This window comes from Cavia porcellus, unplaced genomic scaffold (assembly GCF_034190915.1).
Source record: "Cavia porcellus strain 051 isolate PalLab524CR breed Dunkin Hartley unplaced genomic scaffold, mCavPor4.1 scaffold_1, whole genome shotgun sequence".
Taxonomy (NCBI): domain Eukaryota; kingdom Metazoa; phylum Chordata; class Mammalia; order Rodentia; family Caviidae; genus Cavia; species Cavia porcellus.
In genome coordinates this window covers 11153929-11221567 of record NW_026947484.1, presented here as the reverse complement: position 1 = coordinate 11221567, position 67639 = coordinate 11153929, and positions in this window count along the sequence as shown.

The following is a 67639-nucleotide window of genomic DNA, read 5'->3' as shown; positions in this document are numbered from 1 at the left end:
GTTACGGTTAGTGTTACGTTTCAGTATAGATTCAGGGTTAGGATTAGGGTTAGATGATAGGTTACGGTTATGGTTAGGGTTATTGTGAGGGTTAGGGTTAGGGTTAGAGTTAGGTATAGCATTAGGGTTAGGTTTACAGTTAGGGTTAGATTTAGATTTAGAGTTAGGGTAAAGGTTAGGGTTAGGGTTAGGGTTAGGGATAGGGTTAGGATTGAGATTAGGGTTAGGGTTAGTTTTAGGGTTAGGGCTAGGATTAGAGTTTGACGTTAGTTGTTACGTTTAGCGCTACAGTTAGGGTTAGTATTAGAGTGTTTATTGTTAGTGTTAGGGTTGGGGTTTGAGGTGAGCATTAGGGCTAGGATTAGGCTTAGGGTTATGGTTAGTGTTCGGGTTCGGGTTAGGGTTAGGGTTATGGTTAGCTTTTGGATTCGTTTGAGGGTTAGGGTTAGGGTGAGGGTTAGGGTTATGGTTAGCCTTTGGATTCGGGTGAGTGTTAGGGTTAGGGTTAGGATTAGGGTTTGACGTTAGGGGTTAGGTTTAGGGCTAGCATTAAGGTTAGTGTTAGAGGGTTAGGGTTAGGGTTAGGGTTCGCGTTTGAGGTTAGTATTAGGGCTAGGATCAGGCTTAGCGTTATGGTTAGTGTCGGGGTTAGGGTTAGGGTTACGGTTATGGTTAGCCTTTGGATTCAGTTCAGGCTTAGGGTTAGGTTTAGGGTTAGGGTTAGGGTTAGGGTTATGGTTAGCCTTTGGATTCAGGTGAGGGTTAGATTTAGGGTTATAGTTAGGGTTAGTGTTAGGGTTATGGTTAGCCTTTGGATTCATGTGAGGGTTAGGTTTAGCTTTAGGGTTAGGTTTAGGGTTAGGGTTATGGTTAGCCTTTGGATTCGTGTGAGGGTTAGGGTTAGGGATAGGGTACGGTTTAGTGTTTGATGTTACTGTTAGGTTTACCGTTAGGGTTAGTATTAGAATTTGGGTATACTGTTAGAGTTAGTGTTAAGGTTAATTTTAGGGACAAGGGTAGGTTTAGGTATGGTGTTAGTGTTATTGTTAGTTATTAGGGTTTCGGTTAGGTTTAGGATTAGTGTTAGTTTCAGGATTAGCGTTAAGGTGAGGGTTATGGTTAGGGTTAGGTTTACGGGTTAGGTTTAGGTTAGAGTTAAGCTTAGGGTTAGGGTTAGGGTTATGGATAGGGGTCGGTTATGGTTAGAGTTTCGTGTCAGATTTAGGAATATGTTTAGGGTTAGGGTTATGGTTACGGTTAGGGTTAGGGTGATGGTTAGAGTTAGGGTTACATCTAGGGTTCGGGTTAGTGTTAGGGTTAGGTTTGGACAGGGTTATGGTTATGGATAGGGTTAGGGTTGGGATTAGGGGTAGGGTTAATGTTAGGGTTAGGGTTAGAATTAGGGTTTGACCTTAGGGTTGAGGTTTACGGCTAGCGTTAGGGTTAGTGTTAGAGTGTTAAGGTTAGAGTTAGGGTTGGGGTTTGAGGTTAGCATTAGGGCTAGGATTAGGCTTAGGTTATGGTTAGTGTTAAGGTTAGGGTTAAGGTTAAGGTTATGGTTAGCCTTTGGATTCAGGTGAGGGTGAGGGTTAGAGGTTAGTCTTATGGTTAAGGTTAGGGTTGGAGTTAGGGCTGGAGTTATTGTTTAGGGTTAGTGTTACGGTTAGAGTAAGGGTTAGTGTTAGTGTTAGGGTTAGGGTTAGGATAGGGTTAGGGTTTAGAGTTAGGCTTATGTTTAGCATTAGGGTTGTTTTTAGTGATAGGTTTAAAGTTTTGAGAGTGACAGGGTTAGGTTTGGGTTTAGTGTTAGGTTTAGGATTATGATTAGTGTTACGGTTAGGTTTAGAGTTTAGGATTAGGGTTAGAGTTTATGGTTATGGTTAGGGTTAGGGTTCGGTTTATGGTTGTGGTTAGCATTAGGCTTAGGGTTAGGGTTAAGGTTAGGTTTAGGTTTAGTATAGGGGTAGAGTTGAAGCTTAGGTTTAGCATTAGTGTTAGTGTTAGAAGTTAGCTTTAGTGTTATGGTTAGAGTTAGGGTTAGGTTGAGATTTATGGTTAGGGTTATGGTGAGTGTTCGAAAATAGGTTTGCATTAGGGTCAGGGTTAGGGTTAGGGTTAGACAGGATTAGGGTTAGGGTTAGACGTTAGGGTTTAGGTTTAGGGCTAGCTTTAGGGTTAGTGTTAGAGGGTTAGATTACAGTTAGGGTTGGGGTTTGAGCTTAGCATAAGGGCTAAGATTAGGCCTACGGTTATGGTTAGTGTTTGGTTTAGGGTTAGGGTTAGGGTTATGGTTAGCCTTTGTATTCGGGTGAGGGTAAGTGTTAGGGTTAGTGTTAGGGTTATGGTTAGGGTTAGGGTTAGCCTTTGGATTCGGGTGAGGGTTAGGGTTAGGTTTAGGGTAAGGGTTAGTGTTAGAGGTTACTGTTAGTGTTACCTTAGGGTTAGGGTTAGAATTTGGGTTTAGGGTTAGAGTTAGTTTTAGGGTTAATTTTAGGGATGAGTTTAGGGTTAGGTATGGTGTTAGCGTAATTGTTAGTGATCAGGGTTTTGGTTAGTTTTAAGGTTAGTGTTAGTTTCAGGTTTAGCGTTAAGGTGAGTGTTAGGGTTAGGGTTAGGTTTATGGGTTAGCGTTAGGGTTAGGTTAGAGTTACGGTTAGGGTTAGGGTTAGGGTTAGGGTTAGGGTTAGGGTTAGGGTTAGATTTGGTTTATGGTTAGCCTTTCGATTCAGGTGAGGGTTAGGGTTAGGGTTATGGTACGGGTTAGTGTTAGAGGTTATTGTTAGGTTTACTGTTAGGGTTAGGTTTAGGTTAGGGTTAAGGTTAGGGTTAGGGTTAGGGTTATGGTTAGCCTTTGGATTCGGGTGAGTGTTAGGGTTAGGTTTAGGATTAGGGTTTGACGTTAGGCGTTAGGTTTAGGGCTAGCATTAAGGTTAGTGTTAGAGGGTTAGGGTTAGGGTTAGGGTTCGCGTTTTAGGTTAGCATTAGGGCTAGGATTAGGCTTAGGGTTATGGTTAGTGTTCGGGGTTAGGGTTAGGGTTAGGGTTATGGTTAGCCTTTAGATTCGGGAGAGGGTTAGGTTTAGGGTTATAGTTAGGGTTAGAGTTAGGGTTATGGTTAGGGTTAGGGTTAGGGTTAGGGTTAGGGTTATGGTTAGCCTTTGGATTCATGTGAGGGTTAGGGTTAGCTTTAGGGTTAGGGTTAGGGATAGGGTTAGGGTTATGGTTAGCCTTTGGATTTGGGTGAGGGTTAGGGTTAGAGATAGGGTACGGGTTAGTGTTAGATGTTACTCTTAGGTTTACCGTTAGGGTTAGTATTAGAATTTGGGCATACTGTTAGAGTTAGTGTTAAGGTTAATTTTACGGACAAGGGTAGGTTTAGGTATGGTGTTAGTGTTATTGTTAGTTATTAGGGTTTCAGTTAGGTTTAGGATTAGTTTTAGTTTCAGGTTTAGCGTTAAGGTGAGGGTTAGGGTTAGGGTTAGGTTTAGGGGTTAGGGTTAGTTTAGAGTTAAGGTTATGGTTAGGGTTAGGGTTTTGGATAGGGTTCGGTTATGGTTAGAGTTTCGCATTAGCTTTAGGGCTATGTTTAGGGTTAGGGTTATGGTTATGGTTAAGGTTAGGGTTATGGTTAGAGTTAGGGTTACATCTAGGGTTAGGGTTGGACAGGGTTATGGTTATGGATGGGGTTAGGGTTGGGATTAGGGGTTTGGTTAATGTTAGGGTTAGGGTTAGAATTAGGGTTTGATGTTAGGGTTGAGGTTTAGGGCTAGCGTTAGGGTTAGTGTTAGAGTGTTAAGGTTAGGGTTAGGGTTGGCGTTTGAGGTTAGCATTAGGGCTAGGATTAGGCTTAGGGTTATGGTTAGTGTTCAGGTTAGTGTTAGGGTTAGGGTTATGGTTAGCCTTTGGATTCAGGTGAGGGTGAGGGTTAGAAGTTAGGCTTATGGTTAAGGTTGGGGTTGGAGTTAGGGTTGGAGTTATTGTTTAGGGTTAGTGTTAGGGTTAGAGTAAGGGTTAGTGTTAGTGTTAGGGTTAGGGTTAGGATAGGGTTAGGGTTTAGAGTTAGGCTTATGTTTAGCATTAGGGTTGTTTTTAGTGATAGGTTTAGGGTTAGGGATAGTGACAGGGTTAGGTTTTGGGTTTAGTGTTAGGTTTAGGATTATGATTAGTGTTACGGTTAGGTTTAGAGTTTAGAATTAGGGTTAGAGTTTAGGGTTATGGTTAGGGTTAGGGTTCGGTATATGGTTGTGGTTAGCATTACGGTTAGGTTTAGGATTAGGGTTAGGTTTAGGTTTTGTATAGGGGTAGAGTTGAAGCTTAGGTTTAGCGTTATTGTTAGTGTTAGAAGTTAGCTTTAGTGTTATGGTTAGAGTTAGGGTTAGGTTGAGATTTACGGTTAGGGTTATGGTGAGTGTTCGAAAATAGGTTTGCATTAGGGTCAGGGTTAGGTTTAGGTTTAGACAGGATTAGGGTTAGGGTTAGCGTTTGGATTGGTGTTAGGGATAGGGTTAGTGTTAAGGTTAGAGTTAGGGTTAGTGTTAGAATTAGGGTTTGGCGTGAAGGTTTAGGATTAGGGTTAGGGTGGGTGTTAGTGTTAGTGTTAGGGTTAGGGTTTGACGTTAGGGGTTAGGTTTAGGGCTAGCGTTAGGGTTAGTGTTAGAGTGTTAGGGTTAGGGTTAGGGTTGGGGTTTGAGGTTAGCATTAGGGCTAGGATTAGGCTTCGGGTTATGGTTAGTGTTCGGGTAAGGGTTAGGGTTAGGGTTATGGTTAGCCTTTGGATTCGGGTGAGTGTTAGTGTTAGGGTTAGGTTTAGGGTTAGGTTTATGGTTAGCCTTTGGATTCGGGTGAGGGTTACGGTTAGGGTTAGGGTACAGGTTAGTGTTAGAGGTTACTGTTAGGGTTACCGTTAGGGTTAGGGTTAGGTTTAGGGTTCGGGTTAGGGTTAGGTTTAGGTTTATGGTTAGATTTAGGGTTACGGCTAGGGTTAGGGTTAGTGTTAGGGTTAGGTATGGACAGGGTTATGGTTATGGTTAGGGTTAGGATTGGTATTAGGGGTCGGGTTAGAGTTAGGGTTAGGGTTAGATTAGGGTTTGACATTAGGGATTAGGTTTAGGGCTAGCATTAGGGTTAGTGTTAGAGTGTTAAGGTTAGGGTTAGGGTTAGGGTTAGGGTTAGGTTAGGGTTAAGGTTATGGATGGAAGTTAGCGTTAAAATAGGTTTAGGATTAGGTGTAGGGTTCAGGTAATGGTTAGGGGTGGCTTAGAAGTTAGGGTTAGTGTTAGGGTTAGGGTTGAAGCTTAGGTTTAGATTTAGGTTCAGGGTTAGAAGTTAGCTTTAGCGTTATGTTTAGGATACGGTTAGGTTGAGTTTTACGGTTAGGTTTAGGTTAAGGGTTAGAAATTAGGTTTGTGTTACTGTTAGGTTTAGGTTCAGGTTTAGGGTTAGGGTTAGAGGTTAGGGTTAGTGTTAGGTTTAGGGTTAGGGTTAGGGTTAGAGATTAGGGTTAAGTTTACAGTTAGGGTCAGGGTTAAGGTTAAGTTTAGTGTAACATTTAGATTAGGGTTAGATTTAGTGTTAGTGTTAGGGTTAGGGTTAGATTTAGAGGTTAGTGTTATGGTTATGGTTAGGGTTAGGGTTAAGTTTAGGGTTAGGGTTAGTGATAGTGTTAGGTTTAGGGTTAGGGGTTAGTTGTTAGGGAGATGATTAGGGTTAGGTTTAGGGTTATGATTACTTTTCGGTATATTGTTCAGTTTGGAGTTAGTGTTAGTGTGCGTTTTGGGTTGGTTTTAGTGTTAGGGTTAGCTTTAGAGTTACGGTTAGTGTTACGTTTCAGTATAGATTCAGGGTTAGGATTAGGGTTAGATGATAGGTTACGGTTATGGTTAGGGTTATTGTGAGGGTTAGGGTTAGGGTTAGAGTTAGGTATAGCATTAGGGTTATGTTTACAGTTAGGGTTAGATTTAGATTTAGAGTTAGGGTAAAGGTTAGGGTTAGGGTTAGGGTTAGGGATAGGGTTAGGATTGAGATTAGGGTTAGGGTTAGTTTTAGGGTTAGGGCTAGGATTAGAGTTTGACGTTAGTTGTTACGTTTAGCGCTACAGTTAGGGTTAGTATTAGAGTGTTTATTGTTAGTGTTAGGGTTGGGGTTTGAGGTGAGCATTAGGGCTAGGATTAGGCTTAGGGTTATGGTTAGTGTTCGGGTTCGGGTTAGGGTTAGGGTTATGGTTAGCTTTTGGATTCGTTTGAGGGTTAGGGTTAGGGTGAGGGTTAGGGTTATGGTTAGCCTTTGGATTCGGGTGAGTGTTAGGGTTAGGGTTAGGATTAGGGTTTGACGTTAGGGGTTAGGTTTAGGGCTAGCATTAAGGTTAGTGTTAGAGGGTTAGGGTTAGGGTTAGGGTTCGCGTTTGAGGTTAGTATTAGGGCTAGGATCAGGCTTAGGGTTATGGTTAGTGTCGGGGTTAGGGTTAGGGTTACGGTTATGGTTAGCCTTTGGATTCAGTTCAGGCTTAGGGTTAGGGTTAGGGTTAGGGTTAGGGTTATGGTTAGCCTTTGGATTCAGGTGAGGGTTAGATTTAGGGTTATAGTTAGGGTTAGTGTTAGGGTTATGGTTAGCCTTTGGATTCATGTGAGGGTTAGGTTTAGCTTTAGGGTTAGGTTTAGGGTTAGGGTTATGGTTAGCCTTTGGATTCGTGTGAGGGTTAGGGTTAGGGATAGGGTATGGTTTAGTGTTTGATGTTACTGTTAGGTTTACCGTTAGGGTTAGTATTAGAATTTGGGTATACTGTTACAGTTAGTGTTAAGGTTAATTTTAGGGACAAGGGTAGGTTTAGGTATGGTGTTAGTGTTATTGTTAGTTATTAGGGTTTCGGTTAGGTTTAGGATTAGTGTTAGTTTCAGGATTAGCGTTAAGGTGAGGGTTAGGGTTAGGGTTAGGTTTACGGGTTAGGTTTAGGTTAGAGTTAAGGTTAGGGTTAGGGTTAGGGTTATGGATAGGGGTCGGTTATGGTTAGAGTTTCGCGTCAGATTTAGGAATATGTTTAGGGTTAGGGTTATGGTTACGGTTAGGGTTAGGGTGATGGTTAGAGTTAGGGTTACATCTAGGGTTCGGGTTAGTGTTAGGGTTAGGTTTGGACAGGGTTATGGTTATGGATAGGTTTAGGGTTGGGATTAGGGGTAGGGTTAATGTTAGGGTTAGGGTTAGAATTAGGGCTTGACCTTAGGTTTGAGGTTTACGGCTAGCGTTAGGGTTAGTGTTAGAGTGTTAAGGTTAGAGTTAGGGTTGGGGTTTGAGGTTAGCATTAGGGCTAGGATTAGGCTTAGGTTATGGTTAGTGTTAAGGTTAGGGTTAAGGTTAAGGTTATGGTTAGCCTTTGGATTCAGGTGAGGGTGAGGGTTAGAGGTTAGTCTTATGGTTAAGGTTAGGGTTGGAGTTAGGGCTGGAGTTATTGTTTAGGGTTAGTGTTACGGTTAGAGTAAGGGTTAGTGTTAGTGTTAGGGTTAGGGTTAGGATAGGGTTAGGGTTTAGAGTTAGGCTTATGTTTGGCATTAGGGTTGTTTTTAGTGATAGGTTTAAAGATTTGAGAGTGACAGGGTTAGGTTTGGGTTTAGTGTTAGGTTTAGGATTATGATTAGTGTTACGGTTAGGTTTAGAGTTTAGGATTAGGGTTAGAGTTTAGGGTTATGGTTAGGGTTAGGGTTCGGTTTATGGTTGTGGTTAGCATTAGGTTTAGGGTTAGGGTTAAGGTTAGGTTTAGGTTTAGTATAGGGGTAGAGTTGAAGCTTAGGTTTAGCATTAGTGTTAGTGTTAGAAGTTAGCTTTAGTGTTATGGTTAGAGTTAGGTTTAGGTTGAGATTTATGGTTAGGGTTATGGTGAGTGTTCGAAAATAGGTTTGCATTAGGGTCAGGGTTAGGGTTAGGGTTAGACAGGATTAGGGTTAGGGTTAGCGTTTGGATTGGTGTTAGGGATAGGGTTAGTGTTAAGGTTAGAGTTAGGGTTAGTGTTAGAATTAGGGTTTGGCGTGAATATTTAGGATTAGGGTTAGGGTTAGTGTTAGTGTTAGGGTTAGGGTTAGGGTTTGACGTTAGGGGTTATGTTTAGGGCTAGCGTTAGGGTTAGTGTTAGAGTGTTAGGGTTAGGGTTAGGGTTGGGGTTTGAGGTTAGCATTAGGGCTAGGATTAGGCTTAGGGTTATGGTTAGTGTTCGGGTAAGGGTTAGGGTTAGGTTTATGGTTAGCCTTTGGATTCGCCTGACGGTTAGTGTTAGGGTGAGGGTTAGGGTTAGGTTTATGGTTAGCCTTTGGATTCGGGTGAGGGTTAGGGTTAGGGTTAGGGTACAGGTTAGTGTTAGAGGTTAACTGTTAGGTTTACCGTTAGGGTTAGGGTTAGGTTTAGGGTTAGAGTTAGGGTTAGGGTTAGGTTTAGGTTTATGGTTAGAGTTCGGGTTACGGCTAGGGTTAGGGTTAGTGTTAGGGTTAGGGTTGGACAGGGTTATGGTTATGGTTAGGGTTGGGATTGGTATTAGGGGTCGGGTTAGAGTTAGGGTTAGGGTTAGATTAGGGTTTGACATTAGGGATTAGGTTTAGGGCGAGCATTAGAGTTAGTGTTAGGGTTAGGGTTAGGGTTAGGGTTAGGGTTAGGTTTATGGTTAGAGTTACTGTTATGCCTAGGGTTAGGGTTAGTGTTAGGGTTAGGGTTGGACAGGGTTATGGTTATGGTTAGGGTTAGGATTGGTATTAGGGGTCGGGTTAGAGTTATGGTTAGTGTTAGATTAGGGTTTGACATTCGGGATTAGGTTTAGGGCTAGCATTAGGGTTAGTGTTAGAGTGTTAAGGTTAGGGTTAGGGTTAGGGTTAGGGTTAGGTTAGGGTTAAGGTTATGGATAGAAGTTATCGTTAAAATAGGTTTAGGATTAGGTGTAGGGTTCAGGTAATGGTTAGGGGTGGCTTAGAAGTTAGGGTTAGTGTTAGGGTTAGGGTTGAAGCTTAGGTTTAGATTTAGGTTCAGGGTTAGAAGTTAGCTTTAGCGTTATGTTTAGGGTTACGGTTAGGTGGAGGTTTACAGTTAGGTTTAGGTTAAGGGTTAGAAGTTAGGTTTGTGTTACTGTTAGGTTTAGGTTCAGGTTTAGGGTTAGGGTTAGAGGTTAGGGTTAGTGTTAGGTTTAGGGTTAGGGTTAGGGTTAGGGTTAAGGTTAGTGTTAGGGTCAGGGTTAGGGTTAAGTTTAGTGTAACATTTAGATTAGGGTTAGATTTAGTGTTAGTGTTAGGGTTAGGGTTAGATTTAGAGGTTAGTGTTATGGTTATGCTTAGGGTTAGGGTTAAGGTTAGGGTTAGGGTTAGTGTTAGTGTTAGGTTTAGGGTTAGGGGTTAGTTGTTAGGGAGATGATTAGGGTTAGGTTTAGGGTTATGATTACTTTTCGGTATATTGTTAAGTTTGGAGTTAGTGTTAGTGTTCGTTTTGGGTTGGTTTTAGTGTTAGTGTTAGCTTTAGAGTTACGGTTAGTGTTATGTTTCAGTATAGGGTCAGGGTTTTAATTAGGGTTAGATGATAGGTTACGGTTATGGTTAGGGTTATTGTGATCGTTAGGGTTAGGGTTAGAGTTAGGTTTAGCATTAGGGTTAGGTTTAGAGTTAGGGTTAGGTTTAGATTTAGAGTTAGGGTAAAGGTTAGGGTTAGGGTTAGGGATAGGGTTAGGATTGAGATTAGGGTTAGGGTTAGTGTTAGGGTTAGGGTTAGGATTAGAGTTTGACGTTAGGGGTTAGGTTTAGGGCTACAGTTAGGGTTAGTATTAGAGTGTTTATTGTTAGTGTTAGGGTTGGGGTTTGAGGTGAGCATTAGGGCTAGGATTAGGCTTAGGGTTATGGTTAGTGTTCGGGTTCGGGTTAGGGTTAGGGTTATGGTTAGCCTTTGGATTCGGTTGAGGGTTAGTGTTAGGGTTAGGGTTAGGGTTAGGATTACGGTTAGGGTTAGGGTTATGGTTAGCCTTTGGATTCGGGTGAGTGTTAGGGTTAGGGTTAGGATTAGGGTTTGACGTTAGGGGTTAGGTTTAGGGCTAGCATTAATGTTAGTGTTAGAGTGTTAGGGTTAGGGTTAGGGTTCGCGTTTGAGGTTAGTATTAGGGCTTGGATTAGGCTTCGGGTTATGGTTAGTGTCGGGGTTAGGGTTAGGGTTAGGGATATGGTTAGCCTTTGGATTCATGTGAGGGTTAGGTTTAGGGTTAGAGTTAGGGTTAGTGTTAGGGTTATGGTTAGCCTTTGGATTCATGTGAGGGTTAGGGTTAGCTTTAGGGTTAGCGTTAGTGTTAGGGATATGGTTAGCCTTTGGATTCGTGTGAGGGTTAGGTTTAGGGATAGGGTATGGGTTAGTGTTTGATGTTACTGTTAGGTTTACCGTTAGAGTTAGTATTAGAATTTGGGTATACTGTTAGAGTTAGTGTTAAGGTTCATTTTAGGGACAAAGGTAGGTTTAGGTATGGTGTTAGTGTTATTGTTAGTTATTAGGGTTTCGGTTAGGTTTAGGATTAGTGTTAGTTTCAGGTTTAGCGTTACGGTGAGGGTTAGGTTTAGGGTTAGGTTTAGGGGTTAGGTTTAGGTTAGAGTTAAGGTTTGGGTTAGGGTTAGGGTTAGGGTTATGGATAGGGGTCGGTTATGGTTAGAGTATCGCGTTAGATTTATGGCTAGGTTTAGGGTTAGGGTTATGGTTATGGTTAGGGTTAGGGTTATGGTTAGAATTAGGGTTACATCTAGGGTAAGGGTTAGTGTTAGGGTTAGGGTTGAACAGGGTTATGGTTATGGATAGGGTTAGGGTTGGGATTAGGGGTAGGGTTAATGTTAGGGTTAGGGTTAGAATTAGGGTTTGACGTTAGAGTTGAGGTTTAGGGCTAGCGTTAGGGTTAGTGTTAGAGTGTTAAGGTTAGGGTTAGGGTTGGGGTTTGAGGTTAGCATTAGGGCTAGGATTAGGCTTTGGGTTATGGTTAGTGTTCAGGTTACGGTTAGGGTTAGGGTTATCGTTAGCCTTTGGATTCAGGTGAGGGTGAGTGTTAGAGGTTAGGCTTATGGTTAAGGTTAGGGCTGGAGTTAGGGTTGGAGTTATTGTTTAGGGTTAGTGTTAGGGTTAGAGTAAGGGTTAGTGTTAGTGTTAGGATTAGGGTTAGGATAGGGTTAGGGTTTAGAGTTAGGCTTATGTTTAGCATTAGGTTTGTTTTTAGTGATAGGTTTAAGGATTTGAGAGTGACAGGGTTAGGTTTTGGGTTTAGTGTTAGGTTTAGGATTATGATTAGTGTTATGGTTAGGTTGAGAGTTTAGGATTAGTGTTAGAGTTTAGGGTTATGGTTAGGGTTAGGGTTCGGTTTATGGTTGTGGTTAGCATTCGGGTTAGGGTTAGGGTTAAGGTTAGGTTTAGGTTTAGTATAGGGGTAGATTTGAAGCTTAGGTTTAGCGTTAGTGTTAGTGTTAGAAGTTAGCTTTAGTGTTATGGTTAGAGTTAGGGTTAGGTTGAGATTTACGGTTAGGGTTATGGTGAGTGTTCGAAAATAGGTTTGCATTAGGGTCAGGGTTAGGGTTAGGGTTAGACAGGATTAGGGTTAGGGTTAGCGTTTGGATTGGTGTTAGGGATAGGGTTAGTGTTAAGGTTAGAGTCAGGGTTAGTGTTAGAATTAGGTTTTGGCGTGAAGGTTTAGGATTAGGGTTAGGGTTAGTGTTAGCGTTAGGGTTAGGGTTAGGGTTTGACCTTTGGGGTTAGGTTTAGGGCTAGCGTGAGGGTTAGTGTTAGAGTGTTAGGGTTAATGTTAGGGTTGGGGTTTGAGGTTAGCATTAGGGCTAGGATTAGGCTTAGCTTTATGGTTAGTTTTCGGGTAAGGGTTAGGGTTAGGGTTATGGTTAGGCTTTGGAATCGGGTGAGGGTTAGTGTTAGGGTTAGGGTTAGGGTTAGGGTTATGGTTATGGTTAGCCTTTGGATTCGGTAGAGGGTTAGGGTTAGGGTTAGGGTACAGGTTAGTGTTAGAGGTTACTGTTAGGGTTACCGTTAGGGTTAGGGTTAGGTTTAGGGTTAGGGTTAGGGTTAGGGTTAGGATTATGGTTAGAGTTAGGGTTACGGCTAGGGTTAGGGTTAGTGTTAAGGTTAGGGTTGGACAGGGTTATGGTTATGGTTAGGGTTAGGATTGGTATTAGGGTACGGGTTAGAGTTAGGGTTAGGGTTAGATTAGGGTTTGACATGATGTATTAGGTTTAGGGCTAGCATTAGGGTTAGTGTTAGGGTTAGGGTTAGGGTTTGGGTTAGGGTTAGGGATAGGGTTAGGTTTATGGTTAGAGTTACTGTTACGCCTAGGGTTAGGGTTAGTGCTAGGGTTAGGGTTGGACAGGGTTATGGTTATGGTTAGGGTTAGGATTGGTATTAGGGGTCGGGTTAGGGTTAGGGTTAGGTTTAGGGTTAGGGTTAGGGTTAGGGTTAGGGTTATGGTTAGCCTTTGGATTCGGGTGAGTGTTAGGGTTAGGTTTAGGATTAGGGTTTGACGTTAGGGGTTAGGTTTAGGGCTAGCATTAAGGTTAGTGTTAGAGTGTTAGGGTTAGGGTTAGGGTTCGCGTTTGAGGTTAGTATTAGGGCTAGGATTAGGCTTAGGGTTATGGTTAGTGTCGGGGTTAGGGTTAGGGTTAGGGTTATTGTTAGCCTTTGGATTCAGGTGAGGGTTAGTTTTAGGGTTATAGTTATGGTTAGTGTTAGGGTTATGGTTAGCCTTTGGATTCATGTGAGTGTTAGGGTTAGCTTTAGGGTTAGGGTTAGGGTTAGGGTTATGGTTAGCCTTTGGATTCGTGTGAGGGTTAGGGTTAGGGATAGGATACGGGTTAGTGTTTGATGTTACTGTTAGGTTTACCGTTAGGGTTAGTATTAGAATTTGGGTATACTGTTAGAGTTAGTGTTAAGGTTAATTTTAGGGACAAGGGTATGTTTAGGTATGGTGTTAGTGTTATTATTAGTTATTAGGGTTTCGGTTAGGTTTAGGATTAGTGATAGTTTCAGGTTTAGCGTTAAGGTGAGGGTTAGGGTTAGGGTTAGGTTTAGGGGTTAGGTTTAGGTTAGAGTTAAGGTTAGGGTTAGGGTTAGGGTTAGGGTTATGGATAGGGGTCGGTTATGGTTAGAGTTTCGCGTTAGATTTAGGAATATGTTTAGGGTTAGGGTTATGGTTACGGTTAGGGTTAGGGTTATGGTTAGAGTTAGGGTTAAATCTAGGGTTAGGGTTAGTGTTAGGGTTAGGGTTGGACAGGGTTATGGTTATGGATAGGGTTAGGGTTGGGATTAGGGGTAGGGTTAATGTTAGGGTTAGGGTTAGAATTAGGGATTGACGTTAGGGTTGAGGTTTAGGGCTAGCGTTAGGGTTAGTGTTAGAGTGTTAAGGTTAGGGTTAGGGTTGGGGTTTGAGGTTAGCATTAGGGCTAGGATTAGGCTTAGGGTTATGGTTAGTGTTCAGGTTAGGGTTAAGGTTAAGGTTATGGTTAGCCTTTGGATTCGGGTGAGGGTTAGGGTTAGGGATAGGGTAGGGTTTAGTGTTTGATGTTACTTTTAGGTTTACCGTTAGGGTTAGTATTAGAATTTGGGTATACTATTAGAGTTAGTGTTAAGGTTAATTTTAGGGACAAGGGTAGGTTTAGGTATGGTGTTAGTGTTATTGTTAGTTATTAGGGTTTCGGTTAGGTTTAGGATTAGTGTTAGTTTCAGGATTAGCATTAAGGTGAGGGTTAGGGTTAGGGTTAAGTTTAGGGGTTAGGGTTTGGTTAGAGTTAAGGTTAGGGTTAGGGTTAGGGTTAGGGTTATGGATAGGGGTCGGTTATGGTTAGAGTTTCGCGTTAGATTTAGGGCTATGTTTAGGGTTAGGGTTATGGTTATGGTTAGGGTTAGGGTTATGGTTAGAGTTAGGGTTACATCTAGGGTTAGGGTTAGTGTTAGGGTTAGGGTTGGACAGGGTTATGGTTATGGATAGGGTTAGGGTTGGGATTAGGGGTAGGGTTAATATTAGGGTTAGGGTTAGAATTAGGGTTTGACGTTAGGGTTGAGGTTTAGGGCTAGCGTTAGGGTTAGTGTTAGAGTGTTAAGTTTAGGGTTAGGGTTGGGGTTTGAGGTTAGCATTAGGGCTAGGATTAGGCTTAGGGTTATGGTTAGTGTTCAGGTTATGGTTAGGGTTATGGTTATCGTTAGCCTTTGGATTCAGGTGAGGTTGAGTGTTAGAGGTTAGGCTTATGGTTAAGTTAGGGCTGGAGTTAGGGTTGGAGTTATTGTTTAGGGTTAGTGTTAGGGTTAGAGTAAGGGTTAGTTTTAGTGTTAGGGTTAGGGTTAGGATAGGGTTAGGGTTTAGAGTTAGGCTTATTTTTAGCATTAGGGTTGTTTTTAGTGATAGGTTTAAGTTTAGGGAGAGTGACAGGGTTAGGTTTTGGGTTTAGTATTAGGTTTAGGATTATGATTAGTGTTACGGTTAGGTTGAGAGTTTAGGATTAGTGTTAGAGTTTAGGGTTATGGTTAGGGTTAGGGTACGGTTTATGGTTGTGGTTAGCATTAGGGTTAGGGTTAGTGTTAGGGTTAGGTTTAGGTTTAGTATAGGGGTAGAGTTGAAGCTTAGGTTTAGCGTTAGTGTTAGTGTTAGAAGTTAGCTTTAGTGTTATGGTTAGAGTTAGGGTTAGGTTGAGATTTACGGTTAGGGTTATGGTGAGTGTTCGAAAATAGGTTTGCATTAGGGTCAGGGTTAGGGTTAGGGTTAGACAGGATTAGGGTTAGGGTTAGCGTTTGGAATGGTGTTAGGGATAGGGTTAGTGTTAAGGTTAGAGTTAGTGTTATTTTTAGAGTTAGGTTTTGGCGTGAAGGTTTAGGATTAGGGTTAGCGTTAGTGTTAGTGTTAGGGTTAGGGTTAGGGTTTGATGTTAGGGGTTAGGTTTAGGGCTAGCGTTAGGGTTAGTGTTAGAGTGTTAGGGTTAGGGTTAGGGTTGGGGTTTGAGGTTAGCATTAGGGCTAGGATTAGGCTTAGGGTTATGGTTAGTGTTCGGGTAAGGGTTAGGGTTAGGGTTATGGTTAGCCTTTGGATTCGGGTGAGGGTTAGTGTTAGGGTTAGGGTTAGGGTTAGGTTTATGTTTAGCCTTTGGATTCGGTAGAGGGTTAGGGTTAGGGTTAGGGTACAGGTTAGTGTTAGAGGTTACTGTTAGGTTTACCGTTAGGGTTAGGGTTAGGTTTAGGGTTAGGATTAGGGTTAGGGTTAGGATTATGGTTAGAGTTAGGGTTACGGCTAGGGTTAAGGGTAGATTTAGGGTTAGGGTTGGACAGGGTTATGGTTATGGTTAGGGTTAGGATTGGTATTAGGGGTCGGGTTAGAGTTAGGGTTAGGTTTAGATTAGGGTTTGACATTAGGGATTAGGTTTAGGGCTAGCATTAAGGTTAGTGTTAGAGTGTTAAGGTTAGGGTTAGGGTTAGGGTTTGGTTAGGGTTAAGGTTATGGATAGAAGTTAGCGTTAAATTAGGTTTGGGATTAGGTGTAGGGTTCAGGTAATAGTTAGGGGTGGCTTAGAAGTTAGGGTTAGTGTTAGGGTTAGGGTTGAAGCTTAGGTTTAGATTTAGGTTCAGGGTTAGAAGTTAGCTTTAGCGTTATGTTTAGGCTTACGGTTAGGTTGAGTTTTACGGTTAGGTTTAGGTTAAGGGTTAGAAGTTAGGTTTGTGTTACTGTAAGGTTTAGGTTCAGGTTTAGGGTTAGGGTTAGAGGTTAGGGTTATTGTTAGGGTTAGAGATTAGGGTTAAGGTTAGAGTTAGGGTCACGGTTAGGGTTAAGTTTAGTGTAACATTTAGGATTAGAGTTAGATTAAGTGTTAGTGTTATGGTTAGGGTTAGATTTAGAGGTTAGTGTTATGGTTATGGTTAGGGTTAGGGTTAAGGTTATGGTTAGGGTTAGTGTTAGTGTTAGGTTTAGGGTTAGGGTTTAGTTGTTAGGGAGATGATTAGGGTTAGGTTTAGGGTTATGATTACTTTTCGGTATATTGTTAAGTTTGGAGTTAGTGTTACTGTTTGTTTTGGGTTGGTTTTAGTGTTAGGGTTAGCTTTAGAGTTACGGTTAGTGTTACGTTTCAGTATAGGGTCAGGGTTAGGATTAGGGTTAGATGATAGGTTACGGTTATGGTTAGGGTTATTGTGAGGGTTAGGGTTAGGGTTAGAGTTAGTTTTAGCAGTAGGGTTAGGGTTAGAGTTAGGGTTAGGTTTAGATTTAGAGTTAGGGTAAAGGTTATGGTTAGGGTTAGGGATAGGGTTAGGATTGAGATTAGGTTTAGGGTTAGTGTTAGGGTTAGGGTTAGGATTAGAGTTTGATCTTAGTGGTTAGGTTTAGGGCTACAGTTAGGGTTAGTATTAGAGTGTTTATTGTTAGTGTTAGGGTTGGGGTTTGAGGTGAGCATTAGGGCTAGGATTAGGCTTAGGGTTATGGCTAGTGTTCGGGTTCGGGTTAGTTTTAAGGTTATGGTTAGCCTTTGGATTCGGTTGAGGGTTAGGTTTAGGGTTAGGTTTAGGGTTAGGGTTAGGGTTATGGTTAGCCTTTGGATTCGGGTGAGTGTTAGGGTTAGGGTTAGGATTAGGGTTTGACGTTAGAGGTTAGGTTTAGGGCTAGCATTAAGGTTAGTGTTAGAGTGTTAGGGTTAGGGTTAGGGTTCGCGTTTGAGGTTAGTATTAGGGCTAGGATTAGGCTTAGGGTTATGGTTAGTGTTCGGGTTCGGGTTAGGGTTAGGGTTATGGTTAGCATTGAGATTAGGTTTAGGGTTAGTGTTAGGGTTAGGGTTAGGATTAGAGTTTGATCTTAGTGGTTAGGTTTAGGGCTACAGTTAGGGTTAGTATTAGAGTGTTTATTGTTAGTGTTAGGGTTGGGGTTTGAGGTGAGCATTAGGGCTAGGATTAGGCTTAGGGTTATGGCTAGTGTTCGGGTTCGGGTTAGTTTTAAGGTTATGGTTAGCCTTTGGATTCGGTTGAGGGTTAGGTTTAGGGTTAGGTTTAGGGTTAGGGTTAGGGTTATGGTTAGCCTTTGGATTCGGGTGAGTGTTAGGGTTAGGGTTAGGATTAGGGTTTGACGTTAGGGGTTAGGTTTAGGGCTAGCATTAAGGTTAGTGTTAGAGTGTTAGGGTTAGGGTTAGGGTTCGCGTTTGAGGTTAGTATTAGGGCTAGGATTAGGCTTAGGGTTATGGTTAGTGTTCGGGTTCGGGTTAGGGTTAGGGTTATGGTTAGCCTTTGGATTCGGTTGAGGGTTAGTGTTAGGGTTAGGGTTAGGGTTAGGGTTAGGGTTATGGTTAGCCTTTGGATTCGGGTGAGTGTTAGGGTTAGGGTTAGAATTAGGGTTTGACGTTAGGGGTTAGGTTTAGGGCTAGCATTAAGGTTAGTGTTAGAGGGTTAGTGTTAGGGTTAGGGTTCGCGTTTGAGGTTAGTATTAGGGCTAGGATTAGGCTTAGAGTTATGGTTAGTGTCGGGGTTAGGGTTAGGGTTAGGGTTATGGTTAGCCTTTGGATTCAGGTGAGGGTTAGGTTTAGGGTTATAGTTAGGGTTAGTGTTAGGGTTATGGTTAGCCTTTGGATTCATATGAGGGTTAGGGTTAGCTTTAGGGTTATGGTTAGCCTTTGGATTCGTGTGAGGGTTAGGGTTAGGGATAGGGTACGGGTTAGTGTTTGATGTTACTGTTAGGTTTACCGTTAGGGTTAGTATTAGAATTTGGGTATACTGTTAGAGTTAGTGTTAAGGTTAATTTTAGGGACAAGGGTAGGTTTAGGTATGGTATTAGTGTTATTGTTAGTTATTAGGGTTTCGGTTAGGTTTAGGATTAGTGTTAGTTTCAGGTTTAGCGTTAAGGTGAGGGTTAGGGTTAGGGTTAGGTTTAGGGGTTAGGTTTAGGTTAGAGTTAATGTTAGGTTTAGGGTTAGGGTTAGGGTTACGGATAGGGGTCGGTTATGGTTAGAGTTTTGCGTTAGATTTAGGACTATATTTAGGGTTAGGGTTATGGTTATGGTTAGGGTTAGGGTTATGGTTAGAGTTAGGGTTACATCTAGGGTTAGGGTTAGTGTTAGTGTTAGGGTTGGACAGGGTTATGGTTATGGATAGGGTTAGGGTTGGGATTAGGGGTAGGGTTAATGTTAGGGTTAGGGTTAGAATTAGGGTTTGACCTTAGGGTTGAGGTTTAGGGCTAGCGTTAGGGTTAGTGTTAGAGTGTTAAGGTTAGGGTTAGGGTTGGGGTTTGAGGTTAGCATTAGGGCTAGGATTAGGCTTAGGGTTATGGTTAGTGTTCAGGTTAGGGTTAGGGTTAAGGTTATGGTTAGCCTTTGGATTCACGTGAGGGTGAGGGTTAGAGGTTAGGCTTATGTTTAAGGTTAGGGTTGGAGTTAGGGTTGGAGTTATTGTTTAGGGTTAGTGTTAGGGTTAGAGTAAGGGTTAGTGTTAGTGTTAGGGTTAGGGTTAGGATAGGGTTAGGGTTTAGAGTTAGGCTTATGTTTAGCATTAGGGTTGCTTTTAGTGATAGGTTTAGGGTTAGGGATATTGACAGGGTTAGGTTTTGGGTTTAGTGTTAGGTTTAGGATTATGATTAGTGTTACGGTTAGGTTTAGAGTTTAGGATTAGGGTTAGAGTTTAGGTTTATGGTTAGGGTTAGGGTTCGGTTTATGGTTGTGGTTAGCATTAGGGTTAGGGTTAGGGTTAGGGTTAGGTTTAGGTTTAGTATAGGGGTAGAGTTGAAGCTTAGATTTAGCATTAGTGTTAGTGTTAGAAGTTAGCTTTAGTGTTATGGTTAGAGTTAGGGTTAGGTTGAGATTTACGGTTAGGTTTATGGTGAGTGTTCGAAAATAGGTTTGCATTAGGGTCAGGGTTAGGTTTAGGGTTAGACAGGATTAGGGTTAGGGTTAGCGTATGGATTGGTGTTAGGGTAGGGTTAGTGTTAAGGTTAGAGTTAGGGTTAGTGTTAGAATTAGGGTTTGGCGTGAAGGTTTAGGATTAGGGTTAGGGGTAGTGTTAGTGTTAGGGTTAGGGTTAGGGTTTGACGTTAGGGGTTAGGTTTAGGGCTAGCGTTAGGGTTAGTGTTAGAGTGTTAGGGTTAGGGTTAGGGTTGGGGTTTGAGGTTAGCATTAGGGCTAGGATTAGGCTTAGGGTTATGGTTAGTGTTTGGGTAAGGGTTAGGGTTAGGTTTAAGGTTAGCCTTTGGATTCGGGTGAGGGTTAGTGTTAGGGTTAGGGTTAGGGTTAGGTTTATGGTTAGCCTTTGGAATCGGGTGAGGGTTAGGGTTAGGTTTAGGGTTAGGGTTAGTGTTAGGGTTAGGGTTGGACAGGGTTATGGTTATGGTTAGGGTTAGGATTTGTATTAGGGGTAGGGTTAGAGTTAGCGTTAGGGTTAGATTAGGGTTTGACATTAGGGATTAGGTCTAGGGCTAGCATTAGGGTTAGGGTTAGGGTTAGGGTTAGGGTTAGGGTTAGGTTTAGGGTTAGGGTTAGTGTTAGGGTTAGTTTGATGGTTAGAGTTTGGGTTACGGCTAGGGTTAGGGTTAGTGTTAGGGTTAGGGTTGGACAGGGTTATGGTTATGGTTAGGGTTAGGATTGGTATTAGGGGTCGGGAAAGAGTTAGGGTTAGGGTTATATTAGGGTTTGACATTAGGGATTAGGTTTAGGGCTAGCATTAGGGTTAGTGTTAGAGTGTTAAGCTTAGGGTTAGGGTTAGGGTTAGGTTAGTGTTAAGGTTATGGATAGAAGTTAGCGTTAAAATGGGTTTAGGATTAGGTGTAGGGTTCAGGTAATGGTTAGGGGTGGCTTAGAAGTTAGGGTTAGTGTTAGGGTTAGGGTTGAAGCTTAGGTTTAGATTTAGGTTCAAGGTTAGAAGTTAGCTTTAGCGTTATGTTTAGGGTTAAGCTTAGGTTGAGATTTACGGTTAGGTTTAGGTTAAGGGTTAGAAGTTAGGTTTGTGTTAGTGTTAGGTTTAGGTTCAGGTTTAGGGTTAGGGTTAGAGGTTAGGGTTAGTGTTAGGTTTAGGATTAGGGTTAGGGTTAGAGATTAGGGTTAAGGTTAGAGTTAGGGTCAGGGTTATGGTTAAATTTAGTGTAACATTTAGGATTAGGGTTAGATTTAGTGTTTGTGTTAGGGTTAGGGTTAGGATAGGGTTAGGGTTTAGAGTTAGGCTTATGTTTAGCATTAGGGTTGTTTTTAGTGATAGGTTTAGGGTTAGGGATAGTGACAGGGTTAGGTTTTGGGTTTAGTGTTAGGTTTAGGATTGTGATTAGTGTTACAGTTAGGTTTAGAGTTTAGGATTAGTCTTAGAGTTTAGGGTTATGGTTAGGGTTAGGGTTCGGTTTATGGTTGTGGTTAGCATTAGGGTTAGGGTTAGGGTTAGGTTTAGTATAGTGGTAGAGTTGAAGCTTAGGTTTAGCGTTAGTGTTAGTGTTAGACGTTAGCTTTAGTGTTATTGTTAGAGTTAGGGTTAGGTTGAGATTTACGGTTAGGGTTATGGTGAGTGTTCGAAAATAGGTTTGCATTAGGGTCAGGGTTAGGGTTAGGGTTAGACAGGATTAGGGTTAGGGTTAGCGTTTGGATTGGTGTTAGGGATAGGGTTAGGGTTAAGGTTAGAGTTAGGGTTAGTGTTAGAATTAGGGTTTGGCGTGAAGGTTTAGGATTAGGGTTAGGGTTAGTGTTAGTGTTAGGGTTAGGGTTAGGGTTTGACGTTAGAGGTTAGGTTTAGGGCTAGCGTTAGGGTTAGTGTTAGAGTGTTAGGGTTAGGGTTAGGGTTGGGGTTTGAGGTTAGCATTAGGGCTAGGATTAGGCTTAGGGTTATGGTTAGTGTTCGGGTAAGGGTTAGGGTTAGGTTTATGGTTAGCCTTTGGATTCGGTTGAGGGTTAGTGTTAGGGTGAGGGTTAGGGTTAGGTTTATGGTTAGCCTTTGGATTCGGGTGAGGATTAGTGCTAGGGTTAGGGTACAGGTTAGTGTTAGAGGTTACTGTTAGGGTTACCGTTAGGGTTAGGGTTAGGTTTAGGGTTAGGGTTAAGGTTAGGGTTAGGGTTAGGTTTATGGTTAGAGTTAGGGTTACAGCTAGGTTTAGGGTTATTGTTAGGGTTAGGTTTGGACAGGGTTATGGTTAGGGTTAGGGTTAGGATTGGTATTAGGGGTCGGGTTAGAGTTAGGGTTAGGGTTAGATTAGCGTTTGACATTGGGGATTAGGTTTAGGGCTAACATTAGGGTTAGTGTTAGAGTGTTAAGGTTAGGGTTAGGGTTAGGTTAGGGTTAAGGTTATGGATAGAAGTTAGCTTTAAAATAGGTTTAGGATTAGGTGTAGGGTTCAGGTAATGGTTAGGGGTGGCTTAGAACTTAGGGTTAGTGTTAGGGTTAGGGTTGAAGCTTAGGTTTAGATTTAGGTTCAGGGTTAGAAGTTAGCTTTAGCCTTATGTTTAGGGTTACAGTTAGGTTGAGTTTTATGGTTAGGTTTAGGTTAAGGGTTAGAAGTTAGGTTTGTGTTACTGTTAGGTTTAGGAACAGGTTTAGGGTTAGGGTTAGAGGTTAGGGTTAGTTTTAGGTTTAGGGTTAGGGTTAGGGTTAGAGATTAGGGTTAAGGTTAGAGTTAGGGTCAGGGTTAGGGTTAAGTTTAGTGTAACATTTAGGATTAGGGTTAGATTTAGTGTTAGTGTTAGGGTTAGGGTTAGATTTAGAGGTTAGTGTTATGGTTATGGTTAGGGTTAGGGTTATGGTTAGGGTTAGGGTTAGTGTTAGTGTTAGGTTTAGGGTTAGGAGTTAGTTGTTAGGGAGATGATTAGGGTTAGGTTTAGGGTTATGATTACTTTTCGGTATATTGTTAAGTTTGGAGTTAGTGTTAGTGTTCGTTTTGGATTGGTTTTAGTGTTAGGGTTAGCTTTAGAGTTACGGTTAGTGTTACGTTTCAGTATAGGGTCAGGGTTAGGATTAGGGTTAGATGATAGGTTACGGTTATGGTTAGGGTTATTGTGAGGGTTAGGGTTAGGGTTAGAGTTAGATTTAGCATTAGGATTAGGGTTAGAGTTAGGGTTAGGTTTAGATTTAGAGTTAGGGTAAAGGTTAGGGTTAGGGTTAGGGATAGGGTTAGGATTGAGATTAGGGTTTGGGTTAGTGTTAGGGTTAGGTTTAGGATTAGAGTTTGACGTTAGGGGTTAGGTTTAGGGCTACAGTTAAGGTTAGTACTAGAGTGTTTATTGTTAGTGTTAGGGTTGGGGTTTGAGGTGAGCATTAGCGCTAGGATTAGGCTTAGGGTTATGGTTAGTGTTCGGGTTCGGGTTAGGGTTAGGGTTATGGTTAGCCTTTGGATTCAGTTCAGGCTTAGGGTTAGGGTTAGGGTTAGGGTTAGGGTTAGGGTTATGGTTAGCCTTTGGATTCAGGTGAGTGTAAGGTTTAGGGTTATATTTAGGGTTAGTGTTAGGGTTATGGTTAGCCTTTGGATTCATGTGAGGGTTAGGGTTAGCTTTAGGGTTAGGGTTAGGGTTAGAGTTATGGTTAGCCTTTGGATTCGTGTGAGGGTTAGGGTTACGGATAGGGTACGGTTTAGTGTTTGATGTTACTGTTAGGTTTACCGTTAGGGTTAGTATTAGAATTTGGGTATACTATTAGAGTTAGTGTTAAGGTTAATTTTAGGGACAAGTGTAGGTTTAGGTATGGTGTTAGTGTTATTGTTAGTTATTAGGGTTTCGGTTAGGTTTAGGATTAGTGTTAGTTTCAGGATTAGCGTTAAGGTGAGGGTTAGGGTTAGGGTTAGGTTTCGGGGTTAGGGTTAGGTTTGAGTTAAGGTTAGGGTTAGGGTTAGGGTTATGGATAGGGGTCGGTTATGGTTAGAGTTTCGCGTGAGATTTAGGGCTATGTTTAGGGTTAGGGTTATGGTTATCGTTAGGGTTAGGGTTATGGTTAGAGTTAGGGTTACATCTAGGGTTAGGGTTAGTGTTAGGGTTAGGGTTGGACAGGGTTATGGTTATGGATAGGGTTAGGGTTGGGATTAGGGGTAGGGTTAATGTTAGGGTTAGGGTTAGAATTAGGGTTTGACCTTAGGGTTGAGGTTTAGGGCTAGTGTTAGGGTTAGTGTTAGAGTGTTAAGGTTAGGGTTAGGGTTGGGGTTTGAGATTAGCATTAGGGCTAGGATTAGGCTTAGGGTTATGGTTAGTGTTCAGGTTATGGTTAGGGTTAGGGTTATCGTTAGCCTTTGGATTCAGGTGAGGGTGAGGGTTAAAGGTTAGGCTTATGTTTAAGGTTAGTGTTGGAGTTAGGGTTGGAGTTATTGTTTAGGGTTAGTGTTAGGGTTAGAGTAAGGGTTAGTGTTAGTGTTAGGGTTAGGGTTAGGATAGGGTTAGGGTTTAGAGTTAGGCTTATGTTTAGCATTAGGGTTGTTTTTAGTGATAGGTTTAGGGTTAGGGATAGTGACAGGGTTAGGTTTTGGGTTTAGTGTTAGGTTTAGGATTGTGATTAGTGTTACGGTTAGGTTTAGAGTTTAGGATTAGGGTTAGAGTTTAGGGTTATGGTTAGGGTTAGGGTTCGGTTTATGGTTGTGGTTAGCATTAGGATTAGGTTTAGGGTTAGGGTTAGGTTTAGGTTTAGTATAGTGGTACAGTTGAATCTTAGGTTTAGCGTTAGTGTTAGTGTTAGAAGTTAGCTTTAGTGTTATGATTAGAGTTAGGGTTAGGTTGAGATTTACGGTTAGGGTTATGGTGAGTGTTCGAAAATAGGTTTGCATTAGGGTCAGGGTTAGGGTTAGGGTTAGACAGGATTAGGGTTATGGTTAGCGTTTGGATTGGTGTTAGGGATAGGGTTATGGTTAAGGTTAGAGTTAGGGTTAGTGTTAGAATTAGGTTTTGGCGTGAAGGTTTAGGATTAGGGTTAGGGTTAGGGTTAGTGTTAGTGTTAGGGTTAGGGTTAGGGTTTGATGTTAGGGGTTAGGTTTAGGGCTAGTGTTAGGGTTAGTGTTAGAGTGTTAGGGTTAGGGTTAGTGTTGGGGTTTGAGGTTAGCATTAGGGCTAGGATCAGGCTTAGGGTTATGGTTAGTGTTCGGGTTCGGGTTAGGGTTAGGGTTATGGTTAGCCTTTGGATTCAGTTCAGGGTTAGGGTTAGGGTTAGTGTTAGGGTTACGGTTAGGGTTATGGTTAGCCTTTGGATTCAGGTGAGGGTAAGGTTTAGGGTTATAGTTAGGGTTAGTGTTAGGGTTATGGTTAGCCTTTGAATTCATGTGAGGGTTAGGGTTAGCTTTAGGGTTAGGGTTAGGGTTAGGGTTAGGTTTAGGGTTAGGGTTAGTGTTAGGGTTAGTTTGATGGTTAGAGTTTGGGTTACGGCTAGGGTTAGGGTTAGTGTTAGGGTTAGGGTTGGACAGGGTTATGGTTATGGTTAGGGTTAGGATTGGTATTAGGGGTCGGGAAAGAGTTAGGGTTAGGGTTATATTAGGGTTTGACATTAGGGATTAGGTTTAGGGCTAGCATTAGGGTTAGTGTTAGAGTGTTAAGCTTAGGGTTAGGGTTAGGGTTAGGTTAGGGTTAAGGTTATGGATAGAAGTTAGCGTTAAAATGGGTTTAGGATTAGGTGTAGGGTTCAGGTAATGGTTAGGGGTGGCTTAGAAGTTAGGGTTAGTGTTAGGGTTAGGGTTGAAGCTTAGGTTTAGATTTAGGTTCAAGGTTAGAAGTTAGCTTTAGCGTTATGTTTAGGGTTAAGCTTAGGTTGAGATTTACGGTTAGGTTTAGGTTAAGGGTTAGAAGTTAGGTTTGTGTTAGTGTTAGGTTTAGGTTCAGGTTTAGGGTTAGGGTTAGAGGTTAGGGTTAGTGTTAGGTTTAGGATTAGGGTTAGGGTTAGAGATTAGGGTTAAGGTTAGAGTTAGGGTCAGGGTTATGGTTAAATTTAGTGTAACATTTAGGATTAGGGTTAGATTTAGTGTTTGTGTTAGGGTTAGGGTTAGGATAGGGTTAGGGTTTAGAGTTAGGCTTATGTTTAGCATTAGGGTTGTTTTTAGTGATAGGTTTAGGGTTAGGGATAGTGACAGGGTTAGGTTTTGGGTTTAGTGTTAGGTTTAGGATTGTGATTAGTGTTACAGTTAGGTTTAGAGTTTAGGATTAGTCTTAGAGTTTAGGGTTATGGTTAGGGTTAGGGTTCGGTTTATGGTTGTGGTTAGCATTAGGGTTAGGGTTAGGGTTAGGTTTAGTATAGTGGTAGAGTTGAAGCTTAGGTTTAGCGTTAGTGTTAGTGTTAGACGTTAGCTTTAGTGTTATTGTTAGAGTTAGGGTTAGGTTGAGATTTACGGTTAGGGTTATGGTGAGTGTTCGAAAATAGGTTTGCATTAGGGTCAGGGTTAGGGTTAGGGTTAGACAGGATTAGGGTTAGGGTTAGCGTTTGGATTGGTGTTAGGGATAGGGTTAGGGTTAAGGTTAGAGTTAGGGTTAGTGTTAGAATTAGGGTTTGGCGTGAAGGTTTAGGATTAGGGTTAGGGTTAGTGTTAGTGTTAGGGTTAGGGTTAGGGTTTGACGTTAGAGGTTAGGTTTAGGGCTAGCGTTAGGGTTAGTGTTAGAGTGTTAGGGTTAGGGTTAGGGTTGGGGTTTGAGGTTAGCATTAGGGCTAGGATTAGGCTTAGGGTTATGGTTAGTGTTCGGGTAAGGGTTAGGGTTAGGTTTATGGTTAGCCTTTGGATTCGGTTGAGGGTTAGTGTTAGGGTGAGGGTTAGGGTTAGGTTTATGGTTAGCCTTTGGATTCGGGTGAGGATTAGTGCTAGGGTTAGGGTACAGGTTAGTGTTAGAGGTTACTGTTAGGGTTACCGTTAGGGTTAGGGTTAGGTTTAGGGTTAGGGTTAGGGTTAGGGTTAGGGTTAGGTTTATGGTTAGAGTTAGGGTTACAGCTAGGGTTAGGGTTATTGTTAGGGTTAGGTTTGGACAGGGTTATGGTTAGGGTTAGGGTTAGGATTGGTATTAGGGGTCGGGTTAGAGTTAGGGTTAGGGTTAGATTAGCGTTTGACATTGGGGATTAGGTTTAGGGCTAACATTAGGGTTAGTGTTAGAGTGTTAAGGTTAGGGTTAGGGTTAGGTTAGGGTTAAGGTTATGGATAGAAGTTAGCTTTAAAATAGGTTTAGGATTAGGTGTAGGGTTCAGGTAATGGTTAGGGGTGGCTTAGAACTTAGGGTTAGTGTTAGGGTTAGGGTTGAAGCTTAGGTTTAGATTTAGGTTCAGGGTTAGAAGTTAGCTTTAGCCTTATGTTTAGGGTTACAGTTAGGTTGAGTTTTATGGTTAGGTTTAGGTTAAGGGTTAGAAGTTAGGTTTGTGTTACTGTTAGGTTTAGGAACAGGTTTAGGGTTAGGGTTAGAGGTTAGGGTTAGTTTTAGGTTTAGGGTTAGGGTTAGGGTTAGAGATTAGGGTTAAGGTTAGAGTTAGGGTCAGGGTTAGGGTTAAGTTTAGTGTAACATTTAGGATTAGGGTTAGATTTAGTGTTAGTGTTAGGGTTAGGGTTAGATTTAGAGGTTAGTGTTATGGTTATGGTTAGGGTTAGGGTTATGGTTAGGGTTAGGGTTAGTGTTAGTGTTAGGTTTAGGGTTAGGAGTTAGTTGTTAGGGAGATGATTAGGGTTAGGTTTAGGGTTATGATTACTTTTCGGTATATTGTTAAGTTTGGAGTTAGTGTTAGTGTTCGTTTTGGATTGGTTTTAGTGTTAGGGTTAGCTTTAGAGTTACGGTTAGTGTTACGTTTCAGTATAGGGTCAGGGTTAGGATTAGGGTTAGATGATAGGTTACGGTTATGGTTAGGGTTATTGTGAGGGTTAGGGTTAGGGTTAGAGTTAGATTTAGCATTAGGATTAGGGTTAGAGTTAGGGTTAGGTTTAGATTTAGAGTTAGGGTAAAGGTTAGGGTTAGGGTTAGGGATAGGGTTAGGATTGAGATTAGGGTTTGGGTTAGTGTTAGGGTTAGGTTTAGGATTAGAGTTTGACGTTAGGGGTTAGGTTTAGGGCTACAGTTAAGGTTAGTACTAGAGTGTTTATTGTTAGTGTTAGGGTTGGGGTTTGAGGTGAGCATTAGCGCTAGGATTAGGCTTAGGGTTATGGTTAGTGTTCGGGTTCGGGTTAGGGTTAGGGTTATGGTTAGCCTTTGGATTCAGTTCAGGCTTAGGGTTAGGGTTAGGGTTAGGGTTAGGGTTAGGGTTATGGTTAGCCTTTGGATTCAGGTGAGTGTAAGGTTTAGGGTTATATTTAGGGTTAGTGTTAGGGTTATGGTTAGCCTTTGGATTCATGTGAGGGTTAGGGTTAGCTTTAGGGTTAGGGTTAGGGTTAGAGTTATGGTTAGCCTTTGGATTCGTGTGAGGGTTAGGGTTACGGATAGGGTACGGTTTAGTGTTTGATGTTACTGTTAGGTTTACCGTTAGGGTTAGTATTAGAATTTGGGTATACTATTAGAGTTAGTGTTAAGGTTAATTTTAGGGACAAGTGTAGGTTTAGGTATGGTGTTAGTGTTATTGTTAGTTATTAGGGTTTCGGTTAGGTTTAGGATTAGTGTTAGTTTCAGGATTAGCGTTAAGGTGAGGGTTAGGGTTAGGGTTAGGTTTCGGGGTTAGGGTTAGGTTTGAGTTAAGGTTAGGGTTAGGGTTAGGGTTATGGATAGGGGTCGGTTATGGTTAGAGTTTCGCGTGAGATTTAGGGCTATGTTTAGGGTTAGGGTTATGGTTATCGTTAGGGTTAGGGTTATGGTTAGAGTTAGGGTTACATCTAGGGTTAGGGTTAGTGTTAGGGTTAGGGTTGGACAGGGTTATGGTTATGGATAGGGTTAGGGTTGGGATTAGGGGTAGGGTTAATGTTAGGGTTAGGGTTAGAATTAGGGTTTGACCTTAGGGTTGAGGTTTAGGGCTAGCGTTAGGGTTAGTGTTAGAGTGTTAAGGTTAGGGTTAGGGTTGGGGTTTGAGGTTAGCATTAGGGCTAGGATTAGGCTTAGGGTTATGGTTAGTGTTCAGGTTATGGTTAGGGTTAGGGTTATCGTTAGCCTTTGGATTCAGGTGAGGGTGAGGGTTAAAGGTTAGGCTTATGTTTAAGGTTAGTGTTGGAGTTAGGGTTGGAGTTATTGTTTAGGGTTAGTGTTAGGGTTAGAGTAAGGGTTAGTGTTAGTGTTAGGGTTAGGGTTAGGATAGGGTTAGGGTTTAGAGTTAGGCTTATGTTTAGCATTAGGGTTGTTTTTAGTGATAGGTTTAGGGTTAGGGATAGTGACAGGGTTAGGTTTTGGGTTTAGTGTTAGGTTTAGGATTGTGATTAGTGTTACGGTTAGGTTTAGAGTTTAGGATTAGGGTTAGAGTTTAGGGTTATGGTTAGGGTTAGGGTTCGGTTTATGGTTGTGGTTAGCATTAGGATTAGGTTTAGGGTTAGGGTTAGGTTTAGGTTTAGTATAGTGGTACAGTTGAATCTTAGGTTTAGCGTTAGTGTTAGTGTTAGAAGTTAGCTTTAGTGTTATGATTAGAGTTAGGGTTAGGTTGAGATTTACGGTTAGGGTTATGGTGAGTGTTCGAAAATAGGTTTGCATTAGGGTCAGGGTTAGGGTTAGGGTTAGACAGGATTAGGGTTATGGTTAGCGTTTGGATTGGTGTTAGGGATAGGGTTATGGTTAAGGTTAGAGTTAGGGTTAGTGTTAGAATTAGGTTTTGGCGTGAAGGTTTAGGATTAGGGTTAGGGTTAGGGTTAGTGTTAGTGTTAGGGTTAGGGTTAGGGTTTGATGTTAGGGGTTAGGTTTAGGGCTAGTGTTAGGGTTAGTGTTAGAGTGTTAGGGTTAGGGTTAGTGTTGGGGTTTGAGGTTAGCATTAGGGCTAGGATCAGGCTTAGGGTTATGGTTAGTGTTCGGGTTCGGGTTAGGGTTAGGGTTATGGTTAGCCTTTGGATTCAGTTCAGGGTTAGGGTTAGGGTTAGTGTTAGGGTTACGGTTAGGGTTATGGTTAGCCTTTGGATTCAGGTGAGGGTAAGGTTTAGGGTTATAGTTAGGGTTAGTGTTAGGGTTATGGTTAGCCTTTGAATTCATGTGAGGGTTAGGGTTAGCTTTAGGGTTAGGGTTAGGGTTAGAGTTATGGTTAGCCTTTGGATTCGTGTGAGGATTAGGGTTAGGGATAAGTTACGGTTTAGTGTTTATGTTACTGTTAGGTTTACCGTTAGGGTTAGTATTAGAATTTGGGTATACTATTAGAGTTAGTGTTAAGGTTAATTTTAGGGACAAGTGTAGGTTTAGGTATGGTGTTATTGTTATTGTTAGTTATTAGGGTTTCGGTTAGGTTTAGGATTAGTGTTAGTTTCAGGATTAGCGTTAAGGTGAGGGTTAGGGTTAGGGTTAGGCTTAGGGGTTAGGGTTAGGTTTGAGTTAAGGTTAGGGTTAGGGTTAGGGTTATGGATAGGGGTCGGTTATGGTTAGAGTTTCGCGTTAGATTTAGGGCTATGTTTAGAGTTAGGGTTATGGTTATCGTTAGGGTTAGGGTTATGGTTAGAGTTAGGGTTACATCTAGGGTTAGGGTTAGTGTTAGGGTTAGGGTTGGACAGGGTTATGGTTATGGTTAGGGTTAGGATTGGTATTAGGGGTCGGGAAAGAGTTAGGGTTAGTGTTAGATTAGGGTTTGACATTAGGGATTAGGTTTAGGGCTAGCATTAGGTTTAGTGTTAGAGTGTTAAGCTTAGGGTTAGGGTTAGGGTTAGGTTAGGGTTAAGGTTATGGATAGAAGTTAGCGTTAAAATAGGTTTAGGATTAGGTGTAGGGTTCAGGTAATGGTTAGAGGTGGCTTAGAAGTTAGGGTTAGTGTTAGGGTTAGGGTTGAAGCTTAGGTTTAGATTTAGGTTCAAGGGTAGAAGTTAGCTTTAGCGTTATGTTTAGGGTTAAGCTTAGGTTGAGTTTTACGGTTAGGTTTAGGTTAAGGGTTAGAAGTTAGGTTTGTGTTAGTGTTATGTTTAGGTTCAGGTTTAGGGTTAGGGTTAGAGGTTAGGGTTAGTGTTAGGTTTAGGGTTAGGGTTAGGGTTAGAGATTAGGGTTAAGGTTAGAGTTAGGGTCAGGTTTATGGTTAAGTTTAGTGTAATATTTAGGATTAGGGTTAGATTTAGTGTTAGTGTTAGGGTTAGGGTTAGATTTAGAGGTTAGTGTTATGGTTATGGTTAGGGTTAGGGTTAAGTTTATGGTTAGGGTTAGTGTTAGTATTAGGTTTAGGGTTAGGGGTTAGTTGTTAGGGAGATGATTAGGGTTAGGTTTAGTGTTATGATTACTTTTAGGTATATTGTTAAGTTTGGAGTTAGTGTTAGTGTTCGTTTTGGGTTGGTTTTAGTGTTAGGGTTAGCTTTAGAGTTACGGTTACTGTTACGTTTCAGTATAGATACAGGGTTAGGATTAGGGTTAGATGATAGGTTACAGTTATGGTTAGGGTTATTGTGAGGGTTAGGGTTAGGGTTAGAGTTAGGTATAGCATTAGGGTTAGGTTTAGAGTTAGGGTTAGGTTTAGATTTAGAGTTAGGGTAAAGGTTAGGGTTAGGGTTAGGGATAGGGTTAGCATTGAGATTAGGGTTAGGGTTAGTGTTAGGGTTAGGGTTAGGATTAGAGTTTGACGTTAGGGGTTAGGTTTAGGGCTACAGTTAGGGTTAGTATTAGAGTGTTTATTGTTAGTGTTAGGGTTGTGGTTTGAGATGAGCATTAGGGCTAGGATTAGGCTTAGGGTTATGGTTAGTGTTCGGGTTAGGGTTAGGGTTAGGGTTATGGTTAGCCTTTGGATTCGGTTGAGGGTTAGGGTTAGGGTTAGGGTTAGGGTTAGGGTTAGGGTTATCCTTTGGATTCGGGTGAGTGTTAGGGTTAGGGTTAGGATTAGGGTTGGACGTTAGGGGTTAGGTTTAGGGCTAGCATTAAGGTTAGTGTTAGAAGGTTAGGGTTAGGGTTCGCGTTTGAGGTTAGTATTAGGGCTAGGATCAGGCTTAGGGTTATGGTTAGTGTCGGGGTTAGGGTTAGGGTTAGGGTTATGGTTAGCCTTTGGATTCATGTGAGGGTTAGGTTTAGGGTTATAGTTAGGGTTAGTGTTAGGGTTATGGTTAGCCTTTGGATTCATGTGAGGGTTAAGGTTAGCTTTAGGGTTAGGGTTAGGGTTAGGGTTATGGTTAGCCTTTGGATTCCTGTGAGGGTTAGGGTTAGGGATACGGTATGGGTTAGTGTTTGATGTTACTGTTAGGTTTACCGTTAGGGTTAGTATTAGAATTTGGGTATACTGTTAGAGTTAGTGTTAAGGTTAATTTTAGGGACAAGGGTAGGTTTAGGTATGGTGTTAGTGTTATTGTTAGTTATTAGGGTTTCGGTTAGGTTTAGGATTAGTGTTAGTTTCAGGTTTAGCGTTAAGGTGAGGGTTAGGGTTAGGGTTAGGTTTAGGGGTTAGGTTTAGGTTAGAGTTAAGGTTAGGGTTAGGGTTAGGGATAGGGTTATGGATAGGGGTCGGTTATGGTTAGAGTTTCGCATTAGATTTAGGACTATGTTTAGGGTTAGGTTTATCGTTATGGTTAGGGTTAGGGTTAGGTTAGAGTTAGGGTTACATCTAGGGTTAGGGTTAGTGTTAGGGTTAGGGTTGGACAGCGTTATGGTTATGGATAGGGTTAGGGTTGGGATTAGGGGTAGGGTTAATGTTAGGGTTAGGGTTAGAATTAGGGTTTGACGTTAGGTTTGAGGTTTAGGGCTAGCGTTAGGGTTAGTGTTAGAGTGTTAAGGTTAGGGTTAGGGTTGGGGTTTGAGGTTAGCATTAGGGCTAGGATTAGGCTTAGGGTTATGGTTAGTGTTCAGGTTAGGGTTAGGGTTAAGGTTATGGTTAGCCTTTGGATTCAGGTGAGGGTGAGGGTTAGAGGTTAGGCTTATGGTTAAGGTTAGGGTTGGAGTTAGGGTTGGAGTTATTGTTTAGGGTTAGTGTTAGGGTTAGAGTAAGGGTTAGTGTTAGTGTTAGGGTTAGGGTTAGGATAGGGTTAGGGTTTAGAGTTAGGCTTATGTTTAGCATTAGGGTTGTTTTTAGTGATAGGTTTAGGGTTAGGGATAGTGACAAGGTTAGGTTTTGGGTTTAGTGTTAGGTTTAGGATTGTGATTAGTGTTACGGTTAGGTTTAGAGTTTAGGATTAGGGTTAGAGTTTAGGGTTATGGTTAGGGTTAGGGTTCGGTTTATGGTTGTGGTTAGCATTAGGGTTAGGGTTAGGGTTAGGGTTAGGTTTAGGTTTAGTATAGGGGTAGAGTTGAAGCTTAGGTTTAGCGTTAGTGTTAGTGTTAGAAGTTAGCTTTAGTGTTATGGTTAGAGTTAGTGTTAGGTTGAGATTTACGGTTAGGGTTATGGTGAGTATTCGAAAATAGGTTTGCATTAGGGTCAGGGTTAGGGTTAGGGTTAGACAGGATTAGGGTTAGGGTTAGCGTTTGGATTGGTGTTAGGGATAGGTTAGGGTTAAGGTTAGAGTTAGGGTTAGTGTTAGAATTAGGGTTTGGCGTGAAGGTTTAGGATTAGGGTTAGGGGTAGTGTTAGTGTTAGGGTTAGGGTTAGGGTTTGACGTTAGGGGTTAGGTTTAGGGCTAGCGTTAGGGTTAGTGTTAGAGTGTTAGGGTTAGGGTTAGGGTTGGGGTTTGAGGTTAGCATTAGGGCTAGGATTAGGCTTAGGTTTATGGTTAGTGTTCGGGTAAGGGTTAGGGTTAGGTTTATGGTTAGCCTTTGGATTCGGTTGAGGGTTAGTGTTAGGGTGAGGGTTAGGGTTAGGTTTATGGTTAGCCTTTGGATTCGGGTGAGGGTTAGGGTTAGGGTTAGGGTACAGGTTAGTGTTAGAGGTTACTGCTAGGGTTACCGTTAGGGTTAGGGTTAGGTTTAGGGTTAGGGTTAGGGTTAGGGTTAGGGTTAGGTTTATGGTTAGAGTTAGGGTTATGGCTAGGGTTAGGGTTATTGTTAGGGTTAGGTTTGGACAGGGTTATGGTTAGGGTTAGGGTTAGGATTGGTATTAGGAGTCGGGATAGAGTTAGGGATAGGGTTAAATTAGGGTTTGACATTGGGGATTAGGTTTAAGGCTAACATTAGGGTTAGTGTTAGAGTGTTAAGGTTAGGGTTAGGGTTAGGTTAGGGTTAAGGTTATGGATAGAAGTTAGCGTTAAAATAGGTTTAGGATTAGGTGTAGGGTTCAGGTAATGGTTAGGGGTGGCTTAGAAGTTAGGGTTAGTGTTAGGGTTAGGGTTGAAGCTTAGGTTTAGATTTAGGTTCAGGGTTAGAAGTTAGCTTTAGCCTTATGTTTAGGGTTACAGTTAGGTTGAGTTTTATGGTTAGGTTTAGGTTAAGGGTTAGAAGTTAGGTTTGTGTTACTGTTAGGTTTAGGAACAGGTTTACGGTTCGGGTTAGAGGTTATGGTTAGTGTTAGGTTTAGGGTTAGGGTTAGGGTTAGGGTTAGGGTTAGGGTTAAGGTTAGTGTTAGGGTCAGGGTTAGGGTTAAGTTTAGTGTAACATTTAGATTAGGGTTAGATTTAGTGTTAGTGTTAGGGTTAGGGTTAGATTTAGAGGTTAGTGTTATGGTTATGGTTATGGTTAGGGTTAAGTTTATGGTTAGGGTTAGTGTTAGTATTAGGTTTAGGGTTAGGTGTTAGTTGTTAGGGAGATGATTAGGGTTAGGTTTAGTGTTATGATTACTTTTAGGTATATTGTTAAGTTTGGAGTTAGTGTTAGTGTTCGTTTTGGGTTGGTTTTAGTGTTAGGGTTAGCTTTAGAGTTATAGTTACTGTTACGTTTCAGTATAGATACAGGGTTAGGATTAGGGTTAGATGATAGGTTACAGTTATGGTTAGGGTTATTGTGAGGGTTAGGGTTAGGGTTAGAGTTAGGTATAGCATTAGGGTTAGGTTTAGAGTTAGGGTTAGGTTTAGATTTAGAGTTAGGGTAAAGGTTAGGGTTAGGGTTAGGGATAGGGTTAGGATTGAGATTAGGGTTAGGGTTAGTGTTAGGGTTAGGGTTAGGATTAGAGTTTGACGTTAGGGGTTAGGTTTAGGGCTACAGTTAGGGTTAGTATTAGAGTGTTTATTGTTAGTGTTAGGGTTGGGGTTTGAGGTGAGCATTAGGGCTAGGATTAGGCTTAGGGTTATGGTTAGTGTTCGGGTTCGGGTTATGGTTAGGGTTATGGTTAGCCTTTGGATTCGGTTGAGGGTTAGGGTTATGTTTAGGGTTAGGGTTATGGTTATGGTTAGCCTTTGGATTCGGGTGAGTGTTAGGGTTAGGGTTAGGATTAGGGTTGGACGTTAGGGGTTAGGTTTAGGGCTAGCATTAAGGTTAGTGTTAGAGGGTTAGGGTTAGGGTTCGCGTTTGAGGTTAGTATTAGGGCTAGGATCAGGCTTAGGGTTATTTTTAGTGTCGGGGTTAGGGTTAGGGTTTGGGTTATGGTTAGGCTTTGGATTCAGGTGAGGGTTACTTTTAGGGTTATATTTAGGGTTAGTGTTAGGGTTATGGTTAGCCTTTGGATTCATGTGAGGGTTAGGTTTAGCTTTAGGGTTAGGGTTAGTGTTAGGGTTATGGTTAGCCTTTGGATTCGTGTGAGGGTTAGGGTTAGGGATAGGGTACGGGTTAGTGTTTGATGTTACTGTTAGGTTTACCGTTAGAGTTAGTATTAGAATTTGGGTATACTGTTAGAGTTAGTGTTAAGGTTAATTTTAGGGACAAGGGTAGGTTTAGCTATGGTGTTAGTGTTATTGTTAGTTATTAGGGTTTCGGTTAGGTTTAGGATTAGTGTTAGTTTCAGGTTTAGCGTTACGGTGAGGGTTAGGGTTAGGGTTAGGTTTAGGGGTTAGGTTTAGGTTAGAGTTAAGGTTAGGGTTAGGGGTAGGGTTATGGATAGGGGTTGGTTATGGTTAGAGTTTCGCGTTAGATTTAGGACTATGTTTAGGGTTAGGGTTATGGTTATGGTTAGGGTTAGGGTTATGGTTAGAGTTAGGGTTACATCTAGGGTTAGGGTTAGTGTTAGGGTTAGGGTTGGACAGGGTTATGGTTATGGATAGGATTAGGGTTGGGATTAGGGGTAGGGTTAATGTTAGGGTTTGGGTTAGAATTAGGGTTTGACGTTTTGGTTGAGGTTTAGGGCTAGCGTTAGGGTTAGTGTTAGAGTGTTAAGGTTATGGTTAGGGTCGGTGTTTGAGGTTAGCATTAGGGCTAGGATTAGGCTTAGGTTTATGGTTAGTGTTCAGGTTAGGGTTAGGGTTAAGGTTATGGTTAGCCTTTGGATTCAGGTGAGGGTGAGGGTTAGAGGTTAGGCTTATGGTTAAGGTTAGGGTTGGAGTTAGGGTTGGAGTTATTGTTTAGGGTTAGTGTTAGGGTTAGAGTAAGGGTTAGTGTTAGTGTTAGGGATAGGGTTAGGATAGGGTTAGGGTTTAGAGTTAGGCTTATGTTTAGCATTAGGGTTGTTTTTAGTGATAGGTTTAGGTTTAGGGATAGTGACAGGGTTAGGTTTTGGGTTTAGTGTTAGGTTTAGGATTATGATTAGTGTTACGGTTAGGTTTAGAGTTTAGGATTAGTGTTAGAGTTTAGGGTTATGGTTAGGGTTAGGGTTCGGTTTATGGTTGTGGTTAGCATTAGGGTTAGGGTTAGGGTTAGTGTTAGGGTTAGGTTTAGGTTTAGTATATTGTTAGAGTTGAAGCTTAGGTTTAGCATTAGTGTTAGTGTTAGAAGTTAGCTTTAGTGTTATTGTTAGAGTTAGGGTTAGGTTGAGATTTAAGGTTAGGGTTATGGTGAGTGTTCGAAAATAGGTTTGCATTAGGGTCAGGGTTAGGTTTAGGGTTAGACAGGATTAGGGTTAGAGTTAGCGTTTGGATTGGTGTTAGGGATAGGGTTAGTGTTAAGGTTAGAGTTAGGGTTAGTGTTAGAATTAGGGTTTGGCGTGAAGGTTTAGGATTAAGGTTAGGGTTAGTGTTTGTGTTAGGGTTAGGGTTAGGGTTTGAAGTTAGGGGTTAGGTTTAGGGCTAGCGTTAGGGTTAGTGTAAGAGTGTTAGGGTTAGGTTTAGGGTTGGGGTTTGAGGTTAGCATTAGGGCTAGGATTAGGCTTAGGGTTATGGTTAGTGTTCGGGTAAGGGTTAGGGTTAGATTTAGAGGTTAGTGTTATGGTTATGGTTAGGGTTAGTGTTAAGGTTAGGGTTAGGGTTAGTGATAGTGTTAGGTTTAGGGTTAGTGGTTAGTTGTTAGGGAGATGATTAGGGTTAGGTTTAGGATTATGATTACTTTTCGTTATATTGTTAAGTTTGGAGTTAGTGTTAGTGTTCGTTTTGGATTGGTTTTAGTGTTAGGGTTAGCTTTAGAGTTACGGTTAGTGTTACATTTCAGTATAGGGTCAGGGTTAGGATTAGGGTTAGATGATAGGTTACGGTTATGGTTAGGGTTATTGTGAGGGTTAGGGTTAGGGTTAGAGTTAGGTTTAGCATTAGGTTTATTGTTAGAGTTAGGGTTAGGTTTAGATTTAGAGTTAGGGTAAAGGTTAGGGTTAGGGTTAGGGATAGGGTTAGGATTGAGATTAGGGTTAGGGTTAGTGTTAGGGTTAGGGTTAGGATTAGAGTTTGACGTTAGGGGTTAGGTTTAGGGCTACAGTTAGGGTTAGTATTAGAGTGTTTATTGTTAGTGTTAGGGTTGGGGTTTGAGGTGAGCATTAGGGCTAGGATTAGGCTTAGGGTTATGGTTAGTGTTCGGGTACGGGTTATGGTTAGGGTTATGGTTAGCCTTTGGATTCGGTTGAGGGTTAGGGTTAGGGTTAGGGTTAGGGTTAGGGTTATGGTTAGCCTTTGGATTCGGGTGAGTGTTAGGGTTAAGGTTAGGATTAGGGTTGGACGTTAGGGGTTAGGTTTAGGGCTAGCATTAAGGTTAGTGTTAGAGGGTTAGGGTTAGGGTTCGCGTTTGAGGTTAGTATTAGGGCTAGGATCCGGCTTAGGGTTATGGTTAGTGTCGGGGTTAGGGTTAGGGTTAGGGTTATGGTTAGGCTTTGGATTCAGGTGAGGGTTAGTTTTAGGGTTATATTTAGGGTTAGTGTTAGGGTTATGGTTAGCCTTTGGATTCATGTGAGGGTTAGGTTTAGCTTTAGGGTTAGGGTTAGGGTTAGGGTTATGGCTAGCCTTTGGATTCGTGTGAGGGTTAGGGTTAGGGATAGGGTACGGGTTAGTGTTTGATGTTACTGTTAGGTTTACCGTTAGGGTTAGTATTAGAATTTGGGTATACTGTTAGAGTTGGTGTTAAGGTTAATTTTAGGGACAAGGGTAGGTTTAGCTATGGTGTTAGTGTTATTGTTAGTTATTAGGGTTTCGGTTAGGTTTAGGATTAGTGTTAGTTTCAGGTTTAGCGTTAAGGTGAGGGTTAGGGTTAGGGTTAGGTTTAGGGGTTAGGTTTAGTTTAGAGTTAAGGTTAGGGTTAGGGTTAGGGTTATGGATAGGGGTTGGTTATGGTTAGAGTTTCGTGTTAGATTTAGGACTATGTTTAGGGTTAGGGTTATGGTTATGGTTAGGGTTAGGGTTATGGTTAGAGTTAGGGTTACATCTAGGGTTAGGGTTAGTGTTAGGGTTAGGGTTGGACAGGGTTATGGTTATGGATAGGGTTAGGGTTGGGATTAGGGGTAGGGTTAATGTTAGGGTTAGGGTTAGAATTAGGTTTTGACCTTAGGGTTGAGTTTTACGGCTAGCGTTAGGGTTAGTGTTAGAGTGTTAAGGTTAGGGTTAGGGTTGGGGTTTGAGGTTAGCATTAGGGCTAGGATTAGGCTTAGGTTTATGGTTAGTGTTCAGGTTAGGGTTAGGGTTAAGGTTATGGTTAGCCTTTGGATTCAGGTGAGGGTGAGTGTTAGAGGTTAGGCTTATTGTTAAGGTTAGGATTGGAGTTAGGGTTGGAGTTATTGTCTAGGGTTAGTGTTAGGGTTAGAGTAAGAGTTAGTGTTAGTGTTAGGGTTAGGGTTAGGATAGGGTTAGGGTTTAGAGTTAGGCTTATGTTTAGCATTAGGGTTGTTTTTAGTGATAGGTTTAGGGTTAGGGATAGTGACAGGGTTAGGTTTTGGGTTTAGTGTTAGGTTTAGGATTGTGATTAGTGTTATGGTTAGGTTTAGAGTTTAGGATTAGGGTTAGAGTTTAGGGTTATGGTTAGGGTTAGGGTTCGGTTTATGGTTGTGGTTAGCATTATGGTTAGGGTTAGGGTTAGGTTTAGGTTTAGTATAGGGGTAGAGTTGAAGCTTAGGTTTACCGTTAGTGTTAGTGTTAGAAGTTAGCTTTAGTGTTATGGTTAGAGTTAGGGTTAGGTTGAGATTTAAGGTTAAGGTTATGGTGAGTGTTCGAAAATAGGTTTGCATTAGGGTCAGGGTTAGGGTTAGGGTTAGACAGGATTAGGGTTAGGGTTAGGGTTTGGATTTGTGTTAGGGATAGGGTTAGTGTTAAGGTTAGAGTTAGGGTTAGTGTTAGAATTATGGTTTGGCATGAAGGTTTAGGATTAGGGTTAGGTTTAGGGTTAGGTTTAGGGTTAGGGTTAGGGTATGACGTTAGGGGTTAGGTTTAGGGCTTGCGTTAGGGTTAGTGTTAGAGTGTTAGGGTTAGGGTTAGGGTTGGGGTTTGAGGTTAGCATTAGGGCTAGGATTAGGCTTAGGGTTATGGTTAGTGTTTGGGTAAGGGTTAGGGTTAGGTTTATGGTTAGCCTTTGGATTCGGGTGAGGGTTAGTGTTAGGGTGATGGTTAGGGTTAGGTTTATGCTTAGCCTTTGGATTCGGGTGAGGGTTAGGGTTAGGGTTAGGGTACAGGTTAGTGTTAGAGGTTACTGTTAGGGTTACCGTTAGGGTTAGGGTTAGGTTTAGGGTTAGGGTTAGGGTTAGGGTTAGGGTTAGGTTTATGGTTAGAGTTAGGGTTACGGCTAGGGTTAGGGTTAGTGTTAGGGTTAGGGTTGGACAGGGTTATGGTTATGGTTAGGGTTAGGATTGGTATTAGGGGTCGGGTTAGAGTTAGGTTTAGTGTTAGATTAGGGTTTGACATTGGGGATTAGGTTTTGGGCTAACAGGGTTAGTGTTAGAGTGTTAAGGATAGGGTTAGGGTTAGGTTAGGGTTAAGGTTATGGATAGAAGTTAGCGTTAAAATAGGTTTAGGATTAGGTGTAGGGTTCAGGTAATGGTTAGGGGTGGCTTAGAAGTTAGGGTTAGTGTTAGGGTTAGGGTTGAAGCTTAGGTTTAGATTTAGGTTCAGGGTTAGAAGTTAGCTTTAGCCTTATGTTTAGGGTTATGATTAGGTTGAGTTTTATGGTTAGGTTTAGGTTAAGGGTTAGAAGTTAGGTTTGTGTTACTGTTAGGTTTAGGTTCAGGTTTACGGTTAGGTTTAGAGGTTAGGGTTAGTGTTAGGTTTAGGGTTAGGGTTAGGGTTAGAGATTAGGGTTAAGGTTAGAGTTAGGGTCAGGGTTAGGGTTAAGTTTAGTGTAACATTTAGGATTAGGGTTAGATTTAGTGTTAGTGTTAGGGTTAGGGTTAGATTTAGAGGTTAGTGTTATGGTTATGGTTAGGGTTAGGGTTAAGGTTAGTGTTAGGGTTAGTGATAGTGTTAGGTTTAGGGTTAGGGGTTAGTTGTTAGGGAGATGATTAGGGTTAGGTTTAGGATTAGGATTACTTTTCGGTATATTGTTAAGTTTGGAGTTAGTGTTAGTGTTCGTTTTGGATTGGTTTTAGTGTTAGTGTTAGATTTAGAGTTACGGTTAGTGTTATGTTTCAGTATAGGGTCAGGTTTAGGATTAGGGTTAGATGATAGGTTACCGTTATGGTTAGGGTTATTGTGAGGGTTAGGGTTAGGGTTAGAGTTAGATTTAGCATTAGGGTTAGGGTTAGAGTTAGGGTTAGGTTTAGATTTAGAGTTAGGGTAAAGGTTAGGGTTAGGGTTAGGGATAGGGTTAGGATTGAGATTAGGGTTAGGGTTAGTGTTAGGGTTAGGGTTAGGATTAGAGTTTGACGTTAGGGGTTAGGTTTAGGGCTACAGTTAGGGTTAGAACTAGAGTGTTTATTGTTAGTGTTAGGGTTGGGGTTTGAGGTGAGCATTAGGGCTAGGATTAGGCTTAGGGTTATGGTTAGTGTTCGGGTTCGGGTTAGGGTTAGGGTTATGGTTAGCCTTTGGATTCGGTTGAGGGTTAGGGTTAGGGTTAGGGTTAGGGTTAGGGTTATGGTTAGCCTTTGGATTCGGGTGAGTGTTAGGGTTAGGGTTAGGATTAGGGTTTGACGTTAGGGGTTAGGTTTAGGGCTAGCATTAAGGTTAGTGTTAGAGTGTTAGGGTTAGTGTTAGGGTTCGCGTTTGAGGTTAGCATTAGGGCTAGGATTAGGCTTAGGGTTATGGTTAGTGTTCAGGTTATGGTTAGGGTTAGGGTTATCGTTAGCCTTTGGATTCAGGTGAGGGTGAGGGTTAGAGGTTAGGCTTATGGTTAAGGTTAGGGTTGGAGTTATTGTTTAGGGTTAGTGTTAGGGTTAGAGTAAGGTTTAGTGTTAGTGTTAGGGTTAGGGTTAGGATATGGTTAGGGTTTAGAGTTAGGCTTATGTTTAGCATTAGGGTTGTTTATAGTGATAGGTTTAAGGTTAGGGAGAGTGACAGGGTTAGGTTTTGGGTTTAGTGTTAGGTTTAGGATTATGATTAGTGTTACGGTTAGGTTGAGAGTTTAGGATTAGTGTTAGAGTTTAGGGTTATGGTTAGGGTTAGGGTTCGGTTTATGGTTGTGGTTAGCATCAGGGTTAGGGTTAGGGTTAGGGTTAGGTTTAGGTTTAGTATAGGGGTAGAGTTGAAGCTTAGGTTTAGCGTTATTGTTAGTGTTAGAAGTTAGCTTTATTGTTATGGTTAGAGTTAGGGTTAGGTTGATGTTTACGGTTAGGGTTATGGTGAGTGTTCGAAAACAGGTTTGCATTAGGGTCAGGGTTAGGGTTAGGGTTAGACAGGATTAGGGTTAGGGTTAGCGTTTGGATTGGTGTTAGGGATAGGGTTAGTGTTAAGGTTAGAGTTAGGGTTAGTGTTAGAATTAGGTTTTGGCGTGAAGGTTTAGGATTAGGGTTAGGGTTAGTGTTAGTGTTAGGGTTAGGGTTAGGGTTTGACGTTAGGGGTTAGTTTTAGGGCTAGCGTTAGGGTTAGTGTTAGAGTGTTAGGGTTAGGGTTAGAGTTGGGTTTTGAGGTTAGCATTAGGGCTAGGATTAGGCTTAGGGTAATGGTTAGTGTTCGGATAAGGGTTAGGGTTAGGGTTATGGTTAGCCTTTGGATTTGGGTGAGGGTTATTGTTAGTGTTAGTATTAGGGTTAGGTTTATGGTTAGACTTTGGATTCGGGAGTGGGTTAGGGTTCGGGTTAGGGTACAGGTTAGTGTTAGAGGTTACTGTTAGGGTTACCGTTAGGGTTAGGGTTAGTTTTAGGGTTAGGGTTAGGGTTAGGGTTAGGATTATGGTTAGAGTTAGGGTTACGGCTAGGGTTAGTGTTAGAGTTAGGGTTAGGTTTAGATTTAGAGTTAGGGTAAAGGTTAGGGTTAGGGTTAGGGATAGGGTTAGGATTGAGATTAGGGTTAGGGTTAGTGTTAGGGTTAGGGTTAGGATTAGAGTTTGACGTTAGGGGTTAGGTTTAGGGCTACAGTTAGGGTTAGTATTAGAGTGTTTATTGTTAGTGTTAGGGTTGGGGTTTGAGGTGAGCATTAGGGCTAGGATTAGGCTTAGGGTTATGGTTAGTGTTCGGGTTCGGGTTAGTTTTAAGGTTATGGTTAGCCTTTGGATTCGGTTGAGGGTTAGGGTTAGGGTTAGGGTAAGGGTTAGTGTTATGTTTAGCCTTTGGATTCGGGTGAGTGTTAGGGTTAGGGTTAGGATTAGGGTTTGACGTTAGGGGTTAGGTTTATGGCTAGCATTAAGGTTAGTGTTAGAGGGTTAGGGTTAGGGTTAGGGTTCGCGTTTGAGGTTAGTATTAGGGCTAGGATTAGGCTTAGGGTTATGGTTAGTGTCGGGGTTAGGGTTAGGGTTAGGGTTATGGTTAGCATTTGGATTCAGGTGAGGGTTAGGTTTAGGGTTATAGTTAGGGTTAGTGTTAGGGTTATGGTTAGCCTTTGGATTCATGTGAGGGTTAGCGTTAGCTTTAGGGTTAGGGTTAGGGTTAGGGTTATGGTTAGCCTTTGGATTCGTGTGAGGGTTAGGGTTAGGGATAGGGTACGGGTTAGTGTTTGATGTTACTGTTAGGTTTACCGTTAGAGTTAGTATTAGAATTTGGGTATAGTGTTAGAGTTAGTGTTAAGGTTAATTTTAGGGACAAGGGTAGGTTTAGGTATGGTGTTAGTGTTATTGTTAGTTATTAGGGTTTCGGTTAGGTTTAGGATTAGTGTTAGTTTCAGGTTTAGCGTTAAGGTGAGGGTTAGGGTTAGGGTTAGGTTAGGGGTTTGGTTTAGGTTAGTGTTAAGGTTAGGGTTAGGGTTAGGGTTATGGATAGGGGTCGGTTATGGTTAGAGTTTCGCGTTAGATTTAGGACTATGTTTAGGGTTAGGGTTATGGTTATGGTTAGGGTTAGGGTTATGGTTAGAATTAGGGTTACATCTAGGGTTAGGGTTAGTGTTAGGGTTAGGGTTGGACAGGGTTATGGTTATGGATAGGGTTAGGGTTGGGATTAGGGGTAGAGTTAATGTTAGGGTTAGGGTTAGAATTAGGCTTTGTCGTTAGGTTTGAGGTTTGGGCTAGCGTTAGGGTTAGTGTTAGAGTGTTAAGGTTAGGGCTAGGGTTGGGGTTTGAGGTTAGCATTAGGGCTAGGATTAGGCTTAGGGTTATGGTTAGTGTTCAGGTTAGGGTTAGGGTTAAGGTTATGGTTAGCCTTTGGATTCAGGTGATGGTGAGGGTTAGAGGTTAGGCTTATGGTTAAGGTTAGGGTTGGAGTTAGGGTTGGAGTTATTCTTTAGGGTTAGTGTTAGGGTTAGAGTAAGGGTTAGTGTTAGTGTTAGGGTTAGGGTTAGGATATGGTTAGGGTTTAGAGTTAGGCTTATGTTTAGCATTAGGGTTGTTTTTAGTGATAGGTTTAGGGTTAGGGATAGTGACAGGGTTAGGTTTTGGGTTTAGTGTTAGGTTTAGGATTATGATTAGTGTTACGGTTAGGTTTAGAGTTTAGGATTAGGGTTAGAGTTTAGGGTTATGGTTAGGGTTAGGGTTCGGTTTATGGTTGTGGTTAGCATTAGGGTTAGGGTTAGGGTTAGGGTTAGGTTTAGGTTTATTATAGGGGTAGAGTTGAAGCTTAGGTTTAGCGTTAGTGTTAGTGTTAGAAGTTAGCTTTAGTCTTATGGTTAGAGTTAGGGTTAGGTTGAGATTTACGGTTAGGGTTATGGTGAGTGTTCGAGAATAGGTTTGCATTAGGGTCAGGGTTATGGTTAGGGTTAGACAGGATTAGGGTTAGGGTTAGCGTTTGGATTGGTGTTAGGGATAGGTTAGGGTTAAGGTTAGAGTTAGGGTTAGTGTTAGAATTAGGGTTTGGCGTGAAGGTTTAGGATTAGGGTTAGGGTTAGTGTTAGTGTTAGGGTTAGGGTTAGGGTTTGACGTTAGGAGTTAGGTTTAGGGCTAGCGTTAGGGTTAGTGTTAGAGTGTTAGGGTTAGGGTTAGGGTTGGGGTTTGAGGTTAGCATTAGGGCTAGGATTAGGCTTAGGGTTATGGTTAGTGTTCGGGTAAGGGTTAGGGTTAGGTTTATGGTTAGCCATTGGATTCGGGTGACGGTTAGTGTTAGGGTGAGGGTTAGGGTTAGGTTTATGGTTAGCCTTTGGATTCGGTTGAGGGTTAGGGTTAGGTTTAGGGTACAGGTTAGTGTTAGAGGTTACTGTTAGGGTTACCGTTAGAGTTAGTGTTAGGTTTATGGTTAGAGTTAGGGTTACGGCTAGGGTTAGGGTTAGTGTTAGGGTTAGGGTTGGACAGGATTATGGTTAGGGTTAGGGTTAGGATTGGTATTAGGGGTCTGGTTAGAGTTAGGGTTAGGGTTAGATTAGGGTTTGACATTGAGGATTCGGTTTAGGGCTAACATTGGGGTTAGTGTTAGAGTGTTAAGGTTAGGGTTAGGGTTAGGTTAGGGTTAAGGTTATGGATAGAAGTTAGCGTTAAAATAGGTTTAGGATTAGGTGTAGGGTTCAGGTAATGGTTAGGGGTGGCTTAGAAGTTAGGGTTAGTGTTAGGGTTAGGGTTGAAGCTTAGGTTTAGATTTAGGTTCAGGGTTAGAAGTTAGCTTTAGCGTTATGTTTAGGGTTACAGTAAGGTTGAGTTTTATGGTTAGGTTTACGTTAAGGGTTAGATGTTAGGTTTGTGTTACTGTTAGGTTTAGGTACAGGTTTACGGTTAGGGTTAGAGGTTAGGGTTAGTGTTAGGTTTAGGGTTAGGGTTAGCGTTAGAGATTAGGGTTAAGGTTAGAGTTAGGGTTATGGTAAAGTTTAGTGTAACATTTAGGATTAGGGTTAGATTTAGTGTTAGCGTTAGGGTTAGATTTAGAGGTTAGTGTTATGGTTATGGTTAGGGTTAGGGTTAAGTTTAGGGTTAGGGTTAGTGTTAGTTTTAGGTTTAGGGTTAGGGGTTAGTTGTTAGGGAGATGATTAGGGTTAGGTTTAGGGTTATGATTACTTTTCGGTATATTGTTAAGTTTGGAGTTAGTGTTAGTGTTCGTTTTGCGTTGGTTTTAGTGTTAGGGTTAGCTTTAGAGTTATGGTTAGTGTTATGTTTCAGTATAGGGTCAGGGTTAGGATTAGGGTTAGATGATAGGTTAAGGTTATGGTTAGGGTTATTGTGAGGGTTAGGGTTAGGGTTAGAGTTAGGTTTAGCATTAGGGTTAGGTTTAGAGTTGGGGTTAGGTTTAGATTTAGAGTTAGGGTAAAGGTTAGGGTTAGTGTTAGGGATAGGGTTAGGATTGAGATTAGGGTTAGGGTTAGTGTTAGGGTTAGGGTTAGGATTAGAGTTTGACGTTAGGGTTTAGGTTTAGGGCTACAGTTAGTGTTAGTATTAGAGTGTTTATTGTTAGTGTTAGGGTTGGGGTTTGAGGTGAGCATTAGGGCTAGGATTAGGCTTAGGGTTATGGTTAGTGTTCGGGTTCGGGTTCGGGTTAGGGTTATGGTTAGCCTTTGGATTCGGTTGAGGGTTAGGGTTAGGGTTAGGGTTAGGGTTATGGTTAGCCTTTGGATTCGGGTGAGTGTTAGGGTTAGGGTTAGGATTAGGGTTTGACGTTAGGGGTTAGGTTTAGGGCTAGCATTAAAGTTAGTATTAGAGTGTTAGGGTTAGGGTTAGGGTTCGCGTTTGAGGTTAGCATTAGTGCTAGGATTAGGGTTAGGGTTATGGTTAGTGTTCGGGGTTAGGGTTAGGGTTAGGGTTATGGTTAGCCTTTGGATTCAGGTGAGGGTGAGGGTTAGAGGTTAGGCTTATGGTTAAGGTTAGGGTTGGAATTAGGGTTGGAGTTATTGTTTAGGGTTAGTGTTAGGGTTAGAGTAAGGGTTAGCGTTAGTGTTAGGGTTAGGGTTAGGATAGGGTTAGGCTTTAGAGTTAGGCTTATGTTTAGCATTAGGGTTGTTTTTAGTGATAGGTTTAGGGTTAGGGATAGTGACAGGGTTAGGTTTTGGGTTTAGTGTTAGGTTTAGGATTATGATTAGTGTTACGGTTAGGTTTAGAGTTTAGAATTAGGGTTAGAGTTTAGGGTTATGGTTATGGTTAGGGTTCGGTTTATGGTTGTGGTTAGCATTAGGGTTAGGGTTAGGGTTAGGGTTAGGTTTAGGTTTAGTATAGGGGTAGAGTTGAAGCTTAGGTTTAGCGTTATTGTTAGTGTTAGAAGTTAGCTTTAGTGTTATGGTTAGAGTTAGGGTTAGGTTGAGATTTACGGTTAGGGTTATGGTGAGTGTTCGAAAATAGGTTTGCATTAGGGTCAGGGTTAGGGTTAGGGTTAGACAGGATTAGGGTTAGGGTTAGCGTTTGGATTGGTGTTAGGGATAGGGTTAGTGTTAAGGTTAGAGTTAGGGTTAATGTTAGAATTAGGGTTTGGCATGAAGGTTTAGGATTAGGGTTAGGGTTAGTGTTAGTGTTAGGGTTAGGGTTAGGGTTTGACGTTAGGGGTTAGGTTTAGGGCTAGCGTTAGGGTTAGTGTTAGAGTGTTAGGGTTAGGGTTAGGGTTGGGGTTTGAGGTTAGCATTAGGGCTAGGATTAGGCTTAGGCTTATGGTTAGTGTTCGGGTAAGGGTTAGGGTTAGGGTTATGGTTAGCCTTTGGATTCGGGTGAGGGTTAGTGTTAGGGTTAGGTTTAGGCTTAGGTTTATGCTTAGCCTTTGGATTCGGGTGAGGTTTAGTTTTAGGGTTAGGGTACAGGTTAGTGTTAGAGGTTACTGTTATTGTTACCGTTAGGGTTAGGGTTAGGTTTATGGTTAGGGTTAGGGTTAGGGTTAGGTTAGGGTTAAGGTTATGGATGGAAGTTAGCGTTAAAATAGGTTTAGGATTACGTGTAGGGTTCAGGTAATGGTTAGGGGTGGCTTAGAAGTTAGGGTTAGTGTTAGGGTTAGGGTTGAAGCTTAGGTTTAGATTTAGATGCAGGGTTAGAAGTTAGCTTTAGCGTTACGTTTAGGGTTACGGTTAGGTTGAGTTTTATGGTTAGGTTTAGGTTAAGGGTTAGAAATTAGGTTTGTGTTACTGTTAGGTTTAGGTTCAGGTTTAGGGTTAGGGTTAGAGGTTAGGGTTAGTGTTAGGTTTAGGGTTAGGGTTAGGGTTAGAGATTAGGGTTAAGGTTAGTGTTAGGGTCAGGGTTAGGGTTAAGTTTAGTGTAACATTTAGATTAGGGTTAGATTTAGTGTTAGTGTTAGGGTTAGGTTTAGATTTAGAGGTTAGTGTTATGGTTATGGTTAGGGTTAGGGTTAAGGTTATGGTTAGGCTTAGTGTTATTATTAGGTTTATGGTTAGGGGTTAGTTGTTAGGGAGATGATTAGGGTTAGGTTTAGGGTTAGGATTACTTTTAGGTATATTGTTAAGTTTGGAGTTAGTGTTAGTGTTCGTTTTGGGTTGGTTTTAGTGTTAGGGTTAGCTTTAGAGTTACGGTTAGTGTTACGTTTCAGTATAGATTCAGGGTTAGGATTAGGGTTAGATGATAGGTTACAGTTATGGTTAGGGTTATTGTGAGGGTTAGGGTTAGGGTTCGAGTTAGGTATAGCATTAGGGTTAGGTTTACAGTTAGGGTTAGGTTTAGATTTAGAGTTAGGGTAAAGGTTAGGGTTAGGGTTAGGGATTGGGTTAGGATTGAGATTAGGGTTAGGGTTAGTGTTAGGGTTAGGGTTAGGATTAGAGTTTGACGTTAGGGGTTAGGTTTAGGGCTACAGTTAGGGTTAGTATTAGAGTGTTTATTGTTAGTGTTAGGGTTGGGGTTTGAGGTGAGCATTAGGGCTAGGATTAGGCTTAGTGTTATGGTTAGTGTTCGGGTTCGGGTTTGGGTTAGGGTTATGGTTAGGCTTTGGATTCGGTTGAGGGTTAGGGTTAGGGTTAGGGTTAGGGTTATGGTTAGCCTTTGGATTCGGGTGAGTGTTAGGGTTAGGCTTAGGATTAGGGTTTGACGTTAGGGGTTAGGTTTAGGGCTAGCATTAAGGTTAGTGTTAGAGGGTTAGGTTTAGGGTTAGGGTTCGCGTTTGAGGTTAGTATTAGGGCTAGGATCAGGCTTAGGGTTATGGTTAGTGTCGGGGTTAGGGTTAGGGTTAGGGTTATGGTTAGCCTTTGGATTCAGGTGAGGGTTAGTGTTAGGGTTATAGTTAGGGTTAGTGTTAGGGTTATGGTTAGCCTTTGGATTCATGTGAGGGTTAGGGTTAGCTTTAGGGTTAGGGTTAGGGTTAGGGTTATGGTTAGCCTTTGGATTCGTGTGAGGGTTAAGGTTAGGGATAGGGTACGGGTTAGTGTTTGATGTTACTGTTAGGTTTACCGTTAGGGTTAGTATTAGAATTTGGGTATACTGTTTGAGTTAGTGTTAAGGATAATTTTAGGGACAAGGGTAGGTTTAGGTATGGTGTTAGTGTTATTGTTAGTTATTAGGGTTTTGGTTAGGTTTAGGATTAGTGTTAGTTTCAGGTTTAGAGTTAAGGTTTGGGTTAGGGTTAGGGTTAGGTTTAGGGGTTAGGTTTAGGTTAGAGTTAAGGTTAGGGTTAGGCTTAGGGTTATGGATAGGGGTCGGTTATGGTTAGAGTTTCGCGTTAGATTTAGGACTATCTTTAGGGTTAGGGTTATGGTTAGGGTTAGGGTTAGGTTGAGATTTGCGGTTAGGGTTATGGTGAGTGTTCGAAAATAGGTTTGCATTAGGGTCAGTGTTAGGGTTAGGGTTAGACAGGATTAGGGTTAGGGTTAGCGTTTGGATTTGTGTTAGGGATAGGGTTAGTGTTAAGGTTAGAGTTAGGGTTAGTGTTAGAATTACGGTTTGGCGTGAAGGTTTAGGATTAGGGTTAGGGTTAGTGTTAGTGTTAGGGTTAGGGTTAGGGTTTGACGTTAGGGGTTAGGTTTAGGGCTAGCGTTAGGGTTAGTGTTAGAGTGTTAGCGTTAGGGTTAGGGTTGGGGTTTGAGGTTAGCATTAGGGCTAGGATTAGGCTTAGGCTTACGGTTAGTGTTCGGGTAAGGGTTAGGGTTAGGGTTATGGTTAGCCTTTGGATTTGGGTGAGGGTTAGTGTTAGGGTTAGGTTTAGAGTTAGGTTTATGTTTAGCCTTTGGATTCGGGTGAAGGTTAGGTTTAGGGTTAGGGTACAGGTTAGTGTTAGAGGTTACTGTTATTGTTACCGTTAGGGTTAGGGTTAGGTTTAGGGTTAGGGTTAGGGTTAGGGTTAGGTTAGGGTTAAGTTTATGGATGGAAGTTAGCGTTAAAATAGGTTTAGGATTAGGTGTAGGTTTCAGGTAATGGTTAGGGGTGGCTTAGAAGTTAAGGTTAGTGTTAGGGTTAGGGTTGAAGCTTAGGTTTAGATTTAGGTTCAGGGTTAGAAGTTAGCTTTAGCTTTATGTTTAGGGTTACGGTTAGGTTGAGTTTTACGGTTAGGTTTAGGTTAAGGGTTAGAAGTTAGGTTTGTGTTACTGTTAGGTTTAGGTTCAGGTTTAGGGTTAGGGTTAGAGGTTAGGGTTAGTGTTAGGTTTAGTGTTAGGGTTAGGGTTAGAGATTAGGGGTAAGGTTAGTGTTAGGGTCAGGGTTACGGTTAAGTTTAGTGTAACATTTAGATTAGCGTTAGATTTAGTGTTAGTGTTAGGGTTAGGGTTAGATTTAGAGGTTAGTGTTATGGTTATGGTTAGGGTTAGGGTTAAGGTTATGGTTAGGGTTAGTGTTAGTATTAGGTTTAGGGTTAGGGGTTAGTTGTTAGGGAGATGATTAGGGTTAGGTTTAGGGTTATGATTACTTTTAGGTATATTGTTAAGTTTGGAGTTAGTGTTAGTGTTCGTTTTGGGTTGGTTTTAGTGTTAAGGTTAGCTTTAGAGTTACGGTTAGTGTTACGTTTCAGTATAGATTCAGGGTTAGGATTAGGGTTAGATGATAGGTTACAGTTATGGTTAGGGTTATTGTGAGGGTTAGGGTTAGGGTTAGAGTTAGGTATAGCATTAGGGTTAGGTTTAGAGTTAGGGTTAGGTTTAGATTTAGAGTTAGGGTAAAGGTTAGGGTTAGGGTTAGGGATAGGGTTAGGATTGAGATTAGGGTTAGGGTTCGTGTTAGGGTTAGGGTTAGGATTAGAGTTTGACTTTAGGGGTTAGGTTTAGGGCTACAGTTAGGGTTAGTATTAGAGTGTTTATTGTTAGTGCTAGGGTTGGGGTTTGAGGTGAGCATTAGGGCTAGGATTAGGCTTAGGGTTATGGTTAGTTTTCGGGTTCGGGTTAGGGTTAGGGTTATGGTTAGCCTTTGGATTCGGTTGAGGGTTAGGGTTAGGGTTAGGGTTAGGGTTAGGGTTATGGTTAGCCTTTGGATTCGGGTGAGTGTTAGGGTTAGGGTTAGGATTAGAGTTTGACGTTAGGGGTTAGGTTTAGGGCTAGCATTAAGTTTAGTGTTAGAGGGTTAGGGTTAGGGTTAGGGTTCGCGTTTGAGGTTAGTATTAGGGCTAGGATCAGGCTTAGGTTTATGGTTAGTGTCGGGGTTAGGGTTAGGGTTAGGGTTATGGTTAGCCTTTGGATTCAGGTGAGGGTTAGTTTTAGGGTTATAGTTCGGGTTAGAGTTAGGGTTATGGTTAGCCTTTGGATTCGGGTGAGTGTTAGGGTTAGGGTTAGGATTAGGGTTTGACGTTAGGGGTTAGGTTTAGGGCTAGCCTTAAGGTTAGTGTTAGAGGGTTAGGGTTAGGGTTTGGGTTCGCGTTTGAGGTTAGTATTAGGGCTAGGATCAGGCTTAGTGTTATGGTTAGTGTCGGGGTTAGGGTTAGGGTTAGGGTTAGGGTTAGGCTTTGGATTCAGGTGAGGGTTAGTTTTAGGGTTATAGTTAGGGTTAGTGTTAGGGTTATGGTTAGCCTTTGGATTCATGTGAGGGTTAGGGTTAGCTTTAGGGTTAGGGTTAGGGTTAGGGTTATGGTTAGCCTTTGGATTCGTGTGAGGGTTAGGGTTAGTGATAGGGTACGGGTTAGTGTTTGATGTTACTGTTAGGTTTACCGTTAGGGTTAGTATTAGAATTTGGGTATACTGTTAGAGTTAGTGTTAATGTTAATTTTAAGGACAAGGGTAGGTTTAGGTATGGTGTTAGTGTTATTGTTAGTTATTAGGGTTTTGGTTAGGTTTAGGATTAGTGTTAGTTTCAGGTTTAGAGTTAAGGTGAGGGTTAGGGTTAGGGTTAGGTTTAGGGGTTAGGTTTAGGTTAGAGTTAAGGTTAGGGTTAGGCTTAGGGTTATGGATAGGGGTCGGTTATGGTTAGAGTTTCGCGTTAGATTTAGGACTATCTTTTGGGTTAGGGTTATGGTTATGGTTAGGGTTAGGGTTATGGTTAGAGTTAGGGTTACATCTAGGGTTAGGGTTAGTGTTAGGGTTAGGGTTGGACAGGGTTATGGTTATGGATAGGATTAGGGTTGGGATTAGGGGTAGGGTTAATGTTAGGGTTTGGGTTAGAATTAGGGTTTGACGTTTTGGTTGAGGTTTAGGGCTAGCGTTAGGGTTAGTGTTAGAGTGTTAAGGTTATGGTTAGGGTCGGTGTTTGAGGTTAGCATTAGGGCTAGGATTAGGCTTAGGTTTATGGTTAGTGTTCAGGTTAGGGTTAGGGTTAAGGTTATGGTTAGCCTTTGGATTCAGGTGAGGGTGAGGGTTAGAGGTTAGGCTTATGGTTAAGGTTAGGGTTGGAGTTAGGGTTGGAGTTATTGTTTAGGGTTAGTGTTAGGGTTAGAGTAAGGGTTAGTGTTAGTGTTAGGGATAGGGTTAGGATAGGGTTAGGGTTTAGAGTTAGGCTTATGTTTAGCATTAGGGTTGTTTTTAGTGATAGGTTTAGGTTTAGGGATAGTGACAGGGTTAGGTTTTGGGTTTAGTGTTAGGTTTAGGATTATGATTAGTGTTACGGTTAGGTTTAGAGTTTAGGATTAGTGTTAGAGTTTAGGGTTATGGTTAGGGTTAGGGTTCGGTTTATGGTTGTGGTTAGCATTAGGGTTAGGGTTAGGGTTAGTGTTAGGGTTAGGTTTAGGTTTAGTATATTGTTAGAGTTGAAGCTTAGGTTTAGCATTAGTGTTAGTGTTAGAAGTTAGCTTTAGTGTTATTGTTAGAGTTAGGGTTAGGTTGAGATTTAAGGTTAGGGTTATGGTGAGTGTTCGAAAATAGGTTTGCATTAGGGTCAGGGTTAGGTTTAGGGTTAGACAGGATTAGGGTTAGAGTTAGCGTTTGATTTGGTGTTAGGGATAGGGTTAGTGTTAAGGTTAGAGTTAGGGTTAGTGTTAGAATTAGGTTTTGGCGTGAAGGTTTAGGATTAGGGTTAGGGTTAGTGTTAGTGTTAGGGTTAGGGTTAGGGTTTGACGTTAGGGGTTAGTTTTAGGGCTAGCGTTAGGGTTAGTGTTAGAGTGTTAGGGTTAGGGTTAGAGTTGGGTTTTGAGGTTAGCATTAGGGCTAGGATTAGGCTTAGGGTAATGGTTAGTGTTCGGATAAGGGTTAGGGTTAGGGTTATGGTTAGCCTTTGGATTTGGGTGAGGGTTATTGTTAGTGTTAGTATTAGGGTTAGGTTTATGGTTAGACTTTGGATTCGGGAGTGGGTTAGGGTTCGGGTTAGGGTACAGGTTAGTGTTAGAGGTTACTGTTAGGGTTACCGTTAGGGTTAGGGTTAGTTTTAGGGTTAGGGTTAGGGTTAGGGTTAGGATTATGGTTAGAGTTAGGGTTACGGCTAGGGTTAGTGTTAGAGTTAGGGTTAGGTTTAGATTTAGAGTTAGGGTAAAGGTTAGGGTTAGGGTTAGGGATAGGGTTAGGATTGAGATTAGGGTTAGGGTTAGTGTTAGGGTTAGGGTTAGGATTAGAGTTTGACGTTAGGGGTTAGGTTTAGGGCTACAGTTAGGGTTAGTATTAGAGTGTTTATTGTTAGTGTTAGGGTTGGGGTTTGAGGTGAGCATTAGGGCTAGGATTAGGCTTAGGGTTATGGTTAGTGTTCGGGTTCGGGTTAGTTTTAAGGTTATGGTTAGCCTTTGGATTCGGTTGAGGGTTAGGGTTAGGGTTAGGGTAAGGGTTAGTGTTATGTTTAGCCTTTGGATTCGGGTGAGTGTTAGGGTTAGGGTTAGGATTAGGGTTTGACGTTAGGGGTTAGGTTTATGGCTAGCATTAAGGTTAGTGTTAGAGGGTTAGGGTTAGGGTTAGGGTTCGCGTTTGAGGTTAGTATTAGGGCTAGGATTAGGCTTAGGGTTATGGTTAGTGTCGGGGTTAGGGTTAGGGTTAGGGTTATGGTTAGCATTTGGATTCAGGTGAGGGTTAGGTTTAGGGTTATAGTTAGGGTTAGTGTTAGGGTTATGGTTAGCCTTTGGATTCATGTGAGGGTTAGCGTTAGCTTTAGGGTTAGGGTTAGGGTTAGGGTTATGGTTAGCCTTTGGATTCGTGTGAGGGTTAGGGTTAGGGATAGGGTACGGGTTAGTGTTTGATGTTACTGTTAGGTTTACCGTTAGAGTTAGTATTAGAATTTGGGTATAGTGTTAGAGTTAGTGTTAAGGTTAATTTTAGGGACAAGGGTAGGTTTAGGTATGGTGTTAGTGTTATTGTTAGTTATTAGGGTTTCGGTTAGGTTTAGGATTAGTGTTAGTTTCAGGTTTAGCGTTAAGGTGAGGGTTAGGGTTAGGGTTAGGTTAGGGGTTTGGTTTAGGTTAGTGTTAAGGTTAGGGTTAGGGTTAGGGTTATGGATAGGGGTCGGTTATGGTTAGAGTTTCGCGTTAGATTTAGGACTATGTTTAGGGTTAGGGTTATGGTTATGGTTAGGGTTAGGGTTATGGTTAGAATTAGGGTTACATCTAGGGTTAGGGTTAGTGTTAGGGTTAGGGTTGGACAGGGTTATGGTTATGGATAGGGTTAGGGTTGGGATTAGGGGTAGAGTTAATGTTAGGGTTAGGGTTAGAATTAGGCTTTGTCGTTAGGTTTGAGGTTTGGGCTAGCGTTAGGGTTAGTGTTAGAGTGTTAAGGTTAGGGCTAGGGTTGGGGTTTGAGGTTAGCATTAGGGCTAGGATTAGGCTTAGGGTTATGGTTAGTGTTCAGGTTAGGGTTAGGGTTAAGGTTATGGTTAGCCTTTGGATTCAGGTGATGGTGAGGGTTAGAGGTTAGGCTTATGGTTAAGGTTAGGGTTGGAGTTAGGGTTGGAGTTATTCTTTAGGGTTAGTGTTAGGGTTAGAGTAAGGGTTAGTGTTAGTGTTAGGGTTAGGGTTAGGATATGGTTAGGGTTTAGAGTTAGGCTTATGTTTAGCATTAGGGTTGTTTTTAGTGATAGGTTTAGGGTTAGGGATAGTGACAGGGTTAGGTTTTGGGTTTAGTGTTAGGTTTAGGATTATGATTAGTGTTACGGTTAGGTTTAGAGTTTAGGATTAGGGTTAGAGTTTAGGGTTATGGTTAGGGTTAGGGTTCGGTTTATGGTTGTGGTTAGCATTAGGGTTAGGGTTAGGGTTAGGGTTAGGTTTAGGTTTATTATAGGGGTAGAGTTGAAGCTTAGGTTTAGCGTTAGTGTTAGTGTTAGAAGTTAGCTTTAGTCTTATGGTTAGAGTTAGGGTTAGGTTGAGATTTACGGTTAGGGTTATGGTGAGTGTTCGAGAATAGGTTTGCATTAGGGTCAGGGTTATGGTTAGGGTTAGACAGGATTAGGGTTAGGGTTAGCGTTTGGATTGGTGTTAGGGATAGGGTTAGGGTTAAGGTTAGAGTTAGGGTTAGTGTTAGAATTAGGGTTTGGCGTGAAGGTTTAGGATTAGGGTTAGGGTTAGTGTTAGTGTTAGGGTTAGGGTTAGGGTTTGACGTTAGGAGTTAGGTTTAGGGCTAGCGTTAGGGTTAGTGTTAGAGTGTTAGGGTTAGGGTTAGGGTTGGGGTTTGAGGTTAGCATTAGGGCTAGGATTAGGCTTAGGGTTATGGTTAGTGTTCGGGTAAGGGTTAGGGTTAGGTTTATGGTTAGCCATTGGATTCGGGTGACGGTTAGTGTTAGGGTGAGGGTTAGGGTTAGGTTTATGGTTAGCCTTTGGATTCGGTTGAGGGTTAGGGTTAGGTTTAGGGTACAGGTTAGTGTTAGAGGTTACTGTTAGGGTTACCGTTAGAGTTAGTGTTAGGTTTATGGTTAGAGTTAGGGTTACGGCTAGGGTTAGGGTTAGTGTTAGGGTTAGGGTTGGACAGGATTATGGTTAGGGTTAGGGTTAGGATTGGTATTAGGGGTCTGGTTAGAGTTAGGGTTAGGGTTAGATTAGGGTTTGACATTGAGGATTCGGTTTAGGGCTAACATTGGGGTTAGTGTTAGAGTGTTAAGGTTAGGGTTAGGGTTAGGTTAGGGTTAAGGTTATGGATAGAAGTTAGCGTTAAAATAGGTTTAGGATTAGGTGTAGGGTTCAGGTAATGGTTAGGGGTGGCTTAGAAGTTAGGGTTAGTGTTAGGGTTAGGGTTGAAGCTTAGGTTTAGATTTAGGTTCAGGGTTAGAAGTTAGCTTTAGCGTTATGTTTAGGGTTACAGTAAGGTTGAGTTTTATGGTTAGGTTTACGTTAAGGGTTAGATGTTAGGTTTGTGTTACTGTTAGGTTTAGGTACAGGTTTACGGTTAGGGTTAGAGGTTAGGGTTAGTGTTAGGTTTAGGGTTAGGGTTAGCGTTAGAGATTAGGGTTAAGGTTAGAGTTAGGGTTATGGTTAAGTTTAGTGTAACATTTAGGATTAGGGTTAGATTTAGTGTTAGCGTTAGGGTTAGATTTAGAGGTTAGTGTTATGGTTATGGTTAGGGTTAGGGTTAAGTTTAGGGTTAGGGTTAGTGTTAGTTTTAGGTTTAGGGTTAGGGGTTAGTTGTTAGGGAGATGATTAGGGTTAGGTTTAGGGTTATGATTACTTTTCGGTATATTGTTAAGTTTGGAGTTAGTGTTAGTGTTCGTTTTGCGTTGGTTTTAGTGTTAGGGTTAGCTTTAGAGTTATGGTTAGTGTTATGTTTCAGTATAGGGTCAGGGTTAGGATTAGGGTTAGATGATAGGTTAAGGTTATGGTTAGGGTTATTGTGAGGGTTAGGGTTAGGGTTAGAGTTAGGTTTAGCATTAGGGTTAGGTTTAGAGTTGGGGTTAGGTTTAGATTTAGAGTTAGGGTAAAGGTTAGGGTTAGTGTTAGGGATAGGGTTAGGATTGAGATTAGGGTTAGGGTTAGTGTTAGGGTTAGGGTTAGGATTAGAGTTTGACGTTAGGGTTTAGGTTTAGGGCTACAGTTAGTGTTAGTATTAGAGTGTTTATTGTTAGTGTTAGGGTTGGGGTTTGAGGTGAGCATTAGGGCTAGGATTAGGCTTAGGGTTATGGTTAGTGTTCGGGTTCGGGTTCGGGTTAGGGTTATGGTTAGCCTTTGGATTCGGTTGAGGGTTAGGGTTAGGGTTAGGGTTAGGGTTATGGTTAGCCTTTGGATTCGGGTGAGTGTTAGGGTTAGGGTTAGGATTAGGGTTTGACGTTAGGGGTTAGGTTTAGGGCTAGCATTAAAGTTAGTATTAGAGTGTTAGGGTTAGGGTTAGGGTTCGCGTTTGAGGTTAGCATTAGTGCTAGGATTAGGGTTAGGGTTATGGTTAGTGTTCGGGGTTAGGGTTAGGGTTAGGGTTATGGTTAGCCTTTGGATTCAGGTGAGGGTGAGGGTTAGAGGTTAGGCTTATGGTTAAGGTTAGGGTTGGAATTAGGGTTGGAGTTATTGTTTAGGGTTAGTGTTAGGGTTAGAGTAAGGGTTAGCGTTAGTGTTAGGGTTAGGGTTAGGATAGGGTTAGGCTTTAGAGTTAGGCTTATGTTTAGCATTAGGGTTGTTTTTAGTGATAGGTTTAGGGTTAGGGATAGTGACAGGGTTAGGTTTTGGGTTTAGTGTTAGGTTTAGGATTATGATTAGTGTTACGGTTAGGTTTAGAGTTTAGAATTAGGGTTAGAGTTTAGGGTTATGGTTATGGTTAGGGTTCGGTTTATGGTTGTGGTTAGCATTAGGGTTAGGGTTAGGGTTAGGGTTAGGTTTAGGTTTAGTATAGGGGTAGAGTTGAAGCTTAGGTTTAGCGTTATTGTTAGTGTTAGAAGTTAGCTTTAGTGTTATGGTTAGAGTTAGGGTTAGGTTGAGATTTACGGTTAGGGTTATGGTGAGTGTTCGAAAATAGGTTTGCATTAGGGTCAGGGTTAGGGTTAGGGTTAGACAGGATTAGGGTTAGGGTTAGCGTTTGGATTGGTGTTAGGGATAGGGTTAGTGTTAAGGTTAGAGTTAGGGTTAATGTTAGAATTAGGGTTTGGCATGAAGGTTTAGGATTAGGGTTAGGGTTAGTGTTAGTGTTAGGGTTAGGGTTAGGGTTTGACGTTAGGGGTTAGGTTTAGGGCTAGCGTTAGGGTTAGTGTTAGAGTGTTAGGGTTAGGGTTAGGGTTGGGGTTTGAGGTTAGCATTAGGGCTAGGATTAGGCTTAGGCTTATGGTTAGTGTTCGGGTAAGGGTTAGGGTTAGGGTTATGGTTAGCCTTTGGATTCGGGTGAGGGTTAGTGTTAGGGTTAGGTTTAGGCTTAGGTTTATGCTTAGCCTTTGGATTCGGGTGAGGTTTAGTTTTAGGGTTAGGGTACAGGTTAGTGTTAGAGGTTACTGTTATTGTTACCGTTAGGGTTAGGGTTAGGTTTATGGTTAGGGTTAGGGTTAGGGTTAGGTTAGGGTTAAGGTTATGGATGGAAGTTAGCGTTAAAATAGGTTTAGGATTAGGTGTAGGGTTCAGGTAATGGTTAGGGGTGGCTTAGAAGTTAGGGTTAGTGTTAGGGTTAGGGTTGAAGCTTAGGTTTAGATTTAGATGCAGGGTTAGAAGTTAGCTTTAGCGTTACGTTTAGGGTTACGGTTAGGTTGAGTTTTATGGTTAGGTTTAGGTTAAGGGTTAGAAATTAGGTTTGTGTTACTGTTAGGTTTAGGTTCAGGTTTAGGGTTAGGGTTAGAGGTTAGGGTTAGTGTTAGGTTTAGGGTTAGGGTTAGGGTTAGAGATTAGGGTTAAGGTTAGTGTTAGGGTCAGGGTTAGGGTTAAGTTTAGTGTAACATTTAGATTAGGGTTAGATTTAGTGTTAGTGTTAGGGTTAGGTTTAGATTTAGAGGTTAGTGTTATGGTTATGGTTAGGGTTAGGGTTAAGGTTATGGTTAGGCTTAGTGTTATTATTAGGTTTATGGTTAGGGGTTAGTTGTTAGGGAGATGATTAGGGTTAGGTTTAGGGTTAGGATTACTTTTAGGTATATTGTTAAGTTTGGAGTTAGTGTTAGTGTTCGTTTTGGGTTGGTTTTAGTGTTAGGGTTAGCTTTAGAGTTACGGTTAGTGTTACGTTTCAGTATAGATTCAGGGTTAGGATTAGGGTTAGATGATAGGTTACAGTTATGGTTAGGGTTATTGTGAGGGTTAGGGTTAGGGTTCGAGTTAGGTATAGCATTAGGGTTAGGTTTACAGTTAGGGTTAGGTTTAGATTTAGAGTTAGGGTAAAGGTTAGGGTTAGGGTTAGGGATTGGGTTAGGATTGAGATTAGGGTTAGGGTTAGTGTTAGGGTTAGGGTTAGGATTAGAGTTTGACGTTAGGGGTTAGGTTTAGGGCTACAGTTAGGGTTAGTATTAGAGTGTTTATTGTTAGTGTTAGGGTTGGGGTTTGAGGTGAGCATTAGGGCTAGGATTAGGCTTAGTGTTATGGTTAGTGTTCGGGTTCGGGTTTGGGTTAGGGTTATGGTTAGGCTTTGGATTCGGTTGAGGGTTAGGGTTAGGGTTAGGGTTAGGGTTATGGTTAGCCTTTGGATTCGGGTGAGTGTTAGGGTTAGGCTTAGGATTAGGGTTTGACGTTAGGGGTTAGGTTTAGGGCTAGCATTAAGGTTAGTGTTAGAGGGTTAGGTTTAGGGTTAGGGTTCGCGTTTGAGGTTAGTATTAGGGCTAGGATCAGGCTTAGGGTTATGGTTAGTGTCGGGGTTAGGGTTAGGGTTAGGGTTATGGTTAGCCTTTGGATTCAGGTGAGGGTTAGTGTTAGGGTTATAGTTAGGGTTAGTGTTAGGGTTATGGTTAGCCTTTGGATTCATGTGAGGGTTAGGGTTAGCTTTAGGGTTAGGGTTAGGGTTAGGGTTATGGTTAGCCTTTGGATTCGTGTGAGGGTTAAGGTTAGGGATAGGGTACGGGTTAGTGTTTGATGTTACTGTTAGGTTTACCGTTAGGGTTAGTATTAGAATTTGGGTATACTGTTTGAGTTAGTGTTAAGGATAATTTTAGGGACAAGGGTAGGTTTAGGTATGGTGTTAGTGTTATTGTTAGTTATTTGGGTTTTGGTTAGGTTTAGGATTAGTGTTAGTTTCAGGTTTAGAGTTAAGGTTTGGGTTAGGGTTAGGGTTAGGTTTAGGGGTTAGGTTTAGGTTAGAGTTAAGGTTAGGGTTAGGCTTAGGGTTATGGATAGGGGTCGGTTATGGTTAGAGTTTCGCGTTAGATTTAGGACTATCTTTAGGGTTAGGGTTATGGTTAGGGTTAGGGTTAGGTTGAGATTTGCGGTTAGGGTTATGGTGAGTGTTCGAAAATAGGTTTGCATTAGGGTCAGTGTTAGGGTTAGGGTTAGACAGGATTAGGGTTAGGGTTAGCGTTTGGATTTGTGTTAGGGATAGGGTTAGTGTTAAGGTTAGAGTTAGGGTTAGTGTTAGAATTACGGTTTGGCGTGAAGGTTTAGGATTAGGGTTAGGGTTAGTGTTAGTGTTAGGGTTAGGGTTAGGGTTTGACGTTAGGGGTTAGGTTTAGGGCTAGCGTTAGGGTTAGTGTTAGAGTGTTAGCGTTAGGGTTAGGGTTGGGGTTTGAGGTTAGCATTAGGGCTAGGATTAGGCTTAGGCTTACGGTTAGTGTTCGGGTAAGGGTTAGGGTTAGGGTTATGGTTAGCCTTTGGATTTGGGTGAGGGTTAGTGTTAGGGTTAGGTTTAGAGTTAGGTTTATGTTTAGCCTTTGGATTCGGGTGAAGGTTAGGTTTAGGGTTAGGGTACAGGTTAGTGTTAGAGGTTACTGTTATTGTTACCGTTAGGGTTAGGGTTAGGTTTAGGGTTAGGGTTAGGGTTAGGGTTAGGTTAGGGTTAAGTTTATGGATGGAAGTTAGCGTTAAAATAGGTTTAGGATTAGGTGTAGGTTTCAGGTAATGGTTAGGGGTGGCTTAGAAGTTAAGGTTAGTGTTAGGGTTAGGGTTGAAGCTTAGGTTTAGATTTAGGTTCAGGGTTAGAAGTTAGCTTTAGCTTTATGTTTAGGGTTACGGTTAGGTTGAGTTTTACGGTTAGGTTTAGGTTAAGGGTTAGAAGTTAGGTTTGTGTTACTGTTAGGTTTAGGTTCAGGTTTAGGGTTAGGGTTAGAGGTTAGGGTTAGTGTTAGGTTTAGTGTTAGGGTTAGGGTTAGAGATTAGGGGTAAGGTTAGTGTTAGGGTCAGGGTTACGGTTAAGTTTAGTGTAACATTTAGATTAGCGTTAGATTTAGTGTTAGTGTTAGGGTTAGGGTTAGATTTAGAGGTTAGTGTTATGGTTATGGTTAGGGTTAGGGTTAAGGTTATGGTTAGGGTTAGTGTTAGTATTAGGTTTAGGGTTAGGGGTTAGTTGTTAGGGAGATGATTAGGGTTAGGTTTAGGGTTATGATTACTTTTAGGTATATTGTTAAGTTTGGAGTTAGTGTTAGTGTTCGTTTTGGGTTGGTTTTAGTGTTAAGGTTAGCTTTAGAGTTACGGTTAGTGTTACGTTTCAGTATAGATTCAGGGTTAGGATTAGGGTTAGATGATAGGTTACAGTTATGGTTAGGGTTATTGTGAGGGTTAGGGTTAGGGTTAGAGTTAGGTATAGCATTAGGGTTAGGTTTAGAGTTAGGGTTAGGTTTAGATTTAGAGTTAGGGTAAAGGTTAGGGTTAGGGTTAGGGATAGGGTTAGGATTGAGATTAGGGTTAGGGTTCGTGTTAGGGTTAGGGTTAGGATTAGAGTTTGACTTTAGGGGTTAGGTTTAGGGCTACAGTTAGGGTTAGTATTAGAGTGTTTATTGTTAGTGCTAGGGTTGGGGTTTGAGGTGAGCATTAGGGCTAGGATTAGGCTTAGGGTTATGGTTAGTTTTCGGGTTCGGGTTAGGGTTAGGGTTATGGTTAGCCTTTGGATTCGGTTGAGGGTTAGGGTTAGGGTTAGGGTTAGGGTTAGGGTTATGGTTAGCCTTTGGATTCGGGTGAGTGTTAGGGTTAGGGTTAGGATTAGGGTTTGACGTTAGGGGTTAGGTTTAGGGCTAGCATTAAGTTTAGTGTTAGAGGGTTAGGGTTAGGGTTAGGGTTCGCGTTTGAGGTTAGTATTAGGGCTAGGATCAGGCTTAGGTTTATGGTTAGTGTCGGGGTTAGGGTTAGGGTTAGGGTTATGGTTAGCCTTTGGATTCAGGTGAGGGTTAGTTTTAGGGTTATAGTTCGGGTTAGAGTTAGGGTTATGGTTAGCCTTTGGATTCGGGTGAGTGTTAGGGTTAGGGTTAGGATTAGGGTTTGACGTTAGGGGTTAGGTTTAGGGCTAGCCTTAAGGTTAGTGTTAGAGGGTTAGGGTTAGGGTTTGGGTTCGCGTTTGAGGTTAGTATTAGGGCTAGGATCAGGCTTAGTGTTATGGTTAGTGTCGGGGTTAGGGTTAGGGTTAGGGTTAGGGTTAGGCTTTGGATTCAGGTGAGGGTTAGTTTTAGGGTTATAGTTAGGGTTAGTGTTAGGGTTATGGTTAGCCTTTGGATTCATGTGAGGGTTAGGGTTAGCTTTAGGGTTAGGGTTAGGGTTAGGGTTATGGTTAGCCTTTGGATTCGTGTGAGGGTTAGGGTTAGTGATAGGGTACGGGTTAGTGTTTGATGTTACTGTTAGGTTTACCGTTAGGGTTAGTATTAGAATTTGGGTATACTGTTAGAGTTAGTGTTAATGTTAATTTTAAGGACAAGGGTAGGTTTAGGTATGGTGTTAGTGTTATTGTTAGTTATTAGGGTTTTGGTTAGGTTTAGGATTAGTGTTAGTTTCAGGTTTAGAGTTAAGGTGAGGGTTAGGGTTAGGGTTAGGTTTAGGGGTTAGGTTTAGGTTAGAGTTAAGGTTAGGGTTAGGCTTAGGGTTATGGATAGGGGTCGGTTATGGTTAGAGTTTCGCGTTAGATTTAGGACTATCTTTTGGGTTAGGGTTATGGTTATGGTTAGGGTTAGGGTTATGGTTAGAGTTAGGGTTACATCTAGGGTTAGGGTTAGTGTTAGGGTTAGGGTTGGACAGGGTTATGGTTATGGATAGGATTAGGGTTGGGATTAGGGGTAGGGTTAATGTTAGGGTTTGGGTTAGAATTAGGGTTTGACGTTTTGGTTGAGGTTTAGGGCTAGCGTTAGGGTTAGTGTTAGAGTGTTAAGGTTATGGTTAGGGTCGGTGTTTGAGGTTAGCATTAGGGCTAGGATTAGGCTTAGGTTTATGGTTAGTGTTCAGGTTAGGGTTAGGGTTAAGGTTATGGTTAGCCTTTGGATTCAGGTGAGGGTGAGGGTTAGAGGTTAGGCTTATGGTTAAGGTTAGGGTTGGAGTTAGGGTTGGAGTTATTGTTTAGGGTTAGTGTTAGGGTTAGAGTAAGGGTTAGTGTTAGTGTTAGGGATAGGGTTAGGATAGGGTTAGGGTTTAGAGTTAGGCTTATGTTTAGCATTAGGGTTGTTTTTAGTGATAGGTTTAGGTTTAGGGATAGTGACAGGGTTAGGTTTTGGGTTTAGTGTTAGGTTTAGGATTATGATTAGTGTTACGGTTAGGTTTAGAGTTTAGGATTAGTGTTAGAGTTTAGGGTTATGGTTAGGGTTAGGGTTCGGTTTATGGTTGTGGTTAGCATTAGGGTTAGGGTTAGGGTTAGTGTTAGGGTTAGGTTTAGGTTTAGTATATTGTTAGAGTTGAAGCTTAGGTTTAGCATTAGTGTTAGTGTTAGAAGTTAGCTTTAGTGTTATTGTTAGAGTTAGGGTTAGGTTGAGATTTAAGGTTAGGGTTATGGTGAGTGTTCGAAAATAGGTTTGCATTAGGGTCAGGGTTAGGTTTAGGGTTAGACAGGATTAGGGTTAGAGTTAGCGTTTGATTTGGTGTTAGGGATAGGGTTAGTGTTAAGGTTAGAGTTAGGGTTAGTGTTAGAATTAGGGTTTGGCGTGAAGGTTTAGGATTAAGGTTAGGGTTAGTGTTTGTGTTAGGGTTAGGGTTAGGGTTTGAAGTTAGGGGTTAGGTTTAGGGCTAGCGTTAGGGTTAGTGTAAGAGTGTTAGGGTTAGGTTTAGGGTTGGGGTTTGAGGTTAGCATTAGGGCTAGGATTAGGCTTAGGGTTATGGTTAGTGTTCGGGTAAGGGTTAGGGTTAGATTTAGAGGTTAGTGTTATGGTTATGGTTAGGGTTAGTGTTAAGGTTAGGGTTAGGGTTAGTGATAGTGTTAGGTTTAGGGTTAGTGGTTAGTTGTTAGGGAGATGATTAGGGTTAGGTTTAGGATTATGATTACTTTTCGTTATATTGTTAAGTTTGGAGTTAGTGTTAGTGTTCGTTTTGGATTGGTTTTAGTGTTAGGGTTAGCTTTAGAGTTACGGTTAGTGTTACATTTCAGTATAGGGTCAGGGTTAGGATTAGGGTTAGATGATAGGTTACGGTTATGGTTAGGGTTATTGTGAGGGTTAGGGTTAGGGTTAGAGTTAGGTTTAGCATTAGGTTTATTGTTAGAGTTAGGGTTAGGTTTAGATTTAGAGTTAGGGTAAAGGTTAGGGTTAGGGTTAGGGATAGGGTTAGGATTGAGATTAGGGTTAGGGTTAGTGTTAGGGTTAGGGTTAGGATTAGAGTTTGACGTTAGGGGTTAGGTTTAGGGCTACAGTTAGGGTTAGTATTAGAGTGTTTATTGTTAGTGTTAGGGTTGGGGTTTGAGGTGAGCATTAGGGCTAGGATTAGGCTTAGGGTTATGGTTAGTGTTCGGGTACGGGTTATGGTTAGGGTTATGGTTAGCCTTTGGATTCGGTTGAGGGTTAGGGTTAGGGTTAGGGTTAGGGTTAGGGTTATGGTTAGCCTTTGGATTCGGGTGAGTGTTAGGGTTAAGGTTAGGATTAGGGTTGGACGTTAGGGGTTAGGTTTAGGGCTAGCATTAAGGTTAGTGTTAGAGGGTTAGGGTTAGGGTTCGCGTTTGAGGTTAGTATTAGGGCTAGGATCCGGCTTAGGGTTATGGTTAGTGTCGGGGTTAGGGTTAGGGTTAGGGTTATGGTTAGGCTTTGGATTCAGGTGAGGGTTAGTTTTAGGGTTATATTTAGGGTTAGTGTTAGGGTTATGGTTAGCCTTTGGATTCATGTGAGGGTTAGGTTTAGCTTTAGGGTTAGGGTTAGGGTTAGGGTTATGGCTAGCCTTTGGATTCGTGTGAGGGTTAGGGTTAGGGATAGGGTACGGGTTAGTGTTTGATGTTACTGTTAGGTTTACCGTTAGGGTTAGTATTAGAATTTGGGTATACTGTTAGAGTTGGTGTTAAGGTTAATTTTAGGGACAAGGGTAGGTTTAGCTATGGTGTTAGTGTTATTGTTAGTTATTAGGGTTTCGGTTAGGTTTAGGATTAGTGTTAGTTTCAGGTTTAGCGTTAAGGTGAGGGTTAGGGTTAGGGTTAGGTTTAGGGGTTAGGTTTAGTTTAGAGTTAAGGTTAGGGTTAGGGTTAGGGTTATGGATAGGGGTTGGTTATGGTTAGAGTTTCGTGTTAGATTTAGGACTATGTTTAGGGTTAGGGTTATGGTTATGGTTAGGGTTAGGGTTATGGTTAGAGTTAGGGTTACATCTAGGGTTAGGGTTAGTGTTAGGGTTAGGGTTGGACAGGGTTATGGTTATGGATAGGGTTAGGGTTGGGATTAGGGGTAGGGTTAATGTTAGGGTTAGGGTTAGAATTAGGTTTTGACCTTAGGGTTGAGTTTTACGGCTAGCGTTAGGGTTAGTGTTAGAGTGTTAAGGTTAGGGTTAGGGTTGGGGTTTGAGGTTAGCATTAGGGCTAGGATTAGGCTTAGGTTTATGGTTAGTGTTCAGGTTAGGGTTAGGGTTAAGGTTATGGTTAGCCTTTGGATTCAGGTGAGGGTGAGTGTTAGAGGTTAGGCTTATTGTTAAGGTTAGGATTGGAGTTAGGGTTGGAGTTATTGTCTAGGGTTAGTGTTAGGGTTAGAGTAAGAGTTAGTGTTAGTGTTAGGGTTAGGGTTAGGATAGGGTTAGGGTTTAGAGTTAGGCTTATGTTTAGCATTAGGGTTGTTTTTAGTGATAGGTTTAGGGTTAGGGATAGTGACAGGGTTAGGTTTTGGGTTTAGTGTTAGGTTTAGGATTGTGATTAGTGTTATGGTTAGGTTTAGAGTTTAGGATTAGGGTTAGAGTTTAGGGTTATGGTTAGGGTTAGGGTTCGGTTTATGGTTGTGGTTAGCATTATGGTTAGGGTTAGGGTTAGGTTTAGGTTTAGTATAGGGGTAGAGTTGAAGCTTAGGTTTACCGTTAGTGTTAGTGTTAGAAGTTAGCTTTAGTGTTATGGTTAGAGTTAGGGTTAGGTTGAGATTTAAGGTTAAGGTTATGGTGAGTGTTCGAAAATAGGTTTGCATTAGGGTCAGGGTTAGGGTTAGGGTTAGACAGGATTAGGGTTAGGGTTAGGGTTTGGATTTGTGTTAGGGATAGGGTTAGTGTTAAGGTTAGAGTTAGGGTTAGTGTTAGAATTATGGTTTGGCATGAAGGTTTAGGATTAGGGTTAGGTTTAGGGTTAGGTTTAGGGTTAGGGTTAGGGTATGACGTTAGGGGTTAGGTTTAGGGCTTGCGTTAGGGTTAGTGTTAGAGTGTTAGGGTTAGGGTTAGGGTTGGGGTTTGAGGTTAGCATTAGGGCTAGGATTAGGCTTAGGGTTATGGTTAGTGTTTGGGTAAGGGTTAGGGTTAGGTTTATGGTTAGCCTTTGGATTCGGGTGAGGGTTAGTGTTAGGGTGATGGTTAGGGTTAGGTTTATGCTTAGCCTTTGGATTCGGGTGAGGGTTAGGGTTAGGGTTAGGGTACAGGTTAGTGTTAGAGGTTACTGTTAGGGTTACCGTTAGGGTTAGGGTTAGGTTTAGGGTTAGGGTTAGGGTTAGGGTTAGGGTTAGGTTTATGGTTAGAGTTAGGGTTACGGCTAGGGTTAGGGTTAGTGTTAGGGTTAGGGTTGGACAGGGTTATGGTTATGGTTAGGGTTAGGATTGGTATTAGGGGTCGGGTTAGAGTTAGGTTTAGTGTTAGATTAGGGTTTGACATTGGGGATTAGGTTTTGGGCTAACAGGGTTAGTGTTAGAGTGTTAAGGATAGGGTTAGGGTTAGGTTAGGGTTAAGGTTATGGATAGAAGTTAGCGTTAAAATAGGTTTAGGATTAGGTGTAGGGTTCAGGTAATGGTTAGGGGTGGCTTAGAAGTTAGGGTTAGTGTTAGGGTTAGGGTTGAAGCTTAGGTTTAGATTTAGGTTCAGGGTTAGAAGTTAGCTTTAGCCTTATGTTTAGGGTTATGATTAGGTTGAGTTTTATGGTTAGGTTTAGGTTAAGGGTTAGAAGTTAGGTTTGTGTTACTGTTAGGTTTAGGTTCAGGTTTACGGTTAGGTTTAGAGGTTAGGGTTAGTGTTAGGTTTAGGGTTAGGGTTAGGGTTAGAGATTAGGGTTAAGGTTAGAGTTAGGGTCAGGGTTAGGGTTAAGTTTAGTGTAACATTTAGGATTAGGGTTAGATTTAGTGTTAGTGTTAGGGTTAGGGTTAGATTTAGAGGTTAGTGTTATGGTTATGGTTAGGGTTAGGGTTAAGGTTAGTGTTAGGGTTAGTGATAGTGTTAGGTTTAGGGTTAGGGGTTAGTTGTTAGGGAGATGATTAGGGTTAGGTTTAGGATTAGGATTACTTTTCGGTATATTGTTAAGTTTGGAGTTAGTGTTAGTGTTCGTTTTGGATTGGTTTTAGTGTTAGTGTTAGATTTAGAGTTACGGTTAGTGTTATGTTTCAGTATAGGGTCAGGTTTAGGATTAGGGTTAGATGATAGGTTACCGTTATGGTTAGGGTTATTGTGAGGGTTAGGGTTAGGGTTAGAGTTAGATTTAGCATTAGGGTTAGGGTTAGAGTTAGGGTTAGGTTTAGATTTAGAGTTAGGGTAAAGGTTAGGGTTAGGGTTAGGGATAGGGTTAGGATTGAGATTAGGGTTAGGGTTAGTGTTAGGGTTAGGGTTAGGATTAGAGTTTGACGTTAGGGGTTAGGTTTAGGGCTACAGTTAGGGTTAGAACTAGAGTGTTTATTGTTAGTGTTAGGGTTGGGGTTTGAGGTGAGCATTAGGGCTAGGATTAGGCTTAGGGTTATGGTTAGTGTTCGGGTTCGGGTTAGGGTTAGGGTTATGGTTAGCCTTTGGATTCGGTTGAGGGTTAGGGTTAGGGTTAGGGTTAGGGTTAGGGTTATGGTTAGCCTTTGGATTCGGGTGAGTGTTAGGGTTAGGGTTAGGATTAGGGTTTGACGTTAGGGGTTAGGTTTAGGGCTAGCATTAAGGTTAGTGTTAGAGTGTTAGGGTTAGTGTTAGGGTTCGCGTTTGAGGTTAGCATTAGGGCTAGGATTAGGCTTAGGGTTATGGTTAGTGTTCAGGTTATGGTTAGGGTTAGGGTTATCGTTAGCCTTTGGATTCAGGTGAGGGTGAGGGTTAGAGGTTAGGCTTATGGTTAAGGTTAGGGTTGGAGTTATTGTTTAGGGTTAGTGTTAGGGTTAGAGTAAGGTTTAGTGTTAGTGTTAGGGTTAGGGTTAGGATATGGTTAGGGTTTAGAGTTAGGCTTATGTTTAGCATTAGGGTTGTTTATAGTGATAGGTTTAAGGTTAGGGAGAGTGACAGGGTTAGGTTTTGGGTTTAGTGTTAGGTTTAGGATTATGATTAGTGTTACGGTTAGGTTGAGAGTTTAGGATTAGTGTTAGAGTTTAGGGTTATGGTTAGGGTTAGGGTTCGGTTTATGGTTGTGGTTAGCATCAGGGTTAGGGTTAGGGTTAGGGTTAGGTTTAGGTTTAGTATAGGGGTAGAGTTGAAGCTTAGGTTTAGCGTTATTGTTAGTGTTAGAAGTTAGCTTTATTGTTATGGTTAGAGTTAGGGTTAGGTTGATGTTTACGGTTAGGGTTATGGTGAGTGTTCGAAAACAGGTTTGCATTAGGGTCAGGGTTAGGGTTAGG